The sequence below is a fragment of the Macaca nemestrina genome, chromosome 3 (assembly GCF_043159975.1).
Source record: "Macaca nemestrina isolate mMacNem1 chromosome 3, mMacNem.hap1, whole genome shotgun sequence".
Lineage (NCBI taxonomy): Eukaryota > Metazoa > Chordata > Mammalia > Primates > Cercopithecidae > Macaca > Macaca nemestrina.
In genome coordinates, this window is record NC_092127.1 from 73,337,618 (window position 1) to 73,409,706 (window position 72,089).

Genomic DNA, 72,089 nt, shown 5'->3' on the forward strand with positions numbered 1-72,089 from the left:
ATGGTTGCAAACTATTGACTGAACTTTATTGCACTGCTTTATTATTAAGTCTGTTGTTGTTTTAATATTAAGGGAGAGAGTTGATCTCATATCATTACTCAACTTGAAAGGATGTGCTAATCACAGCAACCAACTAGCACAGCTTCAAAGAAGGCTTAAAATTTTAGTAAGTGCTTTTACTCAATAACAATGCACACCAGAGAAAAGAAAGTCCTTAGTGGTTCTTCTATGCAAAACCCATATCTGAAGTAGGAACTTAGTTCAGAAGAGATTTGAGCTTAATAAATATTGTCACAACTGATTTATTCTACTTAGAGAGCTAATTCATGTCACTAAATTGTTGATATAGAGAAGTCTTACTAATGAGTAAAACATTATCTCTGAATTATTGCGTATTTTAACTCCAAATGTTATCACTATCTCAAAATATATTTTAAGTAGAAATTTCAGTTTCCTTGTACTCTTTCAGTTTCCTATTTATTAATGAACTGCAGGACACTTTTAAATTTGAGAATGTTAAGCTTACAATGATATGAAAAATATGACATATAATATGCAAATTCAGACAAACATGCACAAAATATGCTAGATAATTTCATTCAAAAGAAACTAGAGATAAAATATAATAACTTCTTTCTCAAAGGAACAAGTAGAGAATAAATACAGATTAAAAACTACACAATAACATCCCAGGGACTAAAACTATAGATAGCAGTGTAGTTCTGCCAAGGGCGTGGGTGTTTATATTACATTGAAATTCATTTCCTGTTAATGGATTTAAGAAAATTATTATATCAGTTCATAAAACTTCTGGTAAAAAGAGTCAAAATAGAATGATGTATGCATAATACTCAGCATACCCAGAGTATTATTTAGAATCTCTTTTCATCTAAATGAATTCTAAGAAATTGTATGTTGTTATTAATTTATTTACCATTGTGCTTCTCATCAGTTTATCCTGGTTAACATAATGCCCTAAAGGGAAATATAATGGAATGTATATTTCATGCAGTTAGGAATACCACATAGTGTAAAAACTGTGTTTAAAATATAACAGAGTACACTGGGTATGATAGTGCGTGCATGTAATCCCAGCTCTTGGGAAGGCTGAGGCAGGAGGCTCCCTGGAGCCCAATATTTCAAGACCAGCCTGAAAGAGAGTGTGACCTCATCTCTAAAATATTATATATATAAAATAATGTATAGATAAATAATTATAATTAAGTAGGAAATGTATTAAATTAGACATAACTTTATTTTTAAATAGTATCTTTATTTTATAAATATATAAATAATATACATACATATAAATATATATGCACACACACATACATACACAAAGACATAAACTCATTAAAAATATAGGTGATATGTCAAATTTAATAATAGTTTAAGAATATCTTAAATATTTTAAGACTTCTGAGGAATAATTATAAAAGAGTGAATTTACTTCCAAATATCTAAAATAGAAAGTTATTTATGTTAAAGTATTGAAGTTTTTGTTTTGTTTCATCTCTCTTTCTGACATTATTGTCCTAATATACAGAAACCAGCGTGAAAGTAAAATAAAATAACAAATTTGTTACTCAACATGATTGATTTTGTTTTTTGAATAGCCTGAAGTAAACAGTATTATGAAGAAATTGGCCTTGGACATTATAATTTCAATGAAGTAAACATTCCTGATTTACATTCTCTCAATATGAAAACGACAATCCATAGGAAAAAAATAAGACATATCTTTGGCCATGTAAGCTTTGTTTTTAAAGTGACAGCGTACCAAGATTTTCTGTCACTAAATAATTCAGACACATTTGTATGTCTGAATTGAGAAGCCTAATTCTTGGCCTAATATTCATATTAACATTATTAACCAATGCTTAACCCTGAAAAAACAATCAGGTGGACATTTCCAAATAATCTAGTTGAAAGCTTTATCTCACTGGTACTCTCAGTCTGCTCACAAATATATCATAAAATGTAAAATTGCACAGTTGTAAGAATCAGAAGAGAGTACTCACCTGGACTACCCTCAGATTTACATTTCTCTAAGTCAATCCAAAAGAGCATAGCTCTTAAAAAATTATACAACTGCAAAAAATGATTTAAAATATCTCCAAATATGCCCAGTTGCCTTTGACAAAGCTTTAAAAATTGTTTTGTACATAGAATCTCAGAGCAACACATGCTGAAAGACGTGATTCTTCATGCATCACATAAAGCAAAAACTTTAAACTCTATCTGAGATCAACTTACTTGAGGATAGTAGAAATCGTTAGAAGCATAGACAATCGAGAATGAATTCCAAAGATTCCAATAGATATAATCATATCAGCTGTGGAAAACTGAAGTAAAAGTTGAACCAATAAACCTGAACATTGATCTATGAGTTTTGAAAATCGAAGTGATATGGAGGATAAACTGGATAAGATGAAAATGATGGCAAGGGGCTCATTTTGTCATAAGGATAGTTTTAGCAATCTTGATTGTCAAAATAAGAAAAAAGAAGGTGAGTAGATGGGGTGGTTTACACAGGAGTGTGTGGCAGAATAACTGAATGGGCTAAAGACAAGCAGAAAGGAAAACATAAAAAAGACAATACATAACTCTTCATACTTATAGGGTTCTTATAATGTTTTGATACATGCATACAATGTTAATAATCAAAACAGGGTAATTAGAATATTCATTGCCTCAAACATTTATTATTTCTTTGTGTTCACATTCTAAACCTTCTAGCTATCTTTAAAATCAACTATAAATTGTTGTTAACTATTGTCACCCTACTGTGCTATGGAACACTAGAATTTATTCTTTCCATCTAACTATATATTTTTTACACAATAATTCACCTCTCTCCATCTCCCCCTTCCTCATGTCCTTCTCAACCTCTGGTAACTATCATTCTACTCTCTTCAGTCTTGAAAACAATTTTTTAAGCTCCCTCATATGAGTTAGTACATGTTATATTTGTCTTTCTGTAACTGACGTATTTCACTTAACATAATATCCTCCAATCTCATCCATGTTGCTGCAAAGAACAGAATTTTGCTTTTTTAATAGCTGAATAATATTACATTGTATATATATACAACATTTTTGTATCCAGTTATCTGTTGAAGGATACTTAGGTTGATTCCATATTTGGGCTACTATGAATAGTGCTGTAATGAACATAAGAATGCAGATACCTCTTTGATAAAATTATTTTATTTCTTTTGTATTTATTCCCAACAGTAGAATTTCTGGATTATATGACACTTTAATTTTAGTGTTTTAAGGAATACTCCAAACTATTTTCCGAAAAGACCTAAATGTAAGTCCTTAAACTATGAAACTATTAGAAGACAACTTTGAGGAAACACTTCAAGACATTGGTCTGTGCAAAAATTCTTTGTGGTAAGACCTCAAAAGCCCAAGCCACAAAAGCAAACATAGACAAATAGGATTAGATTAAGCCAAAGCCTTCTGCACAGTGAAGGAAACAATAAAGAGAGTAAAAAGCAACCTACAGAATGGGAGAAAATATTTGCAAACTATGTATCTAACAAGGTACTAATAACCAGAATATATAAAAAACTCAAACAACCCAACAGAAAAGAATAATCTAATTAAAAACATGGGCAAATGATCTGAATAAAAAATTCTCAAAAATATATGAACAAATGGGCAAGAGGTGTATAAAAATATCCTCAACATTAGTGATTGTCAAGGAAATGAATATGAAAACTGCAATGAGATATCGCCTCACCCCAGTTAAAATGGTTGTTATATACATATAAAAAAAATAGCCAGTACTGGCAAGGATGCAAAAAGTAGGGAAAACTCATTTCAAAACATAGTGAGTGGTACATTACTTTGCTTGAGTTGCCATAAGAGAATATCCACAAACTGGGCATAAATGACAGAAATTTGTTTTCAAAGTTATGAAGGACAGAAGTCCAAGATCAATGTATCTGCATGGCTCTTTCCTTCTGAAGTCTGTGAGAAACAATGAGTTACATGCCTCATCCCTAGCTTCTGGTGATTTGCTGGCAAAATCTAGTATTTCTTGAATAGTAGAACCATCACCCAATCTGCCTTCATCTTTGATAGTTTTCTCCCTATGTGCAACTGTGTCCACATTTTTTTCTTTTTATAAGGACAACAATCACATTGGATTAGGGACCCAACCCACTCCAGTGTAACCTCATCCTAGTTAATTTTATTTACAATGACCTTATTTTCAAATAAGGTTACTTTCTTAGGAGTCAAGGGATAAGACATCAATATATGAGTTTTTAAGTTGACATAATTCAACTTGTACCCACTGTTAAGAAAATAAATAAACCTGCAAGGTATAATTTGAGGTAAATTTTTCATATACATTTAGGAAACAAACAAGAATATGGAATAAAAACTCACATAACACTAAAATTCCTTTATTAAAAATAAAGGTGAAAATAGGTGAAATAAATAAAATGTAGTTTGTGCTATAACTTTAGGAGACATCTAAAAAGCATTCAACAAGAGTTGAAAATTAAGGAATGGAAAATGATACAGAAAGCAAATGAGATTATCAAGAAAACAGGTGTGTAAATATTCATGTCAGGTAAAAAGGAATTTTTAAAAAGTTTATATTAATAGCACAAACAAAAATACTTCACATTGATTTAATATACAAATTACCAAGAATCTACTGTAATGATAAACACGTATACATTGAAAAATACAGAATTAAATTTATATAAAATTAAAATGGTAAGAAATGACAAATCTAATATGATAAAATATTCAAAATATCCTTTCAATAGAAAATAATATACTTAAGTACAAAATATTATCCTTTCAATAGAAAATAAAATACTCAAGCATTGTTGAGTAAGATAAATTGCAAGCTTGATTAAATAAATATAATTGAACTTCACCTGAAAATCAGAAAATCAATAATTTTCCTGAAGGCGTATACTATCCTGCAGAGAAGAGTCTTCAAAAAAAAAAAAAAAAAAAAAAAGAGGATGCATTAGCCATCAAATTGAAAGAATTAGGGTCATGACATTCAAAGGAATCTGGAGAGTCAAGATTTTCAGGTATATCAATCCAGATGTTACCATTCTGTATATCATTATTTTTCAATCCCTAACCTTGAAAGAGCAGGCTATTTTCATTGTGAGCTTAACCCTTGGAACTTGGCTACACCTGCCATTAAGTCCTGCTCTCCTATGTTCCCTTGGGATCCACAATCATGGATGATATATAAAAGAATCAGGATTAGGCAGAGGGAGAAAAATGCAGTCTCAATGAAGCCCTCAGTCATTCCAGCAGAGGACTCTGGCAGTGAAATGGGTCTTTAGAATTATTCAGATAAAGGACAAATCCTGCATTAATCACAATTGCCTCCAAGTCAACTAGGGAAGTAGGTGTAAACTTGGTTCATGCAGAAACACTCCAGAATTTTCAAAAACTGTATACTTCTTTTGTGGTTAGTTGTTTTTAACAAAAGTGATTCAAAATGTATTTTGAGATATCAAAAAATATCTGCTTACATGAGAAAAGCATCCCAAAATTTCAATAAAATATTAAACATACATTGAGATAAATGAAAGAATTGTCATAATTTATAATTAAGCCATTAAAAATGTTCTAATTTAAATAGACAAAAGGGGCAACAAAAATATTAATTAATATCTATAACCTTCAGACAATGTAATTAATGATCTTAGCATTTTTTAAAACAAATCAATGAAAATTGAGACAATTTCCAATTGTGTTACTTATAAAAGTAATGTCAAATTTAGATATTTAGATTTGGCAGGGAATCAATTCTCACCTATCTTAACTAACACATACACAGCACTAACAGAAGTTTCCCAAACTCTGCTTTGCTTTCCATTACTCAGCAGAGATCAATTTCATGGCTATTTTAAGTAGTGTTGTTACTTAAATGATAGAAAATAGGTTGGGAAACCTAAATAACTCATAGCACATAACTAGCAAAGGTAAACCTTTACATTGACAATTTTCTGGGAGGAAAAGAGAAAGCAGAAAAATAGAATAACAGGTTTATCTCATCCTTCATGTTTTGGTTGCCCTAAAGTGACTAACTTTTCATATGCTAAGCACATTGAATTTAAAAGTGCAAAAAATAATCACATTGAATTATTATTTGAAAATTAGATATATTTCATAGAGACTTTTATTAAAAATGAACATAATCATTTATTAAAATGCAAATTGAGTTCTCATTAAATGCATAGAAATTCTGTCAAAGAGTAATATTATTCAAAATATACTCCTGCATATTTGTTGTTTTCTAATTGCTTTATTTTTATGCAGTGAGATTTTCTTTAATGTTAATTTTAACTTTTTTCTGTTTTTCACAGTTCATTCATAATTTTAAATTTTTAAAAACATTACACAGTTTTTTTAGCTAAGTAATCTAACTTAGACTATCTCTCTAACTTTGAAGAAATTGTACTTCTGTCTAGCAACATAATCTTTCATAATTGCTAATTGCTAATTGAAAAAAAATATTATTTTATTTCCAGAATGTTCTTGCAAGAGAAGCTAACTCTCCTATTTCTTTGTATTATGTTTATTCTAAGAACTTTTTGTTTTACTGACAATTACTTTTTAAAATGTCCCTTTTGACCTGCTTTTCCAATATTGGTAAATTTTGCAATGCATTTTCAGTTGCTTTTACCTCATAGATTTGTCATACTCCTTAATTTTTGCTTCATATTTTATATATAGCCTTATTCTTATGTGAATGTCTATATCTAGTCCATAGATAGTCTTAAACATTCTCTTCCTTTATATGTTTCTTTAGTCTGTATGATTTTATCTAAAGGTTACATCATCCATTTATTCCTGTTGCCCTTTGTAAAATGATTCTAGATAAATTACTAGAGAGTCTGCTTCACTATCTTATTATTTTCTCATCATTTTGGCTTTAGTTACATTAACATTTTTCTTACTCATTTCTTAATTGTATTACCCTTTTCCAATATCCACATCTTTCTGTAATTATTCAGCTTTGTGTAACAAGGCATATTATTAAATATATGTGTAACTAATGCCAGGGAAATCCTGCACAGAGGAATATAGAGAACCAAATTAGAATGTTTCTTGCTATATAATTTTTATTAGCAAAAGATTATTGAAGATTACAATGTATAATTTACAGGGATGCTTTTGATAGGATATTATTTAGTAATACGGAAGAAATATTATTATATAAAAGCAGAATCAAATAGTAAAAACATAATTCTGGATCAAAAGTAAACAGTAAATACATTTACGTCAAATTGTTCTTTATAAAATGTTTCCTATAGAGATTATTATTTAGTGTGTGTGTGTGAAAATACATATATGGGCAGTGTGTGTGCACATGTGCACAAGTACAGAGACAACCATATCCAGCGTAATCAAAAACATAACACATTAAACACAAAGGAAAGGGTGTTGTCAGTAAGAAGAGGTTGTTCTAGAGGTAAAAATAGATGTTTAAGAGAAAAATGTTAGACAATAATAATAGCATACCATAAGCCCAGGTATTTGTTCAATGCAATGCTTTAGAATACTAATATTATAAAAGTTCAAAAGTACAACTCCTTTTGGCTTCATGCATTTCTTGTGAATCTTTCATTAATAGTATGGTGATTTCTTAGATGTTTCATGATTCCTCCCAAGACTGTCTTCCTCTTCCTTCTTTTCTTATAGGCACTATACTGAATTCAAATAAAAGTCATCAATTCTTCTGCTTTTCATCTCCTTTTCATTGCAGATTTGAAAATCACTCACCCACCCTGCCAAAATGTGCCAAATATTGACATAGTCTTGAAAAGTTTGCATCTTTTCTTAAAGTATAAATTATTTTTCTGTTTTAGGGGGAACACAAAATTGTGTCCTTAAACTTAAAAATTAGTCACTTTCATGGCAGCCTATGTAATTATACTGTATCTATGCCTTATCTGTAGGCACTCCTGTTTATCAACTCACACTTTCTCTGCCATAAATGAAAACCATTTGTGAGAAGAAAATCTTATTCCTTCACAATATAATCCCATTTGGCATAACATTTCAATTTTTATACTAAATTATCTGCTTCTTGTACGGAAAGATTTTAAAACATATTTTAACCCAATTAAAATTAAAATTACATTCACTTAATGTATATTACTTATTTTAATTTATATTAATTCATAATGAATATTATGTAACATACTTATATGTACATGCATATGAGTATACATAACACCATGATTTATATTAGTTATCAAAGAGTTGTAAATACTATTATTTTTCTATGAAAATAATTATGTCAGGAAACAGCAAAACTTCCCGTTGAGAAGCCACATATCAGTTTCTTGTTTTATTCCTCAATTTCACCTCTTTAGTCTACCTTAGTTACTGAGGTTAAACTGATGGTTTTAGCAGGTTATATGTACGGTTTTATATTTAAACATGAAAATAGTATATGCTAAGCTGTTCTGATGTTTATTTGTTAAATAATATTTTTCATTACCCAACCAGAATAGACAATTTATGAAATAGACAGAATCATCTGAAAAACAGATTCATAGAAATCATGCACAATTTATTGGTCAACACTGACTTACCAAAAGATATTATAAAACGAAAATTAAAAATAGTTTTTATAGACGTCTCAGATACAATATTTGAGTATGATGAGAAAGACCAAGTAGTAAAAAGTTGAGCCTCTGATGTTAGCCAGTCAATATTATACTTAGTTTAGTCATTTTCTTCTAATAACTGGCAAGCTCTTTACCACTTTAAATGTCCAGCACAATCTTATTGTCAAACATGTCGACATGCACAGGTAGAAGAGATGTAGACCGTGCTTGAATGAGCAAGACTCTCTAAGTGACACATGCAAGTAAAACATATTGGTTTTAGTCTGCCAGGGCTTTGCAAGAACAAGTAATTAAGTATTCCTAGACTCTTTGGACCTGTGGCAATGCCAGTTCCAAATTCATTAAGCAGGCATCTGTGTCCAGAAAAAGAAGATCTGCTGATTTTGTATTTGCTAGCATAAAAACCAAAGCTTATTTACACATTGCTACAGGAAATTAAAGACGAAAAGATTGTCATTCCAAGTAGTTTTGGTTGCTGGTGTTTTGTTATTATCATTGCTTTGTTTTTATTTGTATTTAGTCCCTAGGGACCTTTGTAGATTTAAATGATCTATAGTGAAACTTATTATTTCTGTATCATTAATTTGATATAAAATTTACATTAAACATATTGTAATATATTTAAGGTAACTAAATAATAAAATGGTATTATTAGTTGGTTTCTTTATGTGTTATTTTAGATATTGCTAGAATAATTTTAGGATTATTACTAAAATAACAACTTTGTTATTTTTCAAGTCAAATAAAAAATTAAGAAATTTGTCTTTAGATATTTTAATCCAGATATATTATAGCTGATACTATTATATGACCAATGTATTTTGATATCATGTTGATACATTTTTTTCATAGTAGCCTCAATTTATTCTGCCAACCACAAGGTAAGCCAATCAATGTCAAATAAGTAGCAGCCAAACAGGATTATCTCTCAAAGGGTTTGCCAAAAATAAAACTGTTAAAGTTGTGCTCCAAAAAATGATACTATTTCAAAATCAGAGATCCAAATTTTATATCACAGTTGACTGCAAATCAGCTCAGTTTAAGTCAGGTGTAGATAAATACAGATAACTTTGCTCAATTGACATTAAAAAAAATGTAGTACATTTAAAAATAACTAAAAGAGTATAATTGAGTTGTTTTAATACAAAACTAAAATGCTTATGGGATGAATATCCAATTTTTCATAATGTGAATATTATGCATTCATGCCTTTACCAAAATATCTTATGTACCCCATAAATATATACACCTATGTACCCATAAAAATTAAAAAAATAAAAAATGCAAATTTAGAAAATATGATTAAAAAGTGATTGATGCTGATTATTTCAGAAATTAAGTTGAAATAAAAATATGTAGACAAAGTAAAAATATTCAACAGTACTTATATGTTTTCAAATTAAGAATTATGTATTTGGAGGATAAGTCAAGAAAAGCCAATTTATATCCTCTCTTTGCACTATATTAAGATTAAATCCCAAACTGAAATCCTTCAAAGTCTTAATAAGAAACAAAGATCAACTGATTTAATCACAATACAATATAAGCACAGAAAAATGTGTAAAGAGACATGTTAAGTAAAATTGTATAAATGAATTTCAGGGGTTAGTTATATGTTTAACTATGGAAAACAAATTTCTTAAACATAACTGGAAAATGTGATAAAACATGCAAAATATTACATATCACATAAATAAGTAATTTCAAAATAAATCATACTATATCAGAAAGACACACAACGATAACTTGATGAAACTAAGAGAAAATGGAGCATTCTTTAGAAAATAGAAATATGAAGACTTGAGAAAAAGGAGCACATGGTTCAGAATGTATTTTGGATATAGAAGTGATAAATGTAATAATGTAATCACACAAAAAATAGAAATTTATATGAATATAAATCATGAAAATTTCATCAAATATACCATGTAAAATCAAAAGATAAATTTAATACTTAAAAGTAACCTTTATTATAGCAAAACTAACTACCATATCTTTCAAATATGAATCAGACAAAAGATGGGTGAATTTGAAATATCCAATAATAATCACCAATGGTACTCAAATATGGATATGTGAATTTATAGCACAATTTTTAGTTGAAACTAAAAGATGAAATGACAATAAGAAAAGTGATACATGTATTTCTTGTCTTGGGGTGTTTTTATATCAATCTGCAATTGGACTTTTTAACTCGACAACTGTTGAAATGACTGTGTTTGAAATCTATAGGAGTACTGATTGATGACCATATGTTTCTTTACATGGCACTTTTCATATTCAATCTGAGATGAGGATTTCCATTAAATTGAAGGTGATATTCTTTATTTTAAAATCTGTATTTTATGAAAATAAAATAAAATGGCAGTCTGAGAAAAGTGAATTTTATTATATTAGAGACATTTGGGAAGTGATTACATTTTATTTTTATCAGGAGTATTAAATACCAGCCCAGTGCAAATTTGCTTTTCAAGTGTGCTCAAAAGATTGCTGAATATATTCAAATGTATTAATGACAGTATTTGTAAAGAATCTTTTGTAAAATAAATCCTCATTTGAGCATATTTATATTTTTAACAGAGTAGATACAATACTATTTTTAAAAAATATATCAATTAGAAAAATATTAGTAATGTAATATAACACCCACTATATTGCTATAAAAATGCATACATATTCAGATGCACAAACACACACAAACTATGCATAGGAAGTGGGATGAGGAGGAGGAAGGGGGAGAGAAAATCCACACCAAAAAATACAGTCATCTAAAAAAAAGCAAAAAAAAAAAAAATATATATATATATATATATTATTTTGTCTTTTTGAAAAATATATATATCTAGTTAAAAATAAATGCAAAGTTTTAACAGTAAGTTCAGTAAATATCGTTTATTTCATTCATTTATTAGTATATGAAGGGGATTCTGGGAGAGGAGAGAGAAAAATATGTGAAAAGATTAGTAGAGAATAAAGACACTATACACACACACACACACACCGAGAATTCCAAAGTGTATTAGGGTTCTCTAGAGGGCAGAACTAACAGGATATATGTATATATATATAAAGGAGTTTATTAAAGATCAAAGGTAAAGTCCCAGGATAGGCCGTCTGCAAGTTGAGGAGCAAGAAAGAAAGTGGTAAATCATTTCAAGTCCCAAAACCTCAAAAGTAGGGAAGCTGACAGTGTAGCCTTCAGTCTGTGGCCAAAGGTCCCAGAGCCCCTGGCAAACCACTGGTGTAAGTCCAAGAATCCAAAAGCTGGAGAACTTGGAGTCTGATGTTCCAAGGCAGAAAGCATCCAACACAGGAGAAAATTGAAAGCTGAAAGACTCAGCCAGTCTGCTCTATCATCTTCTCCTGCTGCTTTATCCTGCTTTATCCAGCTGCACTGGTCAATGATTAAGATGGTGTCGGCCGGGTGCGGTGGCTCACGTCTGTAATCCCAGCACTTTGGGAGGCCGAGGTGGGCTCATCACGAGGTCAGGGGTTTAAGGCCAGCCTGGCCAACATGGCGAAACCCCGTCTCTACTAAAATTAAAAAACTTAGCGGGGCGTGGTGGCAGTCGCCTGTAATCCCAGCTACTCGCGAGGCTGAGGCAAGAGAATCGCTTGAACCCGGGAAGCACAGGTGGCAGTGGGCCGAGGCTGCACCACGGCACTCCAGCCTGGGCGACAGAGCGAGACTCCGTCTCAAAAAACAAACAAAACAACAAGAAAAGATGGTGCCCACCCAGATTGAGGGTAGGTCTGCCTCTCCCAGTCTACTGGCTCAAATGTTAATCTCCTTTGGCAACACCCTCACAAACACAGCAAGGAACAATGCTTTGTATCCTTTAATCCAGTCCAATTGAACTCGATATTAACGATCACACAAATTAATGAATGAAAATAAAATACAATGTCATTAACATATTTTGCATAACATGGTCATGATAATAAATTAAGAATAAATAATGTTCTGTAGCATATTTTTGGTTAAGTATCTCAAAGTCACAGATGAAAGTTTCACATATATCTATTCTGCATGATTTTTAAAGTTCTTTGAAAACCTTCAAATTTTTAGATTTGTAGTCCCTTTAAAATAAAATGTCTAAATTTTCATCAGGCGACATAGAATTTTATAATTGTAGGTTTGTCCCAATTATTTGCAAATCATGACCCCCAAAATATTATGCTTTCAGCAACTTTTAAACTCAGGGCAAAGCCCGCAGGTGTAAAAATTTGCCATAACTTCTTTTCTATAACCCAGATTTTCCTCCAAGTGGATCCTATGAAGGGAAATCCAGTGTTTATTAAACATATTGAAGAGTTTACTCTACCATTTGAGAGTAAGAGGAGAGGTAATCAAATTGTTATAGAGAAGAGTGAGGAAAGAACTTGAATTGAAGCTGGATGTGGGGATCAAAAAGTGGTCACTGATTGCACTAGTTAGGGTTCTCCAGAGAAACAGCACCAGCAGGGTATGTGAGTGTGTGTGGAGAGAGACAGAGAGAGAGAGAGAGAGAGAGAGAGAGAGTTAGAGAGAGAGAGACTTTAACGTATTGTCTTCATATGATTGCGGAGGCTTTGGAAATACATAGTTCAATAAAATAGGAGATTCAGGGAACTATGGCACAACCAAATTGACACACAAAATTAATCTTCACATTTATCAAAGAAAGCAAGAAGTCAATGAGACCAGGTACTGAAAAGCAAGGGGTCAAGAGTTGATAGAGTCTGCTGACTGGGCAGCCAATAAGGAAGTTTGGAGACGATAAATATCTAATCTTAGGTTATGTTTGCAGTTTTCCACAACTATCTTCTACTTCTCCTATGGAATCAACAAAAAATAGCCACTTTATCTACTAACACTTTGTGTGAATGGTGAATAGAATCTAATCAGGGAACTCAAATTGTTATTTTTCTATTGTGTCAGACTATGGCAAAGAGTGTGATAGTGATAAGTTGTCCATAAAAATCCCTCATAATAACATCTTTATAACTGAATTTGGATGCTCAACCAAAATACATAGCCTAGATCAGAGGCAGCCTAGGGGTCTGTTCTTACCAAAGAATGTGAACAGATGAAATCACCAGCTTTAATATAAAATGCATGCTTATTCCATGCTCCATTTTCCCTTCACAACAATAACCTGGAGATATGTAAATTAGATTCAACCATACAAGTGACACAAGTTCTGTCAATGTTTTGGTTTCTTTCATTCTTAAAAATTATTGAGCAGATCAAGAGTTTATGTTTATGTGGATCATACCTACTAATATTTTAAATATTAGAAATCAAAACTGAGAATATTTTAAAATATGAGCTTATTAGTTCATTGCAATATCAATGAGCTCATTACATGTTAAAATAAATTGTACATTTTTATGATGAAAACTTATGTTCCAAAACACACAATTGGTAAGAAGAGGAGCACTATTTTACATTTTTCAAATCTGATTAATGTTTGACTTCATAGAAGGCAGTTGAATTTTCATATCTGATTCTTTATTCAACTTGTTAGCAGCATATTATTTTGATGAAAGTATATGAAAAACAAATTGACCACACACAAATACATAGTTAGAAAAAAAGAAAGACTTTAACGGTCTTTTCAGATCATTGTGAATATTTTTGATAATCTTTCAAAACTTGACAAGTACTAGTTTTTAAAAAATTATTTGTGATATGTAATTACAAATCATGCCACTTAACTTTTTCTACTCCATTACATTAAGCTTTATATTTATATTATTTAGATACATTACAAGTTATTCTTTGAGAAATCGTGGCTTAGTGGGTAATAGGGACCTTCAAATTTTCACACATTTTCTTAGACAATTGCAACTATTCACATTTGTTAATATCTCCACCAGTCTCATCAGAAAAGCCTTTAAGTGTCTGGAAGGTTGCCAAATTTGCAGAAGCAGATATGAGTTTTTCAAGCCTCATTATTTTGCTTGAAAGCTCCAATTTTATCACTTGCAAAAAATAGTGTCATTTTTCTTTATAAAATATTACTTTCAAAAATATTTATCATATAACCAAGCTGCACTTATCTTTATATGTTGATGGTTGTTGTTATTTAATAGATTAGTTTTAGAGTACATTGAAATTGAACACAAGGTACAGAAGTTTCTCATTTATACCGTAACTTCACATATGCATGTCATACCCCATTGCCAGCATCCCCACCAGAATGGTGCAGTGTTACAACTAATGAACCTGCATTGACATATCATTATCACCTATACTCCATGGTTTACATTAAGTTTCATTCTTGGTGTTACATATTCTACAGATTTGGATAAGTGTATCATGACTGGTATCCAACATTGTAATATCATACAGAGTCATATCACTGTCCTAAAAAATCCTCCATGTTGCGCTTGTTTATTCCTCCTACCCCTTAATCCCTGGCAACCACTGATTTTTTTAATATCTACATACATTTGTCCTTCCCTGAATGTCATGTAGTTGGAGTAATATACTATGTCACCTTTTCAGATTGGCTTCCTTCACTCATAAATAGGCTCTTAATGTTCCTCTATGTCTTTTCATAGCTGCTTTCTTTTTAGTACTGTATAAAACTCCATGGTCTGAATGTACCACCATTTATTTATTCATTCACCTACGGAAAGACTTCGTTGTTTCTAAGTTGGGCAATTAAAAAAAAAAGGCTGCTAAAACATTCATGTACAGATTTATGTTTGGATATATGTTTTCAACTTCTTCAGGTAAATACCAAGGAGCACAATTACTGGAACATTTGGTAAGACTATGTTTGTTTGGTTTTTTGTTTGTTTGTTTGTTTTGTTGTTTTGTTCCTTGAGACAGGTTCTTACTCTGTCATCTAGGCTGGAGTGCAGTGGCCAGATGTTGGCTTATAGCAACCTCCACCTCCCGGGTTAAAGCCATCCTTCAATCTCAGCCTCTTGAGTAGCTAAGAATACAAGCATGTGCCACAACGCCCACCTAATTTTTGTATTTGTAGTAGAGATGGGGTTTCACTATGTTGCCCAGTCTGGTCTCAGAAAGTCCTGAGCTCAAGCTATCCACCTGCCTTGACCTCCTAAAGTGCTAGGTGACAGCACCTGGCCTATGTTTAGTTTAGTTTAGTTTTAGGTTTTTTTTTTTTTTTTTTTACAAAAAAAAAAAAAATTCTCAAATTGTCTTTTAAAGTGGCTGTACTTTCTTTCTTTCTTTTTTTTTTTTTTTTTTTTTTTTTGCATTTTTACAAGCAATGAATGAGAGCGTCTGTTTCTCTGCATCCTCGCTGGGATTTTCTGGGTCAGTGTTCTTGATTTCAGCCATTCTAATAGGTATGTAGTGGCATCTTATTGTTTCTTTAATTTACATTTCTCTTTTGACATATAATGTGGAGCATCTTTTCATATGCCCATTTGCCATCTATATGTCTTTTTTGGTGAGGTGTCTGTTAAAGTGTTTGGCCCATTTTTAAGATTGTTTTCTTATTTTTGAGTCTTAGTAGTTCTTCGTATATTTTGGATAATAGTCCTTTGTTAGATGTCTTGTGAAAATACTTATGATATGTCTCTTCATTTTCCTAATAGTGCCCTTCACAGAGCTGAGAATTTAATTTTAACCATGTCCAACTTATGAACTCTTTCTTCCACGGATCATGACTTTGGTGTTGGAACTAAAAATTCATTCCCAGAGTCTGCACAGTATTCTGAACCCACTGCTGACCATGTACTGGAGAATGTCTAGAATCTGCAGAGCCATTGTAATAGGCGGTACAACTCTGATATGAAGCCTGAGGAACACAAGGAAGGGAAGCATGGCAGGCATATACAGGGAGATTCTGGGTATGATTTTGACATCTGCCTCACCTCAGTGCAGAACAGAGCAATTCTAATACTCTGCACAGTGCTAGATGCCATTGATCGAATGTGGCTGCCAGTACTAAGGATTTTGTACTTTGGTGAATGGCACTTAGGGGGCCTAATGTCAATAAAGTAGAAACTGCTGTCAAGTGGGATGAGATCCAGATAAAGAGCTGGAGGTGCTCGTATGATATCCTGCCACCTCCGATAAGCCCAGCAACATCAGTGAGGATCGCAGACATGAAGACCTCACTGAAGATCAGGTAGTACCCTGTTAAAGTCTGAGGGACATTACTGCCAGAGTTCTGCCCTTTTGGATAGAAGTAATAGTTTCTCAGATTAAGGAAGGGAACTGGACACTGATTGCGGTCCATGGAGCAGCCTTCAGGTAATTGTCAAGCATCAGGAGGCTGCTCTGAAGAAGCTACCATAGAGCTTAGTCTGCAGACTAGTGTTCTTGTTGTTTATGAATTGAATTGGGAGAAGAACTTTAAGTCCTTCAAACATATGCAGTACCCAGGAAATGAGGAGGCCATTTATGAAGCCATATGAGCTTTAACTGCCAAGGGCATGGTCAAGGAGTGAAAGCAAGGAGACAAGCTACTATCCCAAGGAAGACCTTACTTGCTCATACTGTTCCTTTGTGGTTTTACCCTATTACATATCACACCGACCACATCTACAGAGATTTTAAGTTGGAGCTGCAGATAGGAATGAGTGTCTCTGATCTTTATGCAGCCATTTTTTTCTCCTGCTCTCACTTTCTTTATATAATCTAGTTAGAATGATACTTCTGGGGTATGGGCCCTCAGTATAATCCAAGGAAAGATTCCTTTTATCCGAAAGATTTGAGAAGTAGTAATTCTGAGATTTTTGCTACTACCTTTTTATTTTATTTTATTTTATTTTTTTAACTACAGACCTGCTTGAGTAAGGGTAGGGAAAAGGCATGCCAAGTCATGGCCAATGAAAAGCAAGATAACCTATTTGTATTCTCAGGAGCCAGTTCTACATTCTATAGTCATATCACTATGTAGGGGCCTATTGTCATTCCAATGGCATGTGAATGTAACCTGCCTGTTGATTAAAAACTAAAACAAAACCCACAAAACAACAACAAAAACATTTCCTCTCTTACCCTAGAGGAGCTGGCTCCAGAAGGTTGAGTTCAATCCTGAATGTTTACATACTGCATTTACTTAAAAAAATATATGTATATAACAAAACAAAAACTCTTCTGGGGTTTCTAATCGCAGTTAAAATACAGCCATATGTGGTCATCAGAAAATGCTATTCCTTATGCCAAAATGAGAAAAACTCCTTGATTTCTAAGGGGCAGGAGTTCATCCTGAAGCGTGTTTTAGACTTCATCCCCTGCCTGTGTGTGTGTATGGCAGTGAAATGCTCCTCTATCTTGTCCATGCATGTCTTTCACATTTCTCTGCTTACACTGCCCATCTGTTCTTGCATGCTATCTGCTTTATTTATTAGATCCCTTACCATATTAATCATACTTATTTCAAATTCCATGTCTGATTATTCTAATATGTCATATCTTGTTCTGATGCTTGCTCTGTTTCTTTGTCTTTTTTGTCTTTTAGTATGCATTGCACTTCTTTGTTGTTAGACAGACATGAGCTACTGGGTAAAAAGAATTGCTGCAAATAGACCTTTAGTAATGTGGTGGTAAGGTGAGGGGAAAGGTGATGTGTTCGATAGTCCTATTGATTGGGTCTTAGTCTATCAGCGAGCCTATACCACTGTGAACTTCACAAATGTTCCTCACTTTTTTATGTGGTTTGCTTCTACCCCTTAGGTGCAACAGGATGGCCAGAGGGGTATGGAGTCCGGTATTATCCTCCCCTCAGGTGAGTTAGACTCTGATTCCCAGCAGGTTAGGCTCTGGTTATTTAGGTTCTCCTGAGGACAGACTTTATTAAGAAATACAGAATGCTCTGGTTGACATCAAAATGGTTCCTTTTTCCCTGCCTCTACTGGATGCATGAAGGGATCTTTTTTTTTCTTTCCTTGATATTCACTCTGAGAAGCTGTCAAGATCCAGGAGTTAAAACTCACAAAAAAGTAGAGGCCTCACTGTGACTGGGTTCCCCTGGAGTTTTCATCTCTCAGACTTTTTCTGAATTCTGCCTCCAGCAATTTGTCAATTACAGTTCCCATTTCCCTACCTTAACAAGTTTCTTCTCTGTGGTAAGTTGTAATCTTCTGTACTGGCCTGTATCTTTCTCTAATTTTGGAGGCAAGAGTTTGCCCTTTGACTTCACCTTTTCTAAAGATCTAAGAAGAGGAGATTTTTTTAGTTTGCTTAGCTTTTTGGATTAGGACAGAATGAGGAATTCAAAGCTTCTTACAAGCCCGATGGGAAACTGGTAATATCAATTGTTTTTCAAGTAAAAATGGTGTTCTATAAAAAAAATAAAATAAAATCACACAGCTAGCTACGTTACCTAGAGACAACCTCATTTTTCATGACTCAGCAGAATTTCTCCATATGTAATTAGCTTTTTGTCACACAAAATATTTTTTTAAAAGATGTGCACCCAGTGGCCAAGGTATAATACTAATTTAATAATAATAATAATTTTTACTGAGTCATCAAGTCAATTCTAAACAACACTTGGCATTTAAAACTTTTTTTTTTAATTATAATGCATGGAGGTTAAGAATACAATGTCTAGGAGCAAATATTAACTCAGAAAAGATGCAAATAAGGTTTTATTATTATGAAAATTATATTGACCTTGAGATCTCTTGAAATGTCCCAGAAACTCCCAGTGTTCTATGGACCATCGGTTGGAAAACCCTGCCCTAAATGGTGTTGGAAACCCAAAATAAAAGAAATCCAGTTACCTTAAATTAGTAGTGATGAATGAAAGAAAAATAAAATTTGTGTTAATTCAGACACTTATTTTCAGGACTTTTTGTATTAGTAGTTATTCCTTCAGTGTAATATTGATTTTAGAAGTCAGGAGATACAACTAAAAATGTAAATAAATACTTGGAACTTGCTGAGTATTTGGCAGCAAGGCAAAACATATTGCAAACTGGAATGGGACTTCTAGACTTGTTGAGACTTCTTAAGCTGTGGCAAAAACATTCAGTATAATTCCTATGTATTCTGGCTTGATAGGTACCTTATCACATCAGGCTTGTGGCTCTAGGTAAAGTGTCTAGAAAGAACTAGACTGTTAGGAGCTATTATTTGTTTTTTACTGCTTCAGTAAAGTAGCAAAAGAAAAAATTTAGCTCAAGCCCAAAGTGGCCAAAGTTAGTAAACAGTGATAGGAGAAAACAGAATTCAGAGATCTGGAGTCCCATAGCTTCAGAAACCTAAATGTTTCTGTTCCCAAAGTAGCAGAATATGTGACTGTTCCTCAAAGACTTTCTCTTTGAAAGTATCTTAAGACTGCTAAGCCAAGAAAAATGGGAAGTACGCTGGCGCCAAATATAAAATTAAGGATGTAACAAACTGTTGTTTGAGATGGCTCAGGATAACTTTCATTAAAATGAGGGAGAAACACATGGGTACACAGTAAACAACAACAGCAAAAATGTAAGCTTGAGTATTGCACCCACTACTAGCAAACAGAACAGAAGTGTGCTAAATTTGGGAAATTGTGCTGAAGAAGTCATAAGCCTGGCTAACATAGTGCACCTTAAAGGTTATGAGAAAAATGCATATTTTCCAACTTCTCCTTTAAAAAATACCATGGAAGACAGTAGATTAAAATTATTATATCTTATTTACTTTCACAGAGAGCAAAGGAATAGTTTACAAAATAAAAGGAGTAATGGAATTATACCCAACAGCAGAACCAGGGGTGACTAGATAGGCTAAGGAAAAGATTTATTTTACATGATAGGAAGCTTTCATAATTTCCATCCAGATGAATTTTATAGATGGTATCAACTCATAATTGCTTTCCAGTATCCCCGTTTTTGATTAACTGTTTTTATAAAAGTTATCTACATACCATATAGTGGAAAGAGTAACTAGTTTGGAGCCACTATATATTCAAATTTGGTGGTACATTTTTAGGTCAAGAGAAGCCACACGTAAACTGATAGCAAAGTTTGTATATTATGGAGATACTTGAAGTAAGGTAAATATAGTAGCTATATGAGACTTTGTTTTGCTCATTTCAGGATGGGGTAAATATGTTCTATGCATATGTTTTATGATCTGTCAGAAAGGCAGACTCTATGACACTACTAGCATTACACACATCTATGTGCATACATGCGCGCACACACACACACAGACACACACGATTGGTTTTCCTGTTCCTTGAGATTTTAGTTACTGAGAACAAAAATTTCCAGTATACTTTGTTACTTAGTCTCCTTTGCTCTTAGACTTACTTTGCCAGTGAATGTGACCAGAAGTATTGTGTGCTAATGACACCTTGGGACAGAAGGTCATTAATTTACTTTCCTCTGTTCCTCCATCTATTCATCAGGAATCTAGATTAGACACTGTCACTTCTTTGACCACCCAGACAACAACAATGCCCTAAAGGATGGCAAAGCCATGGATGAGAGAAACTTGGACCCTTGAGTGATTACATAAAGATAAACACAGACTTGGTCCATTCATGTCATCTGCCACATGGGACATAAACAGGTTTTCTTCAATGACCAATGAATTTGTGGGATTTTTTTTTATTATAGCAGTCTAGCTTTTGTCCTAACTATTTTAGAGTGGTATAAATACAACATTTGAGATTAAAGAAACCCTGAGTCAGAGAAAATGTAAGATTTAAGACTCAAGGAATTTGCAGAAAATTTGAAAAACTTAAGACTGACTTACACGTATTGTAAAATCCGAGGTTAAAGTTGGACCATACCTAGATGTAAAGAATGAGAGTTCCCTGGTGATAATGTGTCTCACAAGAGAGACAGCATGTTTTTGTTACAAGCAGCAAATCCATACGGGTCTGCAGCAACTTAATTCCTGCCTTCTCAGAGGAAAGAATTTGACCAAGGGGTATAAGGCAGAGAGAGAGATTGAGGCAAGTTTTAGAGCCTGAGTGAAAGCTTATCAAAAATTTTTAGAGCAGAAATGAAAGGAAGTAAAATATACTTGGAAGAGGGTCAAGCAGGTGACTTGAGAAATCCAAGTGTCCCGTCTGACCCTTGACTTGGGGTTTTACACATTGGCATGGCTCCGAAGTTTGCAACTCTTCTCCCTTGATTTTTCCTTGTGGTGGGCTGTCCACATGCACAGTGCCTGCCAGCACTTGGGAGGGACTGCATGCACAGTGTGTTTACTAAAGTTGTGTGCAAGTTCATTTGAGGTGTTCCTCCCTTTCCAGTCAGGTGTCCCTAGAGGAAGGTTGTATACCAGATAAGCTCAACCATTTTGCCTCTTAGTGCACATGCTTGAGCCTGCTTGCCCAATTCCTCAGATCTTACCAGGAGGCTGCTGATCACCAGCTTCAGGTGTTTTCTATCTATTGAGAATCTGTCCCTGTGCCAGCTGTGACCAATTATTATTTTAGCGAGACAGTTTAACAACTGCCTGACCATCACCTGATGGTCGCCCGACATTCCTGGTTGGCGGCCGTTGCCTGCCCAGCTCACGTCTACCTAGCTACCTACTCTAACAAATTTATCTTCTTTTTAAAAATATAGCATAGGAGTGGATGGGGATCAGAGATTAGGATAGGTTTTGCAATGGAGCAAAATCAGAAATGGAGAGAAAATCAGTGATACCAATAGTGCTGATTATTTCCTAAAATAAATCATGAGTATACATTTTTAATCACCTCTTAAATGTGTTGTTAAATTTCAGCGTCAAATGAAAATGTCTAGTTTTCTGACACCTCCATTTCAATCACACATATACACCAATTTTGCCTTGATTTCTAAAACAAAAAAACTGCTACTACTGCCAAAAGACCTTATTAGTTAGACAGTTCTGAGTGTTAAAGATCTCAACAGAAAATTTTGAGGTGAACATTATATTGACACTAACCCAGGAAACTGATTTTGTCCGTGTCCCTATAAATGTTAAAAAACAAAATAAAATAAAACTGAGATAAACACTGTACTATTAGCATCTGCTCTTCACATTTCCAGTGATAGCTTTTGCTCTTTGAATGCTCAAAATCTGATGCAAAATTACATCTTAATTTTATCAGGAAAAGAAAAAAAACATATATAGAACTCATAACAGATTACACTGTTGCAGACGATATGCGTAAGAGATGTGTGGTGTAAGACTGGATGGGGATTGAGTAACAAAGTCCCATCTAAAATTTATCCTAACTGCAAGAACTGGATCTGATTTCCACTAGGTAGTAGGACCATGACTGCTGGAAAAGTTACAGGTTTTTGTTTCTTTGTTTTTTAAAGGGGTGAGGACAATATTAACAAGATATGAGTAGAAAATAAGTAAGTAGCATGTGTAAAATGAAAAGAAAGCTGAATTAGGGAGGTACAGGAAATAGTTCAGAAGGACTTTAAACCATGGGTGTCCCTACTACTTGATGTTAGGAAAGAGATAAAGGCAGTTTAAATTGTCACAGTACAGGTTCCCTTTAAAAAGATTTAAAGAATTGAATAATTTGGCTTCTACATGAACAAATTTCTCCTCAAATAATAATGTTTACAAAATATGTTGTGATAGAAAACTTTGTTATACAGCATTTTGGCAATCCTGTAAATCCTAGAAAATACAAACACAAAAACATTACTTTTTATTGGATAGATAGAGCACATTTGGGGAATATTACTGTGTATGATATATGTAAAAGTGTTACAAATCTTTTTTCCTAGGGTCTTTTGGTTGCTTAGGAACAGAGAAATTGAAGGAGTAGTAAAAATAGGTCACTATTAAATGAGAGATTTTCTTTTTTTTATAGCAGGAAATATCGTTTGAGGATAATAATAGACATAAATCATGGATATTCGGTGCATTGCTCTGAGACAGCCAAAGATCTGTGAGCATTGCCATTTTTTTCCTATCATTCTTCAACACTCTTTTTTCCTTCTGGGGAAATGTTAAACATAAAGTAAGTCATTTATCTTATGTGTGCATAAACGTTAAGAATTTTTTAATAGCCCATGAGTACTTCAAATTTTATATGAAATAAACTAATAGTCATTACACATTTATAGAAACTGGCAATGTTTATCACAACATTAGTAACTTTTCTAAGATTTCCAAACTCAAAGGAGTCATTTGTTTTATGCAAACAAAATAAAATGTAAAGTGTATTTCTTCATTAAAGTTTTGATTTTATGCTAATGATTAATATAAGTATCCAGGACATTTAATTTAGACTGGTTTAGGTAATCACTTTGAAGGTGTGCTTCATTAATTTTAATAACAATAGTTTACTCCTATTCTAATTATGTGTTTGTTTACATAATAACACAGTTTAGTCTGAAATCATTGAGGATGCTTCTTTTTTAAATCATAGAACAGACAAAAATACTGTAATGACTTAACATCTGTAACAAAAAGGCAGAACTTAGGGTTCTGCTTTCAGATACCCAGATAACAATCACAAACTCTAAACAAAATACATTTAAAAAAATCCAGATACCCGAAGACTTTCTAAAGCAATTAAAAGGGAAAGAAATTTTAGATATGAATAAATCCCTAAAGAATGAAAGTATACTATGGAAAATTTACATTTATATGATTTTTTTGCCTAAAGACAAATGCCGATTTACACACTATAGACAAAATGGAAATCCAACAAAAAGCAATGATGTTGTTTAATAATAACAAAATTAGGCATTTCCAAAGCTGCTCATGTGGGAAATGTCCCACATAGATGGGAGAGAATACCAGATTCTAAGAGAAAAAGGAAAAGCCAGAAGACCAAAACCTTGAAAACAACTGAAAAAAGATTTTAGCTGCTACCCACCACAGAGAAGATGACAGTCAAGGTGACTGTCAGGTAGATAAAAAATCACCACTCTCCAGAAGAAAATAATGGAATCAAAAGTTTCTTAAATCTATAATTCATAATGACTGGTTGAAAGTTTATTTGAAGGTGCAAAAATATTAGATATGAGAGGAAGCATTAAGCCATAATTACCATAAAGACTGTCAATAAAAACTGACCTTAAGTCAGTATATGATATAGAATTAACAGTTAAAAATTAAAGGCCGGGCGCGGTGGCTCAAGCCTGTAATCCCAGCACTTTGGGAGGCCGAGACGGGCGGATCACGAGGTCAGGAGATTGAGACCATCCTGGCTAACACGGTGAAACCCCGTCTCTACTAAAAACTTTAAAAATCAGCCGGGCGCGGTGGCAGGCGCCTGTAGTCCCAGCTACTCGGGAGGCTGAGGCAGGAGAATGGCGTAAACCCGGGAGGCGGAGCTTGCAGTGAGCTGAGATCCGGCCAATGCACTCCAGCCTGGGCGACAGAGCAAGACTCCGTCTCGGGGGGAAAAAAAAAAATAAATAAAATAAAATAAAATAAAATAAAATAAAATAAAATAAAAATATAATTATAATGAATTAACAGCTGAGTAACTTCACTAAGCAAATAAAAACTATAAAAATTTATCAAATGTAAATTCTAGAATGAAATTGTACAGTATCTGAAAAAATTACAACGGATATGCTTAACATTAGCTAGGAGATAACAGATGAATGGGTAAGTATTTAGCTCTATAATGGTAGATTCTATGAGTCTATATAATCCATAGATAACCAATATGAAGAATGTATGCAAAAAATTTAAAAATAAAAGAGCATCACTAAGATTTGAAACTATTAAACATCTAATACATGTGTCATTGAAGGTATAAAGATAAGAAAGAAAATAAGATTAAAAAAAGAACACAAAGTTTCTAAATTTGGTGAAAAATATTAACTTTCATATACAGGAAGCCCAGAAAATTCAAAGGCAGGTAAGTAGAAATAAACAAATAGATAAGCAAATCTAAAGCCAAATAAATATAAAGAAATAGCAAAAGACAAACCAACAAAAACAATGTAAGTGCATAATAGCAAATTGATTTTAAAAAAGAAAATATTGAAAGCAGAGAATCATATTACATTAAATATAAAGTAACAATGACATAAAGTATGTCTCAGGTCACGTATATCAAAATATTTGAACAGAAGGCAATGGGAAGATATCACTAAATTCTGAAAGAAAATTAAGTTAACATATAAATCTCTTTCCATTTAAATCATTCTATAAAATAGAAAGAAAATGATATGATTTACTTATAAATAAAATCTTGAAGACTTATTCATCATGGAAACAGTGTTAAATGAAATTCAAAAGCAAGAACTCTATAATGAAATAAAATTTCATTATGAAATTTGAAAAGACAAAAGATGAAATTTAGATCTTTAGAAATGAATGAAAAACACAAAGAATGATAAGTAAATGTAAACTGTAATAGAATAAATAGACTCTCCTTTTATTATTTTTCAAACACATTTGTATTAGCCTGTTTCACACTGCTAATAAAGGCATACCTGAGAATGAGTAATTTATAAAGAGAAGAGGTTTAATGGACTCACAATTTCACATGGCTGGGGAGGCCTCACAATCATACGCCTTACATTGCAGTAGGCAAGACAGCTTGTGCAGGGGAACTCCCATCTATAAAACCATCAGATCTCAGGAGACTTATTCACTACCACGAGAACAGTATTGGGGAAACTGTTCCCATGATTCAATTATCTCCACCTGGCCTCACTCTTGACACATGGGGATTGTTACAATTGAAGGTGAGATTTGGCTGGGCACAAAGAGCCAAACATAATCATTCTACCTTTGTCCCCTCCCAAATCTAATGTCCTCACATTTCAAGACCATCTTGCCTTCCCAACTGTCCCTGAAAGTATTAACTCATTTCAGCATTAACTTAAAAGTCCATAGTTCAAAATCTCATCTGAGACAAGGCAAGTCCCTTCTACCTACAAGTCTGTAAAATCAAAAGCAATTAGTTACTTCCTAGATGCAAGGAGACTACAAGCATTGGGTAAATACAGTCATTCCAAATGGGAGAAATCTGCCAAGACAAAGGGGTACATGTAGGCCTCATGCAAGTCTGAAATCCAATAGGGAAGTCATTAAACCTTAAAGTTCCAAAATGATCTCCTTTGACTCTATGTCTCACGTCCAAGACACACTCATGCAAGAGGTGGGCTCCCACAGCCTTGAGCAGCTCTGCCCCTATGGCCTTGCATGGTACAGCCCCACTCCCAGCTGCTTTCACAGGCTGGCATTGAGTGTCTGTGACATTTCCATGTGCACAATGCAAGCTGTCATTGGATCTACCATTCTGGGGTCTGGAGGATGGTGGCCCTCTTCTCATAGCTCCACTAGGATGTATCCCAGTGGGACCTCTACATGGGGGCTCCAACCCCACATGTCCCATCCTCACTCACCTAGCTGAGGTTCTCCATGAGGGCCTCGCCTCTGCAGCAAACTTCTGCGTGGACATCCAGGTATTTCCATACATCCTCTGAAATCTAGGTGGAAGTTCTCAAACCTCAAATCCTGATTTCCCGGCACCTGCAGGCTCAACACCACATGAAAGCTGCCAAGGCTTGGGGCTTGCACCTTCTGAAGCCATGGCCTGAGTTGTACATTGTCTCCTTTTCACCATGCCTGGAGAAGCTGGGACAGAGGACACCAGGTCCCTAAACTGCATATAGCAGGGGCCCCTGGGCCTGGCCATGAAACCACTTTTTCCTCCTAGATCTCTGGGCCTGTGATGGGAGGGGCTGTCTCAAAGATCTCTGACATGTATTGGAGACATTTCCCCCATTGTCTTGGTGATTAATATTGGGCTCCTCATTACTAATGCAGATTTCTGCAGTGGGTTTGAATTTCTTCCCAGCAAATGAGTTTTTCTTTTCTATTGTATCATCAGGCTGCAAATTTTCCAAAATTTTATGCTCTGCTTATCTTTAACACTTTGCTGCTTAGAAATGTTTCCACCAGATACCCTAAATCATCTATCTCAAGTTCAAAGTTCCACAGATCTCTAGAGCAGGGACAAAATGCCACCAATTATTTACATAGCAAGAGTAACTTTTACTCCAGTTCCCAAGAAGTTCCTCATCTCCACCTGAGACCACCTCAGCCTGGACCTTATTGTCACTATCAGCATTTCGGACAAAGCCATTCAAAAGGTCTTGAGGAAGTTCCAAACTTTGCCACATATTTCTGTCTTCTGAGGCTTCCAGGTCTCTAGGACATACCAAATTTTCCCACATTTTTATGTCTTCTGAGCCCTCCAAACAGTTCCAACTTCTGTTTGTTATCCAGTTCCAAAGTTGCTTCCACATTTTTGGTGAGCTTTATAGCAGCACCCACTACCTGGTATCAGCTTACTGTATTAGTCTGTTCTCATGCTGCTAAAAAGACATACCTGAGGCTGGGTAATCTGTAAAGAAAAGATGTTTAATTGACTCACAGTTACAAATAGCCAGGGAGTCCTCACAATCATAGTGGAAGGTGAATTAAAAGCAAAGACACATCTTACATGGCTGCAGGCAAGAGAGCTTGGGCAGGGGAAGTCCCGTTTATAAAACTATCAGATCTTGTGAGACTTATTCACTACCACAAGAACAGTATGGGAGGAAACCACTCCCATGATTCAATTATCTCTACCTGGCCCCACCCTTGACACACGGGGATTATTACAATTCAAGATAAGATTTGGGTGGGAACACAGTCAAATTATATCAACATTTTTCTTTAAATGAAACATTACTATATCGTACTGAGGAGTTTATGAACTATTTAGATACTGTAGACATAACAGTTATGACAGTTATATCACACAGCTCTTTAGAACTGTACTGAGATAAATTTCTAATTTTTAAAGTTGTAAAATATTTACTCTGATGAATAAAAGATGAATAATTTATCCTAGAACTACTACAAGAAATAGTGCCAAAATGAATAACGAAAACTTTTACATAGAATACTTAAAATTTCTTACTAATTATACTTATTCAAAACAATAGAAGATAGGAAAAGAAGAAGAAATAGAGGAATAGAAGATTATAAATACACTTCTAAGCAAGATGTGAAACCATGCCCCCAAAACTTAAATAAACCTAACAGATATTATTGAGTCTTCAGAGTACAGATAAAAGAAACAACTTGCTGAAATGCTGAAACTCTCTCTGCTTATAAGGAAACAAAACTGACTAAAATCTTCTGAAAGATTTTAGTCAACTAGAATTTTAGTCAACTACATTTTAGTCAACTAGATTTTGGCCAACTAGAATTTTCACAGAATGAGCTTGCTGACATTACTGCCAGAATTTCCACTTCATGTTTTGTACTAATAACCCACAAGTCTGCAAATGAGAATGAAACCCATAAGGAGACATGAAGAGATAACTGTTCATGTCCAAGGACTTTCCAGACCTCCCTTTTCCTTCCACAAATCACTTACTAGTTTCAGAGTCCACTCCCCCAATTTTTTTTTTTTTTTTTTAATAAAAATTCTGCTTGAAACCAGTACAGGGAGACAGATTTAAGCTTGGCTTTTGTCTCCTTGTGAGTTGACTTGAAATTAAAACATTTTCTTTTCTCAAAAACCCAATGTCATAATATTGCTTCTATTGTATTGGGTCTCAGTCCTCTTTTGCTTGCTAACCAATGTAGAAACATGAACTGTATTTACATTTCAACCTCAAAAATAAAAAAATAAAAACTAAAATTTAGAGAAAACAGACTAAACACAGCTTTTCAAGACACTGGACATCAAGCAAAAAAATATAGTTATCTCTGAGAGACAGGAAACAAACAATATAAACCAAATGATTTTCCCATCTTATTGATAAGAGAGACTTTCCAGAATGTGGTGCAGCAAGCAGGAGCCTCAGTTTAGCCCAATAGAGTAACTGAGAAAAAGAGACAGAGGTGAGAAAGTAGGGAGACAAAGGTGACAAAGGCATTCAAAACAGAATGCTGGAGAGGAAATTTCTACAAGAGAAGGAAAGGCAAAGGATTCTTATCAACTATTGTGCAGTTATCGAATATAAACACACACACTAGGTGAAAAGTAAAGAGACAGGGAAAGTTACATTTTGTTAACACTACTGAAAATGAAACTGGACTGTCCCTATCAATATCAGACAAAGATTACAGAACACATAATATTACCAAAGATAATAAATGATATTTCACAATGATAAATATATCAATTTATCAAGAAAATGTAATAATATCCAGTGTTAATGCATCTGGTGACCTGCCTCCCCTTCCATCTTCTCCACCTCTTCCACCTTTGATAACCCCAAGGGTTTGATAATTCTCTTCTTCCTTCTCCTTAGCCTATTCAATGTGAAGATGTAAAGGATGAAGACCTTTATGATGATCAATTTCCACTTAATGAATAGTAAATATGTTTTCTCTTTCCTGCGATTTTTCTCATTTTCTTTTATCTACCTTATATTATTGTAAGAATATGGTATATAATGCATATCACATACAAAATATGTGTTAATCTACTGGTTATGTTATTGGTAAGGACTCCAGTCAACAGACAACCATTAGTCCTTGAGTTTTGGGAAAGTTTAAAGTTATACATGGATTTTTGACTGCCTAGGGGATGAATTCTCCTAATCCCTGGTTATTCAAGGGTCAATTGTATTCTTAAATTGACTTAAAATGCTTCCATGTGGAACTTCAGATCATGCAAAAACTTAACAATGGATAATCACCTCACAGCATCTTTATGCAATTAAACTGAATCACATTATACTTTGTACTACTCAATAATTCAGAGAGAATTGTAAATCTAAATGTGAAACCTACAAAGATAATTCTTCTGATAGAAAATTGAGAAAAAAATTAGAATCTTGCATTAGGCAAATATTTCTTAGATATGACTCCTAAAATATGACCTATAAAAGAACAAATTGATAATTAGAAAATCATTTTAACCAAAATTTACGCTTCAAAAAAGTCTGTTAACTAAGAAGCTAAAGGAGAAATTATTTGCATTTTATATATTTGATAAAGGCCATATCTAGAATATAGAAAGAACTGCCAGAACTCACTAGTAAGGAAATAAGTGACACAATGAATAAAACCAGACATTTTAGCAAAGAATGGATGCTATAAGGATGGCAAATAAACATAGTAAGATAATCAATATTATTCAGCAGGTAAAAGCAAAATAAATATACAATCGGAAACTATTATTTATTATAACGTTAAAAGTCAAAAAAGACGGATCACCAAAGTATTGGCAAAGATAGGAAGAAACTAAAACTCTGCTATTGGAAACTTAAAATGATAAAATAACTTTGGAAAAAATGGTTTTTCACTTTCTTAAAAACATAAGCGCCGGGCGCGGTGGCTCAAGCCTGTAATCCCAGCACTTTGGGAGGCCGAGACGGGCGGATCACAAGGTCAGGAGATCGAGACCACAGTGAAACCCCGTCTCTACTAAAAATACAAAAAATTAGCCGGGCGCCGTGGCGGGCGCCTGTAGTCCTAGCTACTCGGGAGGCTGAGGCAGGAGAATGGCGTGAACCCAGGAGGCGGAGCTTGCAGTGAGCCGAGATCGCGCCACTGCACTCCAGCCCGGGCAACAGCGTGAGACTCCGTCTCAAAAAAAAAAAAAAAAAAAAAAAAAAAAAAAAAAAAACACACACAAAAAAAAAACAAAAAAAAAAAACATAAGCATACATTTGATTCAGCTGTTCCACTCTGGGATATTTATCCAGGCAGGCTTTCTTCATGAGTCTACTTGGCAGAAATGTTATTCCATTCTACCATGCGCCTCCCAGCCCCATATACAATGAGGTGCTACCATTTCAATGGGAAGGGCCTCTTCGGGTCTCGTCAAATTGATTCATCTTCAGCAGCACTTTATATTATGTGACTTGGACAGATCAATGAAGAACGAGAATTTCTGTTTTGTCATATTCCTTGATGGGGTTAAATCATGACACCTGGATATTTCTTTGTGTCCTTCTTACACAGAAATAAATATTAGACATATCTGCAAATTTTACCTTTCATCACATTTAGGAGTAGAAGTGTGTGAAAGTTCCTAATATTCATTCTTACACCCAAACCTATAAAAAGATGTTCTTGCATGTACTTTTCTCATCCTGGGATCACTCAAGGAGGGACAGGGTAGACAGTATGTTACTCTTATCTTCTGTCTAACCTGTATTATTCTAACTTTCTTTTTCTCCTTCGGTCCTTTTTAGATCAATGAAAAGAAGAACTTGCAAAAGCAAATTTTACGTCTACTACATCCACTTTTAAAATATTTACAATTCTCTATTTAATTACCTTAAAATTTTTGTTTTGATTTTTTCACCCTTGGACATCTTTCCTGAAATTAGAAGCTGTAGAATATATAGTCTTTTGATTTCAACTGCACGTTATTTGCATATTATATCCTGTTCTTTCATATTAGAAAAAAAGAGAGGGGGAAACAGAGACAAACACACACCCTGTGGTGGGGGGAGAGAGAGAGAAAGACAAAGAGAGAAATGGCCAAATTTTACTTCACAATGTCCTCAGGGTTGGGGGAAGGCAGGTCTGAAAATACAGCCAATTAGTATGCCCCCACTTCTTGAAAGTTTAATAAGAAATGATAGGCCGGCAACTGGCAAAAATCCTCACAGTTGGTTTCTATCTCACAGAGAAAGACCATTTTATGGTAAGAACTGTCAAGTGGAAGATATTTGTGTTTCCACCAAACAAAAATAGTAAATCAGTATCAACACCACATACCCTACCTAGGAAGTTGAATTTTTTTTTTCTAACAGAAAACCTTGGCAGATGCAGAGGTTTCAATTTCAATCAGTGGTGCCTCCAATTCTTCAGTTTAGCAAGGACAGAAACTGATAGGTTTTGGAGAATGACAGTGGATAATAGTTTTTTTCAGGTGGAAAATCCAACTGCATCTGCTGCATCAGATCTAGGATCCTTAATGAAGAAAATCAATACAGATTCTGATCCTCAACTAATCAGGCAGATTATTTTTTCTGACTTCTGATAAATTAGGAATATCAAGATATCATCATTGTTAAGCAGCATTATTCTGATCAATGCAATGAAACACCTATAAAACTATTTGAATAGAAGACAATTATCATGATTTTGAAACCTCAAAATACCTTCTGGTAAAATAGAGTAAAATTAAGACAGAGCTATCTAGAATAAAATATACTCATATTACTGAGACATAAAATGATATACAAAATTCAATAGTCTCATAAATATAATAACAATACACTTTAAGAAAATTTAAAAATACATAGAAAAAAATGAGTATATGTGAATGTGAATTTGTGTAACATGGATGGGGATTGTCTCATTCAGGAAAACAGACTGTTTGATTTACAAAATAACATGAGCTTTCTGAAGATAAAAACACTCAAAACTTACAGAGCTATAGGAATAATTAGAATACTATAGCAATGACAGCTCCTACAATGATAGTGTACAATTTTGTATTTTAAAATATTATTTATGTACTCTAGAAAACACAAACCGTCATTCTCAGCAAACTAACACAAGAGCAGAAAACCAAACACTGCATGTTCTCACTCGTAAATGGGACTTGAACAATGAGAACGCATGAGCACAGGGAGGGGAATATCACACACCAGGGCCTGTCTGTGGGTTGGGGCTAGGGGAGGGATAGCATTAGGAAAAATATCTAATGTAGATGATGGGTTGATAGGTGCAGCAAACCACCATGGCACATGTATACCTATGTAACAAACCTGCACATTCTTCACATGTACCCCGGAGCTTAAAGTATAATAATAATAAAAAAAAAAGAATTTCAAAGAAAGATAACAGAAGTGATAAAGGTGAAGTATTGTTGCTCAAGGTAATATGCATCTCTCTCTTAAGACTTAATTATACACAATAGGGTTTAAGAAAACACACTAAAAATAAGTTTGCCCTTTCTCTGGAGGCAAGAGTGAACCTAGTGCTTGAACCAAGACTAAGGCTTTCAACTCATATGGGTAAAGGGTAAGTCAGAAACCTACTCCTCCTACGCACAGTTTACACAGCAGTGACTTGAATTCACCAATAGTTTCATTATACCTTTTAAACAAAATCTTTTAAACAAAATCATTTAAGTCACCAGAGAAGTTTCCAGAAGGCCAAGACAATCTTCATTTTCCACACTTTAATCCTATAATTATCCATACATACCTCATGCATTCCCCATTCTCTCAACATTTCCCATCACCACAAACTCTGACAGTCCACTACTGGGAGGATTCACAGTATCTTCCACCTCTTCTCTAAGCATTTTCTTCAATGTATTGTTCTGGAAATCTATTACTTCCCTGAAAACACTATTACTCAAGAAGCTGCGGCTTTTGTTTTGGTTTGTTTGTTTCATTTCCTAAGTTGATTCTTCTACCACCGAACTTAGATTCAGGTAGTGAGACTTCTTGCTCCTTATTGCCCCATTTCAAATAATCTTTCTCCCTAATCTTCAATGGTCAGGTAGGAGTCCTTACTTTTAAATCTCATGTTATCAAATTGTGTTACCTACAAATCCTGTTATTGTTGCCATCATCTACTAACTTCCAGGGTATTTCTCCTCTTCTTTAATGTTTAGTCGTTGACTCAATGTACTAATCCTATGGGTACTACTTCTGTTTTAATGATTGCCAACTTCATTGTACACATTGATGATTCTTACAGCATTCTTGGCACTTAGTTTCTTGATTTCCTCTCCTTGGATAATAAAGTCCTCTTCCTTACCTCAAGCTCTCTCTCCTAGAATACATACAACAGTTAACATTTTGTTAGATTAATTCCTAAGAAATCTATATACTCAAACACTACAGTAAATAGTGTGCAATTCGAAAATAGATTATTTAATTTCTTGCTTTAAATATAAAAATGCAACTGACTTTATATATTATTTCTAAGTCCAACTGACTTTTTAAACTTTCCTTTTATTTTTTTTTTATAATTTTAAGTTTTTTTTTTTTTTTTTTTTTTTTTTTTTTTTTTTTAATATTCAGGGTGTGCATGTGCAGGCTTCTTACCTGGGTATACTGTGCAATGCTGAGGCTTGGGGCACAATTGATCCTGTCACTCAGGTAGTAAGCATAGTACCCAATAATTAGTTTTTCAACTCTTGCCCAACTCCCTCCCTCCCACCTCTAGTTGACTTCTATGTCTATTTTTGCTTCTTTATGTCCATGAGTACCTAATGTTTACCTCCTACTTATAAGTAAAAGCATGCATTGTTTGACTTTCTGTTGTCAAGCATTATTTTGCTTATTATAACAGCCTCCAGGTGCATCCATTTTGTTACATAGGACATGATTTTGTTCTTTATTTTGGCTTCCTAGGATTCCATAGTGTATGTGTACTACATTTTCTTTATCCAATCCACCATTGATGGGCACCTCCTTTTATTTCTAAAGTGTCTATGGATTCTTCAGGGTTCATTATTAAATAATGACAATATCTTTTTTTTTTTTTTTTGAGACGGAGTCTCGCTCTGTCACCCAGGCTGGAGTCCAGTGGCCGGATCTCAGCTCTCTGCAAGCTCCGCCTCCCGGGTTCACGCCATTCTCCTGCCTCAGCCTCCCGAGTAGCTGGGATTACAGGCGCCCGCCACCTCGCCTGGCTAGTTTTTTTGTATTTTGTAGTAGAGACGGGGTTTCACCGTGTTAGCCAGGATGGTCTCGATCTCCTGACCTCGTGATCCGCCCGTCTCGGCCTCCCAAAGTGCTGGGATTACAGGCTTGAGCCACCGCGCCCGGCCTAAATAATGACAATATCTAAAAATAGGTGTTTTATTAACTTCTTTCAAAATTTATGCCTTAATTACATTTTTGCCTTATTTTACTGACTTGGGCCTCCAATATCATTATCATTGGATATAAGTGATATTAATGGACTTCTTTATGTTATATACGATTTAAAGGGGACACTTTTATTATTTTCCCATTCAGAATAAATTCTTTTGATGTATTAATGTCACAAATGACATTTATGGATATTTTGCAAACTATACCTTCTTGAAAAGTGAGAATAAATGGAGCTGGTGATTATATATTGGAGCTGGTGATTATATATTTTCTTTAAAATCACAGTTGATTTAATTTGTTTCTTTTTTTTATTTTACAATGTTGCAAATTGATGCCTGAAAGCAGAGACTAGCCTCTACAACTTTGCCTAGTTTGCTAGTAGGTTAAATTGATCCCATTGACTGAGTTGGAAAGAGTCCTCTCTGTTTCTCAGAAATAAAATTTGCAGTTGGGATGAGCTTTTCTTTAAGTTAGGTGGATTTTTCATATGAAACTATCTGGGTCTGTTTATGTGCAGTTATATAACCTTTGCTTAAATTTATTAAACTTGCAGGACCGTTCAAACTTTTAATATAAAATGCATTTTCCCATTTAGATTAAGGCTTAACAATTCTTGGCATGTAGACACTGATAATATTCTCTTTTTATCTTTTCCATTTCTCCTTTATCTATAGAAATCCCTCTCTCTTCCCCTTTTAATGCATGTGCTGTGCAGTTTCTCTTTCTCCTGTCATTCTTAAAACAAAGTTTGTTTTTTCGTAGACATTTATGAGGTTTTCTTATGTTAAAATTTTCCCTAGGAGAATATAAAAGTATAAATGTGGCATGAATTTATATTTTCACTTAGCCTTAACTTACTAGGTTTTCCCAGATTTTATGTGAAATGTATAAAAATAAAGCTTGGCATTTAATTTTTAGAAAATACAGATATAGTTTAAAATGTGGTCAGTATTTATTTAAAAGGAATTACAAAGAATGCAGACAGACTATGCAGTAACTCTTCAAGTTAAGGTTCAGACAAATGGAAGAGAGATAATATCAGCTAAATTGAAAGTAGAGATATACCTCCGTGGTTTTCTTGTCCACTTATAACTGAAAACATGTCCTGAAAGATAATTATATAGAGCTATCTTATTTCCAGTCCCAAAGGGTATTGGATTTAGTGGTGCATATTACATTATTATCAAATCAGAGTGACAGTCCAGTATTACTTACAGTAAATAATATTTGATTACTAAAATATATTTTTGATCAAAAAAGAATGGGAATAATGAACGACCTAATTATATCTATGTTCATTTCTTGGCTGCACTTTCATTTTAAATCTGCCAAAAATATTTAGATTATGTACCTGTTGGGAAAAAATATTGCAGCATACCCAAGGGAAGAATAATACATTATCACAATATATTTTAGGCTGGCAAAGTAATAATGAGTAAAATAACAGAGAAAATAATACATATTTTAAATTTCTGATGTATCAGCTGGGGTAATATAAAGTGAAATTGAAAAAAAAAGAACTTTGCATTGCAACATTGCTTTTTATTTTAAAGAATCCTCAGTTCTTTAAATATATTCACTATCCCATATGAATTATATTCTTCATATGCACGTGAAAATATATAACACATTTAGTGTTTTTAGTGAATACATATTTAACTATTTCCTAGAAAGGAGACTATTTCATTCTTGATTTATACTTCTTCTTACTCTCAACATTACCATTTCCTGTTTCTACATCAAGTACAGAAAAAAAGAAGACCCCACTGACCCATAATTTGAATTAATTTTGAGATGAATAATAGCATGATCTTTTTATCTTATTGGTGACATTAAGACCAATGTTTAACTTAGTAAAGTTAGTAAAGTTTAAGTTTATTCAATCTTGACATTAAAAGTCTAGTTTAAAGCATTTTACACAGTCAAATTCTAAAGTACTGAAAATGCAAATTGATGGTTAATCTCAAGGTTGTGATTTAATGTATTAATTAGACTGTTGAAGAGAAGTAAATGAGATATTTCCTCACCATTTTCTATTGATACTGTTTGGATTAATGCCTAGTAGAAAATTTCAGAAAATATAATTCTAATTAATTTGCTGTATTTGCAATGTTGATTTTTAAATGATTCTAAACTTTTCAGTAAGAAAAGTAAATCACACAAATCAGTGAATAAAATGAAAAAATATATAGGGCAATTAATAATAAAACAATTTTGATCATCTTTTGATATTAAAGTTAAAATATATATGAGTATGTGGCTATAATAAAAATTAAGTTTTTTAAACTTATAGATATGGAATGGTAAAATAATACTTATAATTTATAATTAAATTGAAACAGTCTGCTGAGCAATTTACATTACTATACTAGGGTCAGATATAAACAGAAAATTTCCAGTTTACTATGACATCTAATATATCTCCTATCAATTTAGTTTTATAATAACCATGATGACATTTATAATAACCATGATAAAGGAAAATCTGACCTGTGAACTCACAAATCAATGCAAGTGAAAATAAAGTGAATGCCTCAGGAAAATTTTTACTAACAATTACATCAATAATTGGAATTCAAATACAAGTTCCATGCATCCATTTATAATTTGACAAGAGGCTTGAGGGTGGGTAGAGATGAACTTTGATTTATTATAATTATTTCAGTCTTACTTCAGATTGCAAGGAATATAATAACCAGGATATAAGGAAATTTTACCTAGTGTATATTAGAACTATCTTGTAAACAACTGGAGAAAATTTTCAATCTCAAACTAATGGGTGCAACTCTAAATTATTATCAAGATCAGTCCTACTAATTTAGCAGTCATTTAGAGAAATTTATTTTATAATAAAGCATAAAATGTAAAATAATTTTATATGAGTTATATCTTGGCACTCATAGTAGCATAAGTGAAGTGGTTGCAGGAAAAGGTAGAGATCAAAATAATTATATTTTGGTTTCAAAATTATAAAGTTTATTAGGCTGAAATTATTATTTAGTCTTGTCACAGGATCAAATGGTCAGTCCATCCTACAGAACACCGTAATAGGTATGCTTACTAGGCATAACAAATTAATTTGAATTGAAGGACTATATTTTAGAGGTCAATGCTCCCAAAAATACGTTGAAAATGAAGATAACTAAGGATATCTCATTGATATTGCCTGTTGAAAATGACCAGGCTTCAATAGAAGCATTCACATTTATAATTGTGGACGGCAGACCTTAGATTGGCTCCAGGTTTATGCCCTGCATAACCTTGAGTGTGGGAAGGGCCGATGCCTTGCTTCTAACCAATAGAATATGGCAGTATTGGTGTGGTGTCACTGTTGTGTTATGCTGTGTCAAGGTTCTCTGTTACTAGAATGAATAAGAGCAATGATTCCCTTGCTGGCTTTGAAAAGTTAGCTGCTATATTTTGAATAGACCAATTCGAGAGGGACATGTTCCAAAGAAAGGTGGAAAGCCTTTAAGAGCTCAGTGTGGCCCCTTGCCAATAGACAGAAAAGAAACAGGAGGTAATAGCTATATATACAAGGAGACAAATTCTGCCAACAACCTGAGTAAACTTGGAAGCCGATCTTTCCCCAGACAAATCTATTATGTGGTAACAGCCCTGGCTGATACCTTGATTGCAGTCTTGCAAGACATTGAAGCACAAACTCAGCTAAGCTATGCCCAGACTCCTGAGACGCAGAAATTGTAAAATAATAAATACATATTGTTTAAAACTACTTACTTTGTGATAATTTGTCATACACTAAATGATAACTCTTACAGTGACAAAAGCTATATAAAATAAAATATTATAAAAGAAATGGAAAATTTCCCTTGTAACTCAATAATAAGATCTAGACAAAAATTGTTTTCTATAATAAATAAGTAAAAAATTTAAAATATATGTAATCAATGTTTTGCAAATACAAGAGGAGATGCTGCTTTTTATGAAAGAGGGAAAGAAAATATTAAAGGTAGAAACAAAACAAAAATTTGTAAAATACTGCTTAAATCTTTGAAGTGCAAGAAAAGTAAAATTAAACACAAAGATTTAAAAATACATTAAGCACAATTTCATGAAAACAATTAGGACATTATAGAAATACAATCAGTTTCTAAGAATAAAAGCAAGAATTTCTCATAATAGACAGGCTCTGGGCTTTAATGTGACATTTTCAGGAAAGTGAGGCCTCCCCTAATTACCAATTACCGTTCCCTTTAAAATTTTATTCTCCCACATTCTTGTTTCTTTCTACTCTGTTTTATTTTGACAACAGCAACTGTCACCTTCAAATTTATTACATATTTTACTTATTTATTATGTTTATTAACTGTCTACTTCTACTAGAATAAAAAAATCATGGTTGCAGAGTTTAGACTTTTTGTTTACTGATGTATCTCGAATATCTTAGAGCATTACACATCCTAAGTGCCCCAAAAATATTTGTTCAATGAATGACACTAATTAATTAGAGAAGAGAATGATAAACCAGATGGGATTAAAAAAACAGAAAAGAAAAAAAATGCATCATTGAAAATATCCATGTTTTCAAGAGTTCTTAGTCTACAGATGATAAAAACTCATTAATTTTCTGTAAGTACTTATTATGTAGTTAATTTTAAAGAGTAGTAAAAAGTAAAGTAATTTATATGAAGGTGATAAAATGTTAAAGCTATTTTTCTTAATATTTTCAAGTTTTTAATTAGGCTTTGTTAAGCTTCCATTTTATTAATAGTCAAATTTTTATTCATTAACCTAATAACAACTTTTGTTTGTAATATAATAAATTATAAATACAAATTACATATTATTATCATTACTACTACTGATATCTATCAAATGTTTTGGTCTGTGCAAAATTGTTGATGCAGCATTACTAGTTTACTAATTTATATATTATTCATTTTCTTTTTCTAATACTTATCAAGTCAGGTATTTTCTTATTTCTCATTACAATATAAATTGTGTTAATTTAATCTGATAATTTTGGACTTTGAATTTATTTGATGATTTTGAACATTTCTCTACAGAAGAATTTTCTTCAGGTTTATTTTTATTTTAGCACATTTCATTTTGAGATGTAAACATTTGAGATATACAGCTCAACAGCTGCTCCTCACTTCGTTTAACATTTTGTTTCATGGCTCTTATTTCACATCTTACTGGTTTTTAAATTATTTTTCTATTCCTTGGGAACATCTGGTGTTCTTTCTTTTCACGTCCTTAAATGTATTCATTTGTCTGAGCAACAGCTTCTGTAGGTTTGGAATACAATCAACTCTAAAGTTTACTTTAATTTTGAAAACAGTATTTTGGAAACTACACTTATTTATAGTTAAATGTGCTTTACAAAGCTACTTCACACTCTGGGAAAGGGAAAAAAAAAACAGGATTGCAGGAGGTATTATTATTATTATTATGCAGTGATATATATTAAAGATAAATAGTGATGATGTTCTATTTCTTTTAACTTTCTCAAATGCAATATTTACTAGCAATAGCTATGAAATACAGTTGTTCAAAGTACAGAAGAGATTTTGAATGTTCCCAACACAAAGAAATGCTTAATGTTTGAGATGACAAATATCCCAATTATCCTGATGTAATCATTGCATATTGTATACATTTATCAAAACATCACATGTGCCCCATAAATATACCACAATTATATATCAGGAAAAGATTAAAAAATTCCAAATGTAGACTTGGATTTTTCTATTTTGTTTTATTGACTATACATAGAATTTCAATAATATTTTTAATATTATTTTTAATATTTTTAATGTTAAAATAGTATAAGTTATCTGAAATATACTTAACCTTAACATGTTTAAGTAGTTATAGAAAGCTTTACTCTTAGTTCTACTTGTATTCATCAGACTATATAACTTATTTGAATGAAAAACATATTGAATAAAGAAGTAATACCACCTTTGTCATATAAAAGTGTTAATGCATATGTGTTGGCTTTTGGTTTCTATATTACATTTTGTAGGTCTATTTTCTATCCCTTTATTACTGCTAAACTGTCTTACACAACATTATTTTATAATTGTTGACATCTGATGGAATAAGTCTAGGCACTATGTTTTCCTTCATGAGTATCATGACTATTCTTTGATCTTTTGTTTGTGATTGAAATGACCTTAAAAATAATTTGAAAAAAAATCTATTTTTCAGTGGGCTACACTTGAAATGTTCAAACATGATATATACATATTTATTTAAGTATTAATATATCTCAGTAAAGCTTTACATAAAACTTGCAATCTTTTGTTAAACTTATTCTACCTTATTTATATCCAGATATTATTAAACATGATCTGTAATTTCCAGCTACCCAGTGCTGGCATACAGTAAATCAATTATATTATATACATTGTTTTGGTATCTAGCCACCATGCTAAGTTTCTTTATTGTCCTCCAATTTCACGCACATTCTTTCAGCATTTAAAGACACCATTATTATACTTTATTTATAGTTTTGAACATTTATCATTTTAAATAGATTAGGTCAAATGACACAAGGAGTGTTGGTCCAAGATTGCTTCATCGTGGCTCACAGCAGTTACATTTCCTTAGTTTTAAAATGTGTAGAGGAAATAGAATTCATTTAGCAGAATTCTAACAGTAAGTGTCCTGACACATAGAAAGAGATAAACCATGATGCAAAGAACCAACTGGAAGCTGACTTTCCTCCAATGTTACATAAGAAGTGGCAGAAATTAATGCCAATATCAAAGCTTTGAAAGATGTAGTAGGGATGAAGATTCTTACAACATGCCTATTTGACAGGTGCAAAAGACAGATGGAGCAGACCACAGACTTAATCAAGTGGTGATACAATTTGTTGCTGTTTTCCTAAAGTAGCATTTTTCCTGGGACACTGAACATCTCCGACACACGTTATGCAGCTATTGATGAGAAAATCTGCTTTCTTTTCCATTCAAAAATGGAAGTCAAAACGAGTTTTCTTGAAGTTAAACAGGAAACATTTTACCTTTACTCACCTGCCTAAAGGGTAACTTTACAGAAAGTACACACATGCACACCCCACATGTGTTTGGAAATGCTGCTGTGCCCCATTTACCTAGTAATTTGTAGCACTACAATTTTCTCTTGAGAAGCACAGCAAGAATAGGACTGCCATCTTTATCGTTTTAACTTTTGACAGAGCAGACACTATCTATGCAGAGCTTTAGCTGGGATAATCTGAGGAATCCCCAGCAAGCTTCAAAAGGGAAATCATAAGGCAATAGAAACAATGGCTGATCACAAAATAGCAAAAGATGTGATGCAAATTTCTCAGCATGAACCAGTATTGCTTGATTCATTTAAACATATAATTTGTGTGTGCAGCAGCATTTTATTATAAAATTAAAAATAATATATAGGAAACCAAATCAATATATTGTGGAAAATATAGTTAAAATTCTTGAATAGGTGGCTTAGACTTCCATGGCATCTGTTTCTTCTACTTTGCTGCTCTGTGTCTCATCCCATGTAGATGACATTACTGAGAATGTTCTATTTCTATTTGGCAACTGAATCTGTTACTACACTCTTTTCTATAAAATATATTCATGAATGTTAGTGAGTTTTGGGGTAACGAAATATACATTAAAGAGAATTACTAGCACAGGCATACAAATTTGCTGGAACCCAACATATCATATACTTAAAATTTCATTTTACTGAATGAAAATTTTACCTATAAAAGAACCATAAACAAATATCAGATGATTGCTAATACTATGAATGTTGAAATGTTTGGATGTAAATATACTGGGACATACAATTTTCTTTGAATTTCTTCAAAAATAAGATGAATTAATAACTGGGAATAGGAATGGACAGGTATGTAATAAAACAAGTAAGGTAAAAATGATGGTTGTAGATAAGAGAAGAATAAAGAAGTATATTTGTCTTACTGTAAAGTTCTTCCAACTTTCCTTGAAATTTTTCAAAATCTGACTTTGGAAAAAATAAAATAGTTGCAGGAAATCCTTTCATTAGACAAAACTTTGTCTAATGAATATAGAAGTACAACACAATTTTTTTGTTGTTGTTAAGTCAGGGTTTGAGAAATGCACCTATACTTACTGGACACATGGGCAATGACAAGTGAGTTAGGTTGGTAAGCGGAGATGTGGATAAAATAAAATTTGCAACCCTATGGAATGTAGGGGAGAGATTGCTCAAAATGAGCATACTGTGTGGATATGTTCATATTCCATATAAATACTCAGAAGAGGACATCTACAGAGAAGTTTTGCCATAATCAGGAAGAAAGGTAACTGGTACTATGCATACCATTCCTGTTTGCTTCCAGCTACCCAAGTATCGCTACTGATTCCATTGACAAAGTGTTACTCACACCACATTTCCTTTGACTGGAAGATAAACTTTATTACAAAAAAAGAAATAAAGAAATTGCTGATGATATTACATTTATGGTGCCTACTTGCAAACCACACCTTTCGAAGTTTTGGACAGTTCTAGAAGATGGATTATTGTCTTAAACTAGCAGCTAACTAATTCAGGTTTCATTTTATGCTTCAAAATTGGATATAATAGCAGCTGTTCTTATACTGTTTAATGCCATCCCCCTTCTTTACCATCACCAATTTGTAGGAAGAACTCCAGTGTTGCTTAAAGTATGACTGATTTTATATCACTCTATGATGATATGACAGTGGATATAAATTAGCAAATTCCTTTTTTGATGGCATTTTTTTTTTTAGCTTGACAAGAGTAAATATTGAGAGGAATGTAAAACTGATTGTGCTGAACCTCCTCCATTTGCCCATCCAGAATCATCTTTCCCTTTTCTTCACTCTGTTCTCTGACCTAGGAGACAGACCTCTTTGAACAGTATCAATAGACTCCATTGACCTTTAGTTATTTTGTTGCATTTAGCTACTGAGAGTCCTTTTGAAATATAAGCATGGTGACAAATAAGGTCAGGCAATTCATTTTCAAGCTCTTTCCCAAAGTTTTCCCTCTAGCTGTCTCTGACCTTTGACCAAAAGTTAGAGTCACCCTCATCACACAACGTCTAATTCTACATTCCAGTGATTACTTCTTATATTCCTCCCTTTTTTAGGCAGAGGTGGTTACAACCATGGATAGTTGTGTAAACCCATGTATTTCTGATCATTGTAAATAATCCCTTTATTAAAAATTGTTGAGATTTGCTTGAATGTGCCATCAGTTGCTTGCTGGTAGTTAAGGATACTAATTTATTTACAACCCTTCCCAAATTAAATTTAATCAAAAATCACAGGATCAAAAAGTAATATCACATATTGTTAAAAGAACAACAGATTAAAAATATATTTTCATCTTGAACATAAAAGAACCACAAAATTCTGCCTTATCAGTTATAAATAAAAGAATTATAGACATCAATAGATTAATCAACATTGTAGATGAAGATTTTCATATAATGTTTTAAGATACTACTATATCAATGAGAATTAAATAGAAATAGAAATAGAAAGGAATAACGCTTGTTCAACAATTTAAAAATTCTACACACCAAAAGCACAGAATACACATTATATTTACATTAATCAATCACAGAAATAAACCATGTTCAAAGAAAAAGTATAAACCCAAATAATATCAAAGAAACATCAACAAAAATATTACATTGTCATATCACAATGAATTAAAGTTAAATATAAAATAACAATTAGAGATTATTATTATCTGCAAAAGCTTAGTATTTACTATGTGTGATTTTTTCTCTATGAGTTTTATATACATCAACTCTTTAAATATTCAGAAAAATATTTTGTGGTAAGTAATTTTATGACCACCATTTTCTTTCAAATAGGTTTAATAGTTTATCTATGGTGCAGCAGTAGAACCTCCAAATCCATGCTTATATGATTGCTCAACTGAAAAACACAGCAAAACTAACAGAAAAACTTATACTTAAAAACATTTGTGGAAAAGTTAGAACATCTGTAGATTAAATAAGCTTCAGTATTAGAAAACATTGACAATAAAATAACAATAATTTCATTACATTTCAAAAAATGTGGATATGGTTGGACTAGTACTAGAAGAAATTCAGAACTTTTAAAATCAGTATTTAATCATCATTATCAAATGTTTATTGAGCAAATCCCACATGCTATGCAATGTTATTCATTGCAAAATGAAGAGGGATACATGACCATACTTATTATGTAACTCAAGGAGATAGATAAACATGAGAAGCACAAACATAAACAAAAATAAGGGACCAATAAATCTATTGTTAGAAGTCAACTGAAAGTAGCATAAAGATAATAGAGCTAATTACAATGACAGGCCAGGTGCCGTGGCTCAAGCCTGTAATCCCAGCACTTTGAGAGGCCTAGGTGGGTGGATTACCTGAGGTCAGAAGTTCAAGACCAGCCTGGTCAACATGGTGAAACCCTGTATCTACTAAAAATATGAAAATTAGCCGGGCGTGGTGGCACACACCTGTAGTCCCAGCTACTTGGGAGGCTGAGGCAGAATTACTTAAATCCAGGAGGTGGAGGTTGCAGTGAGCCAAGATCATGCCACTGCACTCCAGCCTGGGTGACAGAGCAAAACTCTGTCTCAAAAAACAACAACAACCAAAACAAACAAAACAAAACAAACAAACAAACAAAAATCACAAACACACATGCACACTCTAGAGGCATAACAGGGTTAACAGAAACTTAAAACCTTCCTATATGTGAAAACACATGAGATTAATTTGAAATTTCAGATACTATTCCAGGAAATGTATTTAACAGGTGAATACCATATACCTTATCTTCACTTTTTAATTAAAAAGTTCCAAAGTGACAGCAATTAATGTTAAGTGCCCTTATCATTCTAAAGAAGAGCTGCAGGTGAGACTTATTCAAGAATAGGTGTACTACAAATGCAACAATCGTCTCATCATTTTCTGCTAGTCTCTATCAAGAGAAGACTAAAAAGTCATAGAGAAATGAAGTAATATTTAATGTATAATAATAAGCTTTGGCTTACTTGTGTGTGTGGTGACATTTCTTCACTGCTTTTGAAATGAAACCTACTCTTTTACTTAAGAAAAGAGAGAGCAGCTTCAAGAGACCAAGTGAGAGGTCTAAGTCTGCAAGAAATGGAGACTCTGGTGGATTCTTTAAAGAAAAAGAGAGCAGCTACTAGAGAGACCTAGTGATAAGTCTTAAATTTGCAAGAAATGGAGCCTCTGGTAGATTCCCCCATCTGGACACTTGCTGAGTAGTAGGAAGTCTTAAGCCCACCTCAGAGCTATTGTCAACATGAAGTTGAGAGTTCACAAAGAGCTTGAGAAGTACATTCCAGTTTGAACACACGAGATAACATGGAGTCTGCTGTCTGGATCTCATCTTGGGAATTCCATGCAGAGGATACAGCTTGGGAGAGCCATAGATGTCAGCATGAAGAAAGGGCAGAGATAGGCAGCCTGTGCTAACAATGTTGGGCATATATTGTGCACAATATGGCATAGGCTATACATTTTCTGTGTACCAATTGGAACTTGAAGAAGTAAAGAGACTTGGGCAATCATGATCAGTACCTGATAAAAAGGTGCAGCCTGTCTGTGGTGGCGAGACCTCAGAAATAATGACTGTTTTCTGGCCAAGACAATAATTTAGGAGGCTAAAAGCAAAGCGTGTATCCCCTGAGACAGTTAATGTTCTTTGGTAGTCTCTGAAGAACTAACACTTACATCCCAAAAGGGAGTCAACATTTATTTGAAATTATTTGAAAGTATAACATGACACATTAAAAAATTATATAATAAACCCTAAAATGACTACTCAAATTTACAGAAAGAGGTACTAATATACCAATAATAAAGAAAATGGAATCATAAAAATCTTCAATCTTACAAAGGCAGGGAAATAGGAAAAAAAAAAGACATAAGAACAAACAAGAAAAACAAAAAATAACTAGATTTACTTGCAAAAAAACTACCAAAATCAAGTATTTTTACAGTACTTGGTATTCATGAGAATGTTTTAACAGAGATCATGGTGGATATTTTACACCAGGCAAGTGCTTACTGAAAGAGAGCCAGGGTAGCTACATTAACTTAAATGATCACTATTTAAAGCAAAACACACTGCTATACTCGGTTTTAAGGAAGTTACTATATAAAATGGGGAAGAATTAACTGCTACTATAAAATTAATAATTGAAAAATTTGAAATAATAATGTAAACCCAGAAGATTTGAAAACCAAAATTGGCATATTTAATTTAGTGAATACATGTGTATGTGCATGTTGGTACTCATGCAAGCACACACACATATGCACACACACACATTTTTACAGTCAACAGTTACAGAATATCATTTTGTTTAAGTTCACATAGCCATAACAGAATTTATTCTCCATGATGAAGACACCATAATTTGTAATGTAAATGTCACTGCAAGCTCCACCTCCCGGGTTCACATCATTCTCCTGCCTCAGCCTCCTGAGTAGTTGGGACTACAGGTGCCCACCACCATGCCCAGCTAATTTTTTGTATATTCTTAGTACAGACGGGGTTTCACCGTGTTAGCCAGGATGGTCTCAATCTCCTGACCTCGTGATTCACCCGCCTCGGCCTCCCAAAGTGCTGGGATTACAGGTATGAGCCACGGCACCCAGTCTTTTTTTTTTTTTTTTTTTTTTTTTGAGACAGAATTTTGCTCTTGTTGCTCAGGCTGGAGTGCAATGGTGTGCGATCATGTTCACCACAACCTCTGCTTCCCAGGTTCAAGCAATTCTCCTGCCTCAGTCTCCCAAGTAGCTGGGATTATAGGCATGTGCTACCAAACCCGGCTAATTTTGTATTTTTAGTAGAGATGGGCATTTTCCGTGTTGGTCAGGCTGGTCTTGAACTCCCGACCTTATATGATCTGCCCGTCTCAGCCTCCCAAAGTGCTGGGATTACAGGCCTGAGCCACCGCGTCTGGCCTAGACTCTGATTTTGTCTTCACTCTTCATTCCTGTTTTGTCACATTTCTGAGAGTTGTGGAGTTTTGTTTTCTTGAACATAAAGTTTTCTCTTTAAACTCTGTTACTATAAATTCACTGCCTCTTCTGTCTGGAAAACTCCCTCCTCAGGGTTCTAACACACCACCAACTCCTGTTCATGCTTTACAGTTCTTCTTACATGCTCTTTCTTCAGGAAGGTTTTCTTGATAAGTAGTTAAGGTCAAATGTCTTTTTGTACCCTCAAGACATCCTACTTCCACTTTTTCATTCACATATACTCTGCAATTACTTTAATGGTTTTTATTTCCCCCACTGGGTTCATTAAAAGTTAATGTTATATTTGCTAAATTTATTGTTATATCCATTGTTCTTAATATGTATAGTAATTCGCATATAATAGACATTAAAATGTTTAAAACTAATAAATAAAAACTCACATTGGTATTATGTAAGCCATATATTACATAAAAAATAAATACTGTTAAAATTTCTGAAACTTACTGTTTCATAAATTTATTATGAGACTATGTTGTTGTACCCTCTTTGTATATAAGATGTTTAACTAATTCTAACATTGTTAAAAGCCTAACCTAAATGTCCCACTTCAGGATCTATCCTAATCGCAACCCATTCCCTCCTCTTTCATGCAAATAGTATTTCCTTCCTCTGCTTTTAACTGTATTATCAGCCCTTTGGCTGGTTATTTGTATGTCCATCTTTATTTCTTTCTACTAAATTCCTAGGAGAGACTGAAAGTAGTTTTCGTCATTGCCTAGGTCAGAGCTGATGCTCATTCATTGATACTTCCAAACTGTATGTAGATGCTCCAAATGACCAATAAATAGAACATCTGACAAATTTATGAACATTAATTTTTTAAATAATGAAATAAAATAACAAGAGTGATACATTTGTGCATTCCCAAATTATCTTGGTATGATACACCTTTCTCTGAGGCTAAATGGGATGCAACTCATTGCTTCCCTGTCTGCCGCGTTATCTCTCAGGACACTTCATATTTATGGTCCGCTGAAGTGAACTCACCCAGAATACGATGTTTGGCACTTATTCAATCCAAATTATTCACTCTGAATAAGAGAAAGCCTTACCTGTTAAATAGGTTACGGCTTTTTAAACGGGAATACAAATCCTAACTTGACTTTTTGAATTTTGGCAAATTGACAAAACGGTGCAAATAACAAGGGTAAATGAAAGAAAAATGGTGCTGTAAGAGTGGATAAATATAATGCACTGTTGAATGTAATGAAGAAAATATATTTCATTACTAGCAGATACAAAGAGCTCAATAAAGTATAGGAATTATTGTGACTATTCACCCATGTAACACTCCTTGGTCCAGTTCTTTGCCTTGTGTCTAATTCCTACTCATTATTTGTCAGTTCCATAATAATGTTGTATATTTCATTATTTCAATATTTTTATATTTTATAAATTCCTTTTTCTTAAGGGCTCTAAATCAATGAGAATAATATAACTTTGATACGTTTAAAAATAAATAAATAAAATCGAATATAACTGTGAGTAAAGCTTGTTAGTAAGTTTATTGCAATTTACATGAAAAATATAAGTTGCAATAAAAATTTAAAGGAATTAAGAAAGGATGTATAAAATAGAGAATAATTTTTGACAAGCTAAATACCTTACTCAGCAGCTTTAATGGCTCTGGAAGCAATTTATTATTGCCCAAAGACATTTTGACTTATAATAACTTATTTTAGCATACTTTAACATATCCCATGAGGAATCATTACAGAGTTTGCTAGGATGATGGAGTTAACATGTGCTGATTGTCTTCATTCAGTATCTGTCAGCTGAAGAAAATATTCTTATATGCGTTGGAGTATATGCCAAATACAATGCATGCCAAATTATCTGCTAAAATACAAAAACAGTAATAAATGCAAATCTATTGCACATACTGTTAATTGTTTTACATGACATGTACGTGCTAGGATGTTTTTCTATACTCAGTATTAGCACAAAAAGGCTGCTGATGTGAAGAGAAGGGTAAATTCATCCTTTTAAACTAGAGTAAAAAGCACAACAAGGTAAAACATATAGAGCATATTATTCCAAACTTAATGTTCCTATAACCCTCTTCTGAATTTCTATGTAAATATAATGACAAAATACACAATTGAATATTTATAGATACAAAATTATTTCACAAAGTAAGACCTTGAACTACTCTCAAGTACAGCAATATTTGATTGCTTTCAATGAGTTTTTCCTAGCAAATTTTAACAAAACTTATTTGTCCACCCATTCTAGAATTAGTGATTCATCTATCTAAAATTTTTACAACCTAATAGCAAAATTCCTATTATTAGAACACATAAGGAACTGATGAACTCATATTCATATTCTACATATTTATTAATCCTAAACAATTGTTTAAGATATAAGTATACAAGCATAGGGCATGAGTCACAAATTTAGAAGTCACAAACTTCTTAAACAAGTTTCAGAAAGAAACTCAAATAAAATTTACAACAAAGTTAATCTGAATTATTGATTATAAATGTGGTTTAAAAAGTTAAAAATTTAGCACAGATGGTTACAGTTAATATTATTTTTCTATAAACAGCATTTTTTAATCTTTTGGAAAAGCGTTTGGTTATGGGACTAAAGCATTATTCAAACTTTGCTTATTCACTTGTGCAACTGAGGAAATTGACCTATTTTTTTTTTTTTTTTTTTTTTTTTTTAGACGGAGTCTTGCTCTGTAGCCCAGGCTGGAGAGCAGTGGCGCGATCTCAGCTCACTGCAAGCTCCGCCTCCTGGGTTTACGCCATTCTCCTGCCTCAGCCTCCCCAGTAGCTGGGACTACAGGCGCTGCCACCTCGCCCGACTAGTTTTTGTACTTTTTAGTAGAGACGGGGTTTCACCGTGTTAGCCACGATGGTCTCGATCTCCTGACCTCGTGATCCACCCGTCTCAGCCTTCCAAAGTGCTGGGATTACAGGCTTGAGCCACCGCACACAGCCTGACCTATTTTTTAACCCTACATCAGTTTCTGTTTTGCGTTTGAAGCCAGGCTTTGAATCTTACTTGGATTTTAGGTGAAAAAGCCATCCATGTAAATCCAAGTAAATCCTTGGGCAACAGTGATTGGTTTGCTCCATAAAAACTGAACACAAGGATCTACGAGCTACGGACTTCCAAACTCCTTATCGTGGTGGCTTTTGGCAATTATTGTATGTTAGTTATTTATGGAACTGTCCCAGAACAATGGACTGCTCTATGTAGGTTCCATTTCTCTGTCCCTCCATACTTGTGTCCACTAAGAAAGAAAACTGCTTGAGTATTGAATACAACCTTTGTTTTGGAAATACATCCCATAGACTTTTCTGAAAAACGTGTCAATTATATTTGATCCGCTTTTTGTTACAAGCCATCATAACTTTGATATAAATAGTTCTTTAAGTATTTGCCTTCTTCCAGCTCTCTGAACATCGCAAATGCTTCTGAAATATAATCCCAGGGAGTCAGTGGGATTATCATAATTGTAGAAACAATGTGCAATCCTTATTACAGATGAGGAATATCTGTCTAACTTAAAAACTTCTATTTAATATTCAATTCAATTATGTAATAAGAATAATATTCTGTAATGCATTAAAAATGATAGAGAAAAATAAAATAGTGTTTCAGTTCTCTAGGTTCAGAAGATTGGAAGTAATTTAGTGCAGAATGACAGCTATTTGATTCTTTGGGTAAAAAGATAGCTGCCGTCATGATTTTCAAGAACTCATTAGGAAGCGAAGGTGACATGTGATGCCTTCTTGTTATTAGGCAAAGCAGTTAGAAAAATACTCATCTATAGTAAAAAAAGAAAAAGAAAAGCCTCTATGAGTCCCAGGATCTGTCATTGGGATCCATCAAAAGCACAAAGCCACTAATGCATGCTCATATTTTTAAAAATAATTTTATATATGAGACTGTATTTTACTAATAGCACCTTGGATGTGAATTGATATAGCATCCTTGAAATAATTGGAGAAAAAGCAAATCATTTTTTAAAGTTTTAAATTAAACTCATTGTCTCAGAATTTTGAAGCAATTCCATAATGTATTTTTCCATCATTTAATAAAATAAAATATTGATAAAAAGAGGGAAAGGAGTAAGAATAATTTTGTAATTGGAAATCATGGAGGAGAGATTTTAAGTGGTGATATCTAAAAATTTGATTTTCAAATTGTTGTTTAAACCAGTAGCAACAGCATTACCTCACACCTTACAAAAAAGGCAGAGAACATTTTGCCAAGAAGCACTCTTCTAGATGAAAACTAAACACGTGGAAAGCAGAGATTAATAAACCGAGAGACTGCAGAAAAGATGGGGGCAGAAAATAAATTTTCCACATCTATTTAGATAATTGCCGTAAGCTGTCCTATTCCCTGCCTTCAATGTAAAAATTTAAGAGTGTATGACGCCGCCATCTTTACTACCTTGGAAAGCTGCCCAATCCCCAACCCCGCCTTCTTCTATTTTGACTTAATATTTATTTCTTTATTTTATTAGTTCTTTTTTTAACCTTGCCAATGAGTGTTATAAAAGGCTTAGAACTTATCCCACAATCCTTTTCCTCTCTTTCTTGAATATATCCTGTAGTTTTTTGTGTATGTATGTGTGTGTGTATGTGTGTATATATATGTGTGTGTGTGTGTGTGTGTGTGTATCTCCTGTAGGATAATTATTGTGTTTTCTGTCACCATCTTTTACTTGACAGTTGATTATAAAAATATCTTCCTATACAGTATATTTCTACTTGGGTACTTAACTAAGATTTCAGATGAATGTCTAAATGCATTCATTAGAATCCTGAGTAAAAATAGCTTTTCTTCTAAAATTAAGAGTTGCATCTCTCAATTTTGCCAGTGAACCAGACCAAATTCTAATTATTTCTCCTTCTTAGTCTCCAAATATGCCTAGGATGTGTTAGAAGATAAATTATATCTAAAGTAATTTTAAGGTAAAAAATATAACAGATTATCATATGGATTGTTATTTTTCTCTGTGCCTCTTGTGGCATGTCTCACTTTGACTCCTAGCACTCACTTCTGCAACATTTAACATAAACTTGGATATTCTTTGTAATTCTACCTTTCATCATATCTACGTAACGTAATTTTCTCAAAATATTCTCTTTTCCGTGTCATTAAACACCTGAATATGTTGAATATATTCTTACTCATTCCAAGTCTCACTATTCTGCTGGCTTTTGAAGCCTATTAGTAATGTGCCAACTGGTAGTCTGAATAATTTGTTGAGTAATAATAATTCCTACCCTAGATTTTTGTTATAGGTTGATTTTAATTATCAACTAGTGTAGTTCTTGTAAAGTCAGTTTAAAAAATGATAGTATATTTTAGAGAAGTTTTAGGAAGTTTACAAGGAAATTGAGCTGAAAGTAGAGTTTCCCTATTCCCACCTCCAACCCGCACGTAGTTTTCCCTATTAATATGGTTCATTAGTGTGGTACATTTGTTATAACTAATGGACCAATATTGTTACTAGTCGAAGCCTGTAATTTATACTAGGGTTTCCTATTTGAGTTTTACTGGTGTATGGGTTGTGACCAAAGCACAATGTAATGTATCCATGCTTTATTTATTTATTTGTTTATTTATTTTTATATATTTATTTATTTTTGAGATGGAGTCTCCCTCTGTCACCCAGGCTGGAGTTCAATGGTACAATCTTGGCTTACTGCAACCTCCACCTCCCAGGTTCAAGTGATGCTCCTGCCTCAGTCTCCCACATAGCTGGGATTACATGAGCCCACCAGACCCAGAGGCGTGGGCCCAGCTAATTTTTGTACTTTTAGTAGAGATGGGTTTCAACATAATGGTCAGGCTAGTCTTGAACTCCTGATCTCAGGTGATCCACCCACCTCGGCCTCCCAAAGTGCTGGGATTACAGGCATGAGTCACCGCGTCTGGCCTGTATCAACCATTATATCATCAGAGAAAGCAGATTCATTTGCCCTAAATATCCCCATACCTATTCATCCCTCTCATTTCCTTGTGGCCACCACAGATGTTTTTGGTATCTCTACAGTTTTTTCTTTTCCAGTATATCATATACTTGGAACCATGTAGCATGCAGACTGCAGCCTGGCTTCTTTCACTTAACAGTATGAATTTAAAGCTCCTTCACGAATTTCTGTGGCTTGATAGCTCATTCATTTGTACAGCAGACTAATATTCCATTGCATAGATGTACTAGTTATCGTTTATCCATTTACTTGTTGCAGATAATCTTTGTTGCTTCCAAGTTTGGTCAATTATAAGTGAAACTGCCATAAACGTTTGTATATGGGGCTTTGTGTGATCATAAGTTTTCAACTCATTTGGGTAAGTATCTTAGAGAGTGATTGCTGGACTATGTTTAATTTCTAAGAAACTGCTAAACAATTTTACACAGTGGCTGTACCATTTTCCATTTTCACCAGCAATGAATGTTGCTTTACATCCTTGCTCCACATCCTTGCTTCACATCTTTTCCAAGATTTAGTTTTGTCCATGTTTTGCATTATAAAATTTCTAGGCCGGGCGTGGCGGCTCACACCTGTAATCCCAGCATTTGGGAGGCAGGTGGAATATGAGGTCAGGAGATTGAGATAGTCCTGGTCAACATGGTGAAACCCCGTCTCTACTAAAAACACAAAACAAATTAGTTGGGCGTCATGGCACATGCCTGTAGTCCCAGCTACTTAGGAGGCTGAGGCAGGAGAATCGCTTGAACCCACTAGGCAGAGGCTGCAGTGAGCCAAGATTGTGCCACTGCATTTCAGCCTGGGTGACAGAGTGAAACTCTGTCTCAAAATAAATAAATAAATAAATAATTCTACTAGATGTAAGTGGAATTTCCTTGTTATTTTAATTTGCAATTTCCTAATTACATTTGACATTAAGCATTTTTTTCATATGCTATTTGCCATTTACATATCTCTTTTGGTGAGGTGTGTTCATTTTTTTTTTCACTTTTAATTGGCTTGTTTGTAATTTTGCTGCTGAGTTTTAAGGGATCTTTTTATATTTGGATATATGTCCTTTATCAGATATTTTGCAAATATTTTTTCCCAGTGTGTGAGTGTATTTTTTTATATATTTTAGAAAAACATTCTCTTCACAGTGTCTTTTACAGAGCAGAAGTTTAAATTTTAACTGAGGCCAATTTGCCAATGTAAAAAAATATAATGTACTTTTGGTGTTGTTTCTAAACCTCACTGCCAAACACAGGGTCACCTAGATTATTTCCTATGTTGTCTTCTTAAAGGTTTATACATTTTTATCATACGATTAGGTTTATAAATTAGTTTGAGTTAATTTTTTTTTTAAAAAGCCATAAAGTCAGTGCGCAGATTCGTTCTTTAACATGTGAATGCCACTTGTTTCAGCAATATCTATTGAAAAGGCTGTCATTCCTTCATTTGATTGCCTTTGTTCCTTTGTCAAAGATTAATTATATTTGCATAAGTACATTATTTCTGGGTTCTCTGTTCTGTTTCATTGATCTATTTAACTGTTCTTTTGCCAGTACTACACTGTCTTGATTACCGTAGCTTTATAGTATGTCTTGAAGTTTAGTAGTGTCAGTTCTCCAGATCTGTTATTTTTATTATTGGCTTTACATATAAATTTTAGAATCAGTTTGTCAACATCCCATGAATAACATTCTGGGATTTTGATTGGGTCCTGTTTTTTTCTGGATGAATTTTAGCAGGGCATGTCTTTCTCCATTCTTTAAAAAATCTGTCTTTTTATTTAATGTATTCTTTTTTTTTTTTTTTTCTGAGTTAGAGTCTAGCTCTGTTGCCCAAGTTGGAGTGCAGTGGCGTGATCTAGGCTCACTGCAACCCCCACCTCCCGGGTTCAAGCAGTTCTCCTGCCTCAGCCTCCAACGTAGCTGGGACTACCAGAGTGCACCATCATGCCAGGCTAATTTTTGTATTTTTAGTAGAGATTTGGTTTCACCATGTTGGCCAGGCTGGTTTCAAACTGCTGACTGCAGTTGATCCACCTGCCTCAGCCTCTCAAAGTGCTGCAATTACAGCATGAGCCACTGCGTTGGGTCTGATTTTCTTATAGAGAATATGTAGTTAGTATTGCTTTTGTAACCATTGTAACAGACTCTGTCTTTTAATTTGGTATTTAGGCCATTGACACACACACAAAAAGTACTTGATGTATGGTTTTGTGCCACATAATTATGTTTTGGTCAATGACAGACCACATCCATAATAGTGTTTCCATAAGATTATAATACTGTATTTTTACTGTATCTTTTCTATGCATAGATATGTTTAGACACACAAATACCATTGTGCTAGAGTTCCCATAGTATTCAGTACAGTGACATGCCTTACAGGACTGCCTAGGAGCAAGAGGCTACACTGTATAGCATAGGTTTGTAGTAGTCTATGCCATCTAGGTTTGTGTGAGTACATATTTTGATGTTCACACAAGAAAATTGCTACTGACACACTTCCCAGAATGTAATCCCATCATTAAGCAATGCATGACTGTAGTTGAATTAATATTTTTATGTTTATGACTTTTCTTTTATTTTACAATTTTCATATAATATGCCTAAAAGTGGTTGTTGTTGTATTTATCATGCTTATTCTCTATACCTCCTGGATCTGTGTTTTGTCATCAATTTTTGAAAATTATTAGCTGTTATTATTTCATACGTTATTCTGAAAATTATCTTTCTTCTCTCCTGCTATACCTATCACAAGTAGTTCTACTTTTTGTAATTGTTTCACAGCTCTTGGTTATTCTATTCTAGGTTGATTTATCTTAATTATTATTTTTGTTTTTACATTGTTAGTTTGGGGAATATCTACTGCATATTATCAAGCTTACTGCTTCTTAACTCAGTTATGTTCAGTCTACTAATGAGCCATATTATAATACAATAATAATGTACATTCTGTTACAATATATTTTTAAACTCTTCTATAGTTTCCTTTTAATTTTTTCTTTAGAATTTTTATCACTCTGAATCTATACTCATATGCTCTTGCATGTTGTCCACTTTTTCATTAGAGTTTTTAGCTTAGTAATCATAGTTGTTTTCAACTCCCAGTCTAATATTTTCAAAATACTTGCCATATCTAAGTCTGATTCTAAGGGTTGCTTTGTGATTTCAGAATGTGTTGTGCCTTTTAGCACAGCTTGTTATTTGTGTTTAAAACTGAAAATAATATTTTTTAAAAAAAACTAAGATAATAGTCCTCTGATGTAAGCTTCTATGTTTATTTGGCTAGGAATTAGGCTGCATTTACTTTTTTCTGTAGCTGTGGTGTCAGTGCCCCAAATTTCTTCTTCTTCTTGTTTTTGCCTTCTCTGTTGTTTGAATTTCTCTAGACATTTCTTCTTAAAAAGGATCTGAGCTTTGCAGTTGCTTTGCAGTTATTTTAATTATAATTCCCTGTTATTAAATAGGAGAACTTTTGATGTGTTAGTATGATGTAGGGGAATGAGAAGCATTCCACAGTTCTATGATTAGTTCTCTGTGTTTTAGTGAGCCTGTGTGTCTAGGCTAAAATCTTCCAAGGACTTGTCGTCCACTCACTTAAGCAGAACAAGAAACATAGAGAAGGCTACAGTTGGGTGTTTTCCTTCTCCCACGTTCATTAAATTCTGGCAAAACCCAAGTTAGTTAGGCTCTGAGTTTCCCTTGAGGGAAGGCTGTTGTTAATGAGAACATATCACTTCAGTCAATTTGTCATATAAAACTCAAGTCTCAAATGGATCTAATAAGATGTGTTGATTTTTAGTTTGTTCAGCTGAGGTTGTAGTCAGCAACTTTGAAGCTCTGGTAGGCTGTAGGTACACATGGAAGTCTCACATTTTAATTTATATTTGACTTAATCATATATGCATACATACATATAGGTATATAATTATAAAATACAATTTATCCAAAAATTTTACAATAAAAAAATCATTTCCCTTTCTTTACTGTCCAACTCTGTTTCCTATTCCCCAGAAGCAACTGCATACAACTGTTTTAAGAGTTTTTTTCTTATATTTCTCTCCATGCTATATGTAAATGGTTTATGCAAATAACTATTTAAGCTTTTGATACACGATATCAACTTCTCTACTATAGAAATGTATAACTTTGCATATGTCCTTTTGTATTATTCTTGCCATGCAATTATCATTTTCCTCTTTTACAGTTTAGTTACAAATTGATTAGCATAAAGTATATTGTTTATATTATTATGCGTGTAAATACATTTCTTAGTTGAGCCTAAGATATTTATATAACTTGATATATTATCACCTTACATTAGTTTTTAGTTTTCATTTGTTACATTATGGTATTATGTTAGTCTTTTGTTCTCAATTGTTTATTTTCCATTTACTTAATATTGGTCCAAGGATAAGCTCTTTGTCAGAAACAGCAACAACAAAATCTTCTAAATGCAATAAACACATAATCTATCAATATTCTTTTTAAACTTATGGGTAAATTACTCTGGGATGAAATCATTCTGTTTCATCCTGGAATAATTCCTTCTATATCTGCTTCTTAGTATTGATTTCCAAGCCTCTCTCTCTATTTTTTTTTTTAAATCTGTATATTTGTTTGTTGCTTACTTGACTTTTTTTTGGTCCCAAAATGTTTCCTTTTCCACAGCTTCGGAGTAATTTTTGAAAAATACAGTATTTTATTCTATCTCTTTGAGATTACAAATTAGACCTTTTTAAGTTTTCTTCAATTTTCTTATTCTCTATGTAATTATATCTAATTTCTAATAACATCTGTGCTTACTTTGATACTGTGGCAAATAACTTCTAAGAAAACTCTTCCCTGCTGATCAGGACCTGAACCAAACTAAGGGTATAAGTATATTCAGAAAGAAGACAAGTGGATTATGAAATCAGACTTCTGGTTTCCAGTTCCGAAAAGCTTAGAATTAACCACTCTATCTTTACAACAAGTGAAAAACTGAACAGAACAAATAATCAACAATTCTTATTGGATTGGTAAGAGAGAAAAGGACCCTCAAAAAAAGTACTGCTCCCAAGATTGGAGACACAGAAAGGCATACGTGAAGAGTCACAACTTATAAAGGCAGAAACTCGGTATAGCAAACTCCACAGGAAACAGTGCCAGGACAGAAAAACTTGAACTATAAATGATGAATTGCTGGAGGCTCAGTGTGAACAATTCTGAGAGATAAAACTCCAGGGAACTGAGTTATAAGGCAGCTTCCATAGGATTGTGAAATTTACCTTCAGGAGCTCCACCAGGCTCCCATATCCCCACAAGAAAAAGTCCCTTATGCTTCTGCAGGGGAAAGAGAAAAGGGACCATTTTGAAATGTCAAAATACTCTGTTCTTAAGGCATGACCTCAGGAGAAACTATGTAATAAGAGCCCCACTTGCTGAGGCAGAATCAGTCTAACTGACCTGTAATAAAACTATCCAACTCCAGTTCCCTCTAACTTTATGCCTGGGAGAATTAAACTACCCATTTCCAATCCACACTAGCCATCATCCTGTCCCAACTAAGAGGGGAGAAAAAAAAGTTGAGAAAAACTTCTGACGTTCACAATCCAGAGGTACAGGCTCACTAAAAGGCTGATATTAATTAAGAATTATAGAATTACAGAATGTTCCCCCTTTCCCTGGTACTTCACCAACATATTACAAAAGCGCATATTTTTAGCAGGTTTTTTTTTTTTTTCTCAGTAAACCATGTTTAGGTATTTTAAAAAACAAAAAAAACCAATGACAAAAAAACACAATTTGAAGTGACAGAGTAAGCATTAGAGCCTGACACAGCTGGAATGTTGGAACTATAAGACCAGTCATTTTAAACAACTGTGATTAATATGCTAAGGGTCTTAATGGATAAAGTAGACACCATACAAGGACAGATGGGCAGTGTAAGCAGAGGGGTGGAAATCCTAATAAAAACTTCAAGAAATGCTATGGATAGAAAACCTTGTATCACAAATAAAGAATGTCTTTGATGGCCTCATTAGTAGACTGGACATGGCTGAGCAAAGAGTTTCTGAGCTTCAGCATACATCAATAGAAACGTCAAAAATGAAAAGCAAAGAGAACAAAGACTGAAAAGAGTAGTGCATTCAAGGACTGTGGGAGAACGACATGACATCAAAATACCAGAAGAAGAAGAAAGAAAGCAAAAAAAAAAAAAGGATAGAACAAATATTTGAAACAACAATTACTGACAGTTTCACCAAATTAACATCAGACACCAAAACACAGATGCAGGAAGTTCAGAGAACACCAAGTAGAATAAATGCCAAAAAACTACACCTTAACATATCATTTTCAAACAACAGAAAATCAAAGATAAGAGAAAATTCTCAGAAATGCCAAAGGAGAAAAAAAGAAAAAAACAAGAACTTTACTTATAGAGAATCAATTATAATAATTCCATCTTTCTTCTCCTCAGCAATTATATAAACAAGAAGAAAGTGGAGTAAAAAAATTGTGTTCATAACACACACAGACACTCACACAACCCTAGAATTGTGTACATTGTTAAATTGTCCTCTAAAATCAAAGAAGAAATACGGAACTTCTCAAACAATAACTGAGACTATTTGTTGCCAAAAATTGAGAATAATCCTGCCTTGCAAGAAATATTAAAAGAAGTTGTTCAGAAAAAGGGAAAATGTAGTAGAGGTCAGAAACATGAACCTACATAAAGAAAAGAAGAACACTATAGAAGGAATAAGTAATGATAAAATTTTTTTTCTTATTCTTAACTGATCTATCAGATAATTTACTCAAAATAATAATAGCAACCATATATGTGATGATTATGTATGCCTATATATCATATATATCTCAAAGCACACACAATAATAATTATACTTATGCTTATATGTTATTATATAGAAATGAAATGAATTAAAGCAATGATATGAATTATGAGAGGGAAAAATTAGAATTATTTTGTTATCATAAGGGAGTCACCCTACCCATGAAATTGCATAGTGTTTTTGAAAGTGGACTTGGATTAATTGTAAATGTAGATTGTAAACTCTAGGAAAACCACTAAAAAAGGATAAAAAAAAAAGATATCTAACTAACACATGCTATGGAAGGTGAGAAAATTGAATCATATAAAAAATTCAATTAAAACCCCCAAAAGGCAGAAAAAGAGTGTAAGACAAAAATAGAAATAAAAAAAAGTATAATCACAGGACAATATTAAATTTATTTAAAAGTGCATATTCATAAGCATTTCAATAGTATAAGCATGCCTATAGAATTATTACTAGTATCAGTCATTCATTAATTAAAATACTCTAAGACTGATATTCATATTTTATTAAAATTAACAAATTATTAATAATAATTATATATGCATATGCATTCATAAAGTTACACAGATATAGGTTGGAAGTGCAATATGTTTACAAACTGGTGATATCTGGTTTGAATCTACCCAGCTGATTTACTTTGCCAGCATAACTTTGTTTTTTTTACTGATAAATCAGAATACTCTTAAGGGACTAATATGCCTTATACCTTATTGGCCTAACGTCTGCCTATTTCTTATACTCAAATGATTCACACATTTATATTACCTGAAAGGCTTCTGAAGATAATATAATCCCTAGAGTTGAGATGTGTGAATGAATTTCACTCCTAGAATGATCAGATTTTCTCGCCTCTATTTTCTCTTTATTTTCATCATTCATTGTTCTTGTAAACAAATTTATTTACCTATCCTCTACGAAAGTTCTTGATATGCTAAAATTATTTGTGGAGTAACATACACTGTGTATAATAAAAATATCATTTAATAAAAACCAGCAATGGGATAGCACTGCACATCTTAGGTAAGATCAGGCTCATTGAAGTTTGGATGGCTGTAGATAAAACACCTATTAGAGAAGACAAAATACAGCACACTGATGACACCAAATGATGTCAAAGATCTGAAGCAATAAGCGCTTTCATTCACTACTGGTTGAAAAAAAAATGGTGCAGCCACTTTGAAGACAGGTTGGTTTCTTGCAAAACTAAATATACTCTTCTTATATGATCTAGCAATCATGCTCCTTGGTATCTATCCATAGGAGCTGAATACTTATGAACACACACAAATCTGCACATGGTTGTTTATAAATACAAAACTTGAATGGACAAACAGTGGTACATCTAGACAATGAAATATGGTATAGAACTAAAAAGGATGAACTATCAGCCATGAAAAAGCATAAAAGAAACTTAAATACCTATTACTATAGGAAAGAAGCTAATCTGAACAGTCTGCATACTATATATTCCTTCTATATGACATTCTAGAAAAAACAAAAGTATGAAAATATTAAAAAGAAATGAATCAGAGAAGTTTTAGGACGGGGAAATATGTATACTATATGATCGTAGATACGTGTCTTATACATTGGTTCAAACACATACAATGTGCAACACCAAGAATCAGACATAAAGTATACTGTTGACTTTGGTAATCATTCTGTATCAATGTGTTATAGATTCATCAGTCATAAAAAAATACTACTTTGCTATGGGATGGTGATAATGGGTGAGGGTACAGATGTGTGGAGTCAAAGGGGTCATTATGGAAAATTTTTCTATCTTCCTCTCAATGTTGCTGTGAATGTAAAACTATCCTATAAATAAATAGTTTGAATATTTATTCAAATTATTTATTGAATAGTTTCAAAAATACATCAAGTGATTTTTGTTAGTTGATGACAATATTCTACAACTGGATTTGGCTAATGGTTACATGTGGCATGTATCTATGCACAAATCCATAAAACTACATACTTAAGGTTTGTGAATTTTACAGTATGTAAGCAATGCCTAAAAAATTAAAAAAAATACTTTTTAGGTTAAGAGGAAAAATACAGCATTTTGTTTATCAATTAATTAATTGGTTTTGTTTCTATCATTCTAAAGTATGGTTGATGAAACCAGAATTCACATTCTTTTTATCTTTTCACAGTTTATTTCTTTTTGTTTTCTTTTTTTTTGAGATTGGGTCTTGCTGTGTCACCCAGGCTGGAGTGCAGTGGTGCAAACTGTGCTCACTGCAACTTCCGCCTCCAGGGTTCAAGTGATTCTCCTGCCTCAGCCTCCTGAGTAGCCAGGATTACAGATGTGTGCCTCCATGCCTGGCTAATTTTTGTATTCTTATTAGAGACATGGTTTCACCATGTTGGTCAGGCTGGTCTCGAACTCCTGACCTTGTGATGGGCCTGCCTTGGCCTCCCAAAGTGCTGGTATTAGAGGCGTGAGCCCCTGCCTCCAGTCCCACAGTTTATATCTTAATACCCAGAAAGGGGTTGGAGCAATAATAAATAACATATTACAATTTATTAATACAAATGTAACTACTCCTTTTGATGAAAAATATAGTAAATGTAAGCTTTATCAGAAGATATTTTTAAGTTGGCAGACATAGAAGTGATCCTGCAATGTATAAAGATTTTCTGGGCATTATATTTGAGATATACAAATATTTATTTTAGTTTTATTATTAATGTTTTGCAATAAACTCAAATAATTCAATGAGAAAAAAAAAATGACCCCATTAAAATGTGGGCAAAAGACATGAACAGTTTTATTTTTCAAAAAAAGACACAGAAGCAGTCAACAAATACACGAATAAAATCTTCAACATCACATCATCAGAAAAATGCAAACTGAAATCATAAGGATGTACTCTCTTACTTCGGTCAAAATGGCTATTAATAAAAAGTCAAAACACAACAGATGTTGACAAGGGTGTAGAGAAAAGAAAACATTTATATACTTCTAGTGGAAATATAAACCTGTACACCATCTACAGAAAACAATATGAAGATTTTTAAAAGAATTAAAAATAGAGTTATCATTCAACCCAGCAATCCCACTACCGGGTATCTACCCAATGAAAATCATGACATCAAAAGACACCAGCACTTGCATGGTCATTGCAGTATAATTCACAATAGCAAAGCTGTAGAATCAACCTAAGTGTCCATGAATGGAGGACTGGATAAAAGAAATGTGATACACACACACACACACACACACACACACACACACACACACACACCATGGAATACTACTAAGCCAAGGAAAGTCACCTGCAGTAACATGGATGAAACTCGAGGCCATTATCCTAAATGAAATAACTGAGACACAGAAAGTCAAATACCACAAATTCTCACTTATAAGTGGGAACTAAATAATAAATACAAATGGACATACAGAGTGAAAAAAATAGTAGACATTGAGACTCCAAAAGTTAGCAGGGTGGGAGTGGGGTAAGAGATGGTAACTTACCTGTTGGGTACAATGTTCACTATTAGGGTAATGTGTCCACTAAAAATCCAGACTTCATCACTACACAATATATGCATGTAAGAAATCTGCATGTAAGAAATCTGCACTTATAACCTCTAAATCTATAAATATAAAATTTAAAAAAGTTTTACAAAGTTTCTTTTCTTGCTATATTTCCACTCATAGTTACATGCTTTCCCATATCTATTTTAATCTCCATTTTTCTTTTTGTTCTGTAGTAGTTTTCATATTGTAGATGGCTCCAAATTGTTGCTAGATTAAATCTTAGAAGGGATTAATAGGGATTTAATTTTTAAAAATCACCAGAGAAATTCTACAAGTATACACAATGACACTTAGATTTTGATGCATACAAAGATATATAGCTGTTGCTGGAAATATTTATTCCAAGTTCGGTATAATAGTAGTTTGACTTGTTAACACTTTTATGGGTCAGCGTTATGTTGTTATTATAGTTATAAAAATAATAATACTGGGTATTAAAATGGAATATGAATCAGATGTTGGTAGAATATTTAACATAGTTTGAAAACTAGAAAGAAAGTAATATTTTGAGAGACCTGAATTCAAATCTCAGAATGGTCTTATATTAGTGATATCACTTTGCATGGATGTTTGTACACTGGCACTGGCAAAACAAATGAAAGACTGAAAAACTTGGCAGACAAAATCTGTTTATTTTATCTTTAGTCGGTTTCTTTCCATCTTCTCTATTTCTGAAGTTTTTCTCAACGCCTTAGGGGGAAAGAAGTCATAAAACTTGGACTTTTCAAAGGGAAGTGCATTCTCCTTATCTTAGAGTCAATTGTAAAAAATTCTATTGAAATTTTCTCAGATTTTGCTTTGTAATCAACGGACACCATCATTCCCTCAATAGTGTTAATATTTAAATAACTGAGATAACCACAGAAGATGACTGCTACGTAATACATTTTTACTTCATTTTGTTGATATACAAGTTGAGCTTTTATGTAAAGTTCTTATAAGTGACTGTCAAAGAAATAATAAAATTCTCAACTAGAAAGCACCCAGATTTTACTTAGTACAAGTATTTCACTTTATAGGTGTTGGGACAATTGTGTCTTAGTTCGTTTTTTGCTGCTATATCAGAATACCTGAGACTGGGTAATTATAATAAACAGAAATTGATTGGCTCACATTTCTGGAAGCTGGGAAGTCTAAAATCAAGAAGCTGCATTTAGAAGGGTCTTCTTGCTGTGTTGTAACATGATAGAAGGCATCACAAAGCAAGCGAACAAAAGATCTAACTCATACCCTCAAGCCTTTTTAAAACTGGCATTAATCTATTCATGAGGGTGGAGCATTCATGACCTAAACACCTCTCGTTAGTCCCCAACTCCCAGCGCTATTGGATTGGGGTTAAGTTTTCAACACACGATTTTGGTGGCACATATTAAAATTATAGCAGATAGACTAGAGAGGGTTTAATTATTTAAACAACGTGAAAGCTGTTTATGGGCTTGGGATTACAATCTAAAAGAGCATATATACTCAATGCATGTTTCTTTACTCTGTTATCTAATTACTTGCTTTTGCTTTCTTTTATTTCCTTGCTTCATTTGTGTCCTTTTATTATGTGGTGAAGGAAATATTCTGGCACCCAAAATATACAGAGTCAAAAATATGCAAATTATTCTAGGAAAAATGCATGTCTGAAACATAAGAATGCTCAAACAAGACATATACCATCACAGATTTATAAGATAATGTAATGTAAGTTTACATTGTATACTCACCACAGCTCCAACTATATTAGTCTTTAGCTTTAAGAGAGTTACAATATCCAGAATCACCACTTCTTTCCCTTTTTGTGTGTTTTTACTCTCTTCCCCCTTTCTCCCTCCTCCTTTTCCTCTTCCTCTTCCTTTTCTTTCTTTTCTTGCTCCCCATCTTCCTATTCCTACTTCCACTCCTTCTTTTTCTCCTTCTCCTTTCTATTTTATTATTCTTTTAAAAAGAAAATAATGAGCAATATCAGCATCCCTCTCAGTGAATATTTAATCTCACTAAAGGTAAAGGGTATTTAAAGAAATCAGTATGAACAGAGAAGTAATCTATTAGGGTAGTAATCAGTGACAATAGACTTCAGTTACATTAAAAGACTTCCTAATTAAGCAATGAAGAACACAGCTTCACCGGGATTTTAATGACAGCATCAATACTTTACAATGTCAAGTCATTCTGTTAATGAAGAAAAGTATGGCTGAAGTATAATATAAACAAGTCACCTTTCTTACATGTTTAGAAAGCATATGTCCCCTGTAATATTGTTTTCTATTATTGCAAAACATGAATATTGTTTTACTTTGTACTGATGAATGACCTTACATTCAGTGAAATTCAGGATAAAAAATGGAAAATAAACACAAACATGTTATTTTAAGCCCTTTTTTAAAAAAACAAGGATAGCTGCAAATAAAAATAATGAGCAATGTATGTTAATTGCTTCTTGGTATACTCTGTAGAACTGAGGTATATTGTGGTGTATGGTTCAGGTGGTTCTAACAGCTAGTCTTGTTTTCCTTCCTTACTGCCTAACAGTCTTAAGAAACTATTTAACATTTTTAGTATTGATTTCTGTCTTAATTACCTCGTGTTGAAACAAAATGGCACGAACTGTTTGGCTTAAACAACAGACATTTACTTTTCAGAGTTCTGGGGGCTGGCAGATCTAAGAACAAGGTGCTCACAGGTATGATTCTTAGTGAGAACCATCTTCCTTCCTGGCAGACAGCTGCCTTCTCACTGTATCCTCACCTGATAGAGAAAGAAAAAACAATCTCTCTGTTTTTTTTTTCTTTTCTTTTCTTTTTTATTTTTAATAAAGGCACTAATACCTTCATGAGGATCCTACCTTGTGGCCTCGTCTAAACCTAATTACCTCCCAACAGTCCCACGTCAAATTACAATCAAATAGGTGCATGGTTAAGGCTTCAACATATAAATTTTGAGTGAACACAAACATTCAGTCCAAAACAACTTCACTGTCTTAAGAATTCAATAAGAAAATGAGTGTAAACTGCTTACAAGTTTGCCATTAGTAAGTATTTCTTATGCCCTGTCCCTCTATTAGTAGTAACAAAACATTTTTTCCTAAGTAAGGAAATTTTAGAACATATAAACTACTAAAATACTGTTAAAATAGTTTTGAATGCAATTAGTCATGAACAACTTCTATGCAATTGCATATCTCGTTGTGTTTACTCAGTAGAAAACAAAGTATGAACACAGAATGTAGGTATGTAACATCAAGGAATATGTCTCAGCTATCTTCACCTTTGTGCCAGTTATCAATTTATTATCTCTCGGTTCAAAATTCCCCCTTCAGCATATATTACAACAATAGAAGGAGTTTTTTTAAAGCATTTCTTCATTAAAGTGAGCACTATTAAAGTGTTAAACTTTCCCAAAAGAAGGCACTGTAAGAGCTTAGGAGTTTAGGAAGACAGGTTCTCCTGAGATTTCTGACTACTGTAGTGGGTAAGATGTATGGGTATGAGAACTTACTGCTAAGTGTGTCCCAGCCTGTGTTCACAGCATGATCCCTCCATGGTCTTTCAGCTGCAGACTGATGGTAACCTTCTGTGTGGCCCTCTTTATACAAAAACTGCCTCAAACGCTTCCTGATTTGTACGAGTGCCTTGATTGCCCTCTGCAAGCTCATACGTGTATTGTCTGCAGTCCTGGAGAGCTCTCATTGGCCTTTACTATAGGAGCAAGGGCCAGTCAGATCCTGTCGTGCACCAAAGCTTCCTCCATAGCCAGCTATCTCCACAGCTTCCCTACATCCCACTTCCTGTGTATGTCTGAGCTGTGAGTTACTGCTCATCAATTCTCCAGCTGTACTTGGAAGACTTTACGGACTGCTTGCCCATTGACTGTGGACCAACTGCTTGCCTGGACAATACAGCAAACTTCTGCTATCCAAGGTACTGAACTACACATTTTCCAGAGAGTACTGAACTTTGGGGTTGAGAGGGAGGTCTCCTTCCAAAGTTATTCTTTCTTTGGTACTTTCTCTGGGCCCTAATTTACCATAAAAAAATTTCTTATACAACTATCTTATAGTTACTCTTTCATCATAGTTTAATGAGTTTTCCTATTAAACTTCCCCTGTGTAACCCACTGTGCGGTTTCTATCTATGTATTATTCCCAGATTGATATACTGCTAAGCACTTTGTTATGCTACTACCCAAGTCCTGTGGAAAACTGAAATTATACCTTTGTTTTAAGTTACAAATTACTATTTCTTTCTTTCTTAAACCTATTACAGCCCACTTACAGCTGTCTCCTATTAACAGATATTTTAAAATCAGTAACAAGATTTCCTACTTTGTTCTTGAAACTTTTAGTACCCTACTAGTCATGTGGTAGTTATAAAGTAAGTGAGTTCAGGAACAGGTTCACAAAAATAAATATTATAATATATTAAGAAGTAGCCATACCATTTTAGCAAGTTTGAAAACATTTATGTTACTTTCAAGACATACAGAAGTAAGATAATAAATATTTAACTGTGCATGTGCAAATGGGGAAACTGAAGCTCAGAGAGAAACCCTAATTCGTCTACAGCAAGTAATGCTGTAACACTGAGCTAGGATTTTATCTCAACAGGTCTGACTTCAGTGTTCATGTTTCCTACAGAATAAATGGTGGGTGACCAGTTCATGGGCTTTAAATTAAAGAGAGGAGAAGAAAGAGAAGAGAGAAGAGGAAAATAAAATTTCAAGGAAAGAACAGAGAAGAGAGCAAAGAAGCGGTAAAATTAAGGTAGTGTAGATGAAAATGGGTTGAAAAGTTTTCAGGATCTTATTAACACTTAAATCTGCAATTGCTTATTGTAAATATTGAAGGAAACTTATTTAATCTGGGAACTCATTAATCTTTTGATGGACCAAATGCAAAAATTGGCAAACATCGATTTAAGAAAATTTTGGAAAGAAAGATATTCACTTTATTTTAATTTTTCATTGAGTTTGAATCATGTTTCCAAATAGAAGAAAAATGTTTGTATTTTACAGTAAAACATGATATAATAAATGTTCAAAAAATTAGAATGCTAAAAAAACTTGTCCGATAATTTGGAACAAAGTGTTTTAAAAACAAATTTCAAGATTTGTGTAAAAAGATATAATTAAGGAAGTAAATAATAGCATTGCTATTCATCAGAAAGTTAAGAGAATCTTTTAATGGGATTGATTTATAATTAAAATATTCATGATGCTGGTATAAAACAGAAGAAATGAATCCTCAGCTATAATGAACAAGTTAATTATAATGATAAGAGATTTGAAACATACTAATTTATGCTAGAGATTTAATGTTGAAAAAAATAAGGACAAAAGAATAGTAAATGTAATACTAGTCTCAAAATTTTGCCCTTGCTGAAAGCTAAGAATATTTGTTATAGTGCAGAATGTTTGATATCAAAATACATAATGAATGTGACAAATTGAAAGCAGGAAAAAAACGTTATACAATTTTTTAAAAGATGGTAAAGTAAAATTTACCATAAGTTTTAGATTCTTACATTCTTACATTCTTACATTACATTTAGATTCTTAATTATGATGAGCTTTCTTTAAGCATTAAAATCAACAATAATATGTTCAGGGTAATATTGATAATGTGAATTGGAAGAGGTGTTCAACTTTAGCACAGAACCGAAAAGCATCTGCTGATCCTTGTACATCTTATAACAAAGCAGGGTTTATGTCAGCAGTTTGATATCAATTGCCACGTTCTGTACCAAGACTAGAAGGATACTATGGTTAATGTTACAGCCTGAGTGGTTAACTGAACAATGACAGAATTGACAAATATGTTAAGCACTGATATCTTTTAAAGCTCTCTATGAAGATGGCACTATATTTTATTTAAAAATCTGTCTTATTTTAATTTTTAAAATAACATGTTGCACTTTATAATGTGTATGTGGTATAATGTATAATGTGTATTTACTTTGGGAAATATCTGTATATTAATTATGAATAAAATATGTAACAAAAAGTTTGCCATCTATAGCAAAATATCACCATAAAGCTAGCAGCAGGAATTCTCCAACTGGATAAATATATATCACATTTAATAAATTATTAATGAGGAAAAAAAGCATGCCAAAGTTTTCCTTGAGGCTCATAACCTCAGCAGTGAAATATAATTATTTGAAATGCTAAACACAATTTCCCTAATATCTTTAATAATTTGTTCCTGACAACTTTTCTACTTCCTAATGTGTGTAGTTTTTGTAAAGATTAAAACTCCAAGTAAACCAAGGTATTGTTATGTTGCTGAAATTCACTGTGAGAAATATAGAATTCAAATAATTGTATAAGAAGGAACAGATAATTTTTACCTAGTTTTAAAACTCATATTTAATAAGCTTGCAGTATGTAAAATATAACTTTGGTTGTTGAAAAATACTTTCAAAATGTAATACTGCATTTTCTTGTTTTTAGACTTTGTTAATAAATATGCAGCTAAGAAAAACATTTATAATAATTTTTGTTTAAATGTGTTTTATTTAGGAATAATTTTCACCTAAGAAATATTCCTAAAGTTGTTTGCTTCAGAAATGTACCTAAAGATTTTGAGAAGCAGATCATGGAAAAATAAGAAATTTGGTGGAATAATTGGCAATTGGAAAAACATATCTTAATGAGAGAATGGTAAGATATAAATTCAGCATTATAATATAGAAAGCAAAAATAATTATTTTGTCCTTATGAATCCAACAGTTCAAAATTGAAGAACATGGGTTTTTATTCTAGATTGCCAGGGTTTGCCCCTAACTTTTGCATTTATTGGCTTTATAATTTTCAGTGAATTATCTACTCCTTCTATGTTGCAGCTTTGTTATCTGTAAGATGACAATAAATATGATTACACGAGTCACAGGTTTGTTGTGAATATTAATTTCCGAATTCATTCATTCCAATATATCTTGAGTCGTTATGGCGGTTTAGAATTATTCAAAGTTTTGGGAATATAACAGCAATGAACAAGACATACAGGGTCTCTATCCAGTTTACTTTTCAGAAGGAAAAGAAACAAAATGTAAAGAAGAGAAATAAATGAAATCCAATAAGTGGTGCCATTGAAGCAGGCAAAATCAGAGAACTTTCAGAGAGTGATTAGGAAAATGAATGAAATTCAGAAAGCAGGGCTTCTTTAAGCTGAAACCTGAAATAGGAATAGAACCAGCCATTTGAGGATATGGTGACTCACTGTGCAAAGGCCTTCCTGTTGCAATGAACATAATGGGATACTGAAGGGACAGAAAAAATGCTGTCACAATTAAATGACAAAACCAAGAAAAAAAGTTATTACAGATAAGATCTGAATTATAGGCAGTAGCAGATCATGTAGGATAAAAAATCTTAGAATAGTCTTTTTAATATTAAAAAAACCCCCACAAAACCAAACAAAACAAAAAACCTAGAGATTACTACAAAGGGAGAGAAA